The sequence below is a fragment of the Rhinolophus sinicus genome, linkage group LG06, assembly GCF_036562045.2.
Source record: "Rhinolophus sinicus isolate RSC01 linkage group LG06, ASM3656204v1, whole genome shotgun sequence".
NCBI classification, from domain to species: Eukaryota; Metazoa; Chordata; class Mammalia; order Chiroptera; family Rhinolophidae; genus Rhinolophus; species Rhinolophus sinicus.
The window spans coordinates 81,703,683-81,775,340 of NC_133756.1; the positions used below are offsets into that span (position 1 = coordinate 81,703,683).

Genomic DNA, 71,658 nt, shown 5'->3' on the forward strand with positions numbered 1-71,658 from the left:
ATAGGCATGGATTTATTTCTGGGCTCTCTATTCTGTTCCATTGATCTATGTGTCTGTTTTTATGCCAGTACCATGCTGTTTTGATTACTGTAGGCCTTGTAGTATAATTTGATGTCAGGTATCGTTATATCTCCCACTTTGTTCTTATTTCTTAAGATTGCCAAGGCTATCCAGGGTCTTTTATGGTTTTATATAAAGTTTAGGATTATATGTTCTATTTCTGTAAAAAATGTCCTTGGCAATTTGATAGGAATTGCGCTGAATCTGTATATTGCCTTAGTCAGTATGGACATTTTAACGATGTACTTCTTCCTATGGAAACACATGGTATATGTTTCCATCTATTTGTATCTTTTTTAAATTATCTCTTCAGTGTCTTATAATTTTCTGAGAACAGATCTTTTATTTCTTTGGTTAAATTTATTCCTAGGTATTTTATAGTCTTTGAAGCAATTGCAAATGGGATTGTTTTCTTAACTTCTCCTTCTGATTTTATTATTGGTATATACAAATGCAACTGATTTCTGAATATTAATTTTGTATCCCGCTACTTTACTAAATTCATTTATCAGTTCTAATAGTTTTTTGGTGGAGTCTTTAGGGTTCTCTACATATAGTATCATGTCATCAGCATATAATGACAATTTTACTTCCTCCTTACCAATATGGATGTCTTTTATTTCTTTTTCTTGTCTGATTGCTGTGGCTAGAACTTCCAGCACTATGTTGAATAGAAGTGGAGTAAGTGGGCAACCTTGCCTTGTTCCTGATATTAAGTGGAATAGTTTTAGCTTTTCCCCATTGAGTATGATATTAGCTGTGGGTTTATCATATATGGCCTTTATTATGTCCATCTATTCCCACTTTCTGAAGAATTTTTATCATAAATCGCTGCTGGATTTTGTCAAATGCTTTTTCTGTATCTATTGATATGATTATATGATTTTTGTTTTTCATTTTGTTAATTGTTTTGTGGATATTGAACCACCCTTGCATACCAGGAATGAATCCCACTTGATCATGGTGTATGACCTTTTTAATGTATTGCTGAATTCTGTTTGCTAATAATATTTTGTTGAGGATTTTTGCATCTATGTTCATTAGGGATAGTGACCTGTAGTTTTCTTCTTTTGTAATGTCTTTGTCTGATTTTGGGATCAGGGTGATAGTGGCCATGTAAAAAGTTTTTGGGAGCCTTCCGTCCTTCTGGATTTTTGGAATAGTTTGAGGAGAATAGGTGATAATTCTTTTTTGAATGTTTTGTAAAATTCACCTGTAAAACCATCTGGTCTAGGGCTTTTGTTTGTTGGGAGCTTGTTGATTACTGATTTCATTTCCCTGGTGGTAATCAGTCTATTCAGGTTTTCCGTTTTTTCTGGAGTTAGCCTTGGAATGCTGTATGCTTCTAGAAAATTGTCCATTTCTTCCAGATAGTCTAATTTGTTGGCATATAGTTGCTCATAGTATTTCTTACAATTTTTTGTATTTCTGTGGTGTCTGTTGTCACTTCTCCTCTTTCATTTCTGACTTTATTAATTTGGGTCCTCTCTGGTTTTTTTTTTTTTTATGAGTCTGGAGAAAGGTTTGTCGATGTTGTTTATCTTCTCTAAAAACCAACTCTTGGATTCATTGATCTTTTGTATTGTTGTTTTTTTTTGTGTTGTTTTTTTTTTTTTTGTCTCTATTTCATTTATTTCCACTCTGATCTTTATTATCTCTTTCCTTGTACTCCCTTTGGGCTTATTTTGCTGTTCTTTTTCCAGATCCCTTAAGTGTGAAGATAAACTTTTGATTAGTGATTTTTCTTGTTTCTTTAGGTAGGCCTGCATTGTTATGAATATCCCTCTTAGGACTGCTTTCGCTGTATCCTTTAGATTTTGGGTCGTCGTGTTTTCATTTTCGCTTGTCTCGAGATATCTTTTGATTTCTTCCTTGATCTCATTGTTGACCCACTCATTATTTAGTCACATGTTATTCAGCCTCCATGTATTTGTGTGTCTTCCAGTTTTTTTTCCTGTAGTTGATTTCTAATTTCATAGCACTGTGGTCAGAGAAGAGAGAACTCTAAAATGGCAAAGAATGGTGGTGGGGGGAAGGTGTTTCTGTCCTTTGTCCGACCTAGGGCCCAACTGGAGGTCTCAGTTGAGGTTACTGCCTCAAACTCTGGATATGCTGCTTTTTCGGCAGGAGAGATCAGCTGTGGGATGCAGGGAAAGAGCCCGCCTCCTGTCTCTTGTGGTATCTGTTCTGTCCTGGGACTCCCTGCATCTCCACAGCTGTGGATGCAGGCCGCATCTCCACTCTGCTCCCTTCCCTCTTCCCCTGCTCTCCCAGTTTGCCCACCTTCAAGTAATCCTCATAGGAGTCTCTTAGCTGTTCTGTGTGATGAGCAGAGCGTCCTTTGATGGGTTATAGATGTTCAATTAGTGGTAAGTTCCAGAGGAGAACTCAAGAAGACCACCTCGCTGCCACCATTCCTATGATGTTCCTTTATTCTTGAAAGATACTTTTGTAGGGTTTACAATTCTTGATTGATCATTATTATCTCTTGGCACACCGAAGATACAATTCTACTGTCTTCTAGCTCCTTTACTGCTATGGAGAAGTCTGCTGTTAGTCTAATTGCATACCTTTTTGGTACTGTAGGTGATCTGGATTTTCTCTTTGGCTGCTTTAACAAGGTTTTTTTGTTGTTGTTGTTGTTGTTTTTTTTTTTTTCATTTGTAGTGTTTTGAAAATTCACTATAGTGAGACTAGTTGAGAATTTATTTTAATGTTTCCACCTTGGTTGTAGGGTTATACACAATGGTGTCATATGCTGTATCTGTAGATTCATGCCTTTAATCAGTTCTGGAATTTTCATCTGTTATCTCTTTAGATATTGTCTCTCCTTCATTCTTTCTATTATCTCCCTCTGGAGCTCTAAGTGTCTATGCTATACCTTATCATTTTAGCTTTCATTGTTCATAACCTTTTTTCATATTTTTAATCTCATTATCTCTTTCTGCTGCAAACTTAGTAACTTCTTCAATTTATCTTCCAATTCTTTCTTTATGTATTAAATGTTGTTTACCCCAAACATTCAGTTTTTCATTTTAGTAATTACATTTTTTATTTCTAAGAGTTCTATTTGGCTCTTCAAATCTGCCTGTCATTTTGCTTGATTATTAAAATATCCACTTTTTTAAAAACAGAAAATAACAAGTGTTGATGAGAATGTCGAGAAATTGGAACCTTTATGTACTGTTGCTGGGAATGTAAACTGGTGCAGCCATTATGGGAAACAATAAAACTTTAAAATAGAATTACCATGTGATACAGCAGTTCCACTTCTGGGTATATATCCAAAATAATTGAAAGTAAAATCTTGAAGAGATATTTGCACACTCAAGTTCATAGCAGCGTTATTCACAATAGCCAAAAGTGGAAGGAACCCAGATCTTCATCGATGGATGAATGGAAAAAAAAATTGTGATATAAATAATAGAATATTATTCAGACTTATTAAGGGTGAATTTCTGACACATGCTATAACGTGGATGAAACTCGAAGACACTATGCTAAGTGAAATAAGTCAGACACAAAAAGGCAAATTCTGTATGATTCCACTTATATGAGGTGCCTAGAGTAGTCATATTCATAGAGACAGACAGTAGAAGAGTGGCTGCCAGAGTATGGCAAGAAGGAGGAAAGGGGGATTATTGTTTAATGGTTATAGAATGTCAATTCTGTAATGTGAAAATGGCTCTGGAGATGAATGGTGGTGATGGTTGCACAAAAACGAGAATATACTTAATACCATTAAACCATATACTTAAAAAAGTTAATATGGTAAATTTTATGTCTATTTTACCATAATTTAAACATAATTTTAAAATGTGGAAAACTATCAATTTTTAATTTATTTAAAGATTTCACAAACTTTTATCATGTTGGAAGCCTTATAATTGGTAATTTATAGCATAAACTCTGGAATCAGAATGCTCATTTTTTATTTACCAATATGTAACCTTAGGCAGGTATTTAACCTTATTGTGGCTCTGATTTTTTATCTGTAAAATGAGGATAAGAACAGTACTTATTTAATAGATTTGTGAGTATTAAATGAATCAGTATACAATGAAGCATTTAAATAGTATCTGGTACATAGACATATTCTATACTTATTATATTAGATTGGTGCAAAAATAATTGTGGTTTAAAAGGTTAAAAATAGTTGCAAAAACTGCAATTACCTTTGTACCAACCTAATAATTATCTGATAATTCTAACATCTGAAGTCCTTGGGATACTAAACGTGATTCTTATTCATGGTTGTTTTTTTTTCCTTTTTTAAAAAACTGGCTGATCTTTTATTGTCAACTCATATTTGGAGGGTCTTTGGGAATCCTAAGAATCTAAATTTGAGATGTTTTCTTCCTCCATTATATCTACCACCTGGATCCACATTTACTCCCTTCAGTTGTCTCTGCTTCACATGAGAATTCTAGGTTCAGCTCCCCTCCCTGCAGTGGGTCTGGTTTAATTCTGATCTCAGCCTTCATATAGGTCTTTGTCCTTAGGGCATCCCAAGATTCTACTTAGATGTTGCTTCCAGATTTCCACCTTAGTTTCAGCTCATGATTCTGATGGATTTATTTATTTATTTGCCTGTGAGGATTTGTATTATTTCCTAAGAACCTAACAAGGCATTAACAAGTATATTTTACTAGGATCTGAACTCAACTATAGCAAGAGGATCCTCAGAATACGTGGGGTTCCATGCAGTGGCCAGAGAAGTCCATGTAGCTTACCTCTCTTAGTGCAGGAACTTATATCTCAGAACCCAGCTTGGGAACCACTCATACTTAGTAGGTGATAAATTACTTTTTTCTCTTTTTTATTAAACAAATGATAAAAACCACACCCAGGATCTCTAGGTAGAAGATAGGACTCAGAGGTGCAATATCTCTTTCCAGCTACTTGGGGAGCCATGACTTAATGTCACCCAAATCATCTCCCTCCCCAGCCATAGGTTGTCTCTGGCCTATGGCTGATATCACAGGCAGGAGGAAGGGGAGGAGGGCAGTGGGAGAAGGCCTGTGTGCGAAGGAGAATTTCTCACCCTGGCTTCCCCAGTCGGCAGCTCACTATTGCTGCCACACAGCAGCTCTGGTCTTATAAGGATTGGGTCTCCTTTTTCCCAATCCTCTTGTCTGGGGAGAATCAATTGTCTCCCCAGGACCTGTTCATACCCAGGCCCAAGAATAAAGGTCATAGTTCAATAGTCCTAGTTCAGTTTTTATTAAGCAGCCCAGTCAGACTATGTTAAATACTTCACATACCTGTTCAATAAAAGTAGCCGTAGAGGTAACAACAGTAACAACAATAAGTACAGCAGATGTGCCAACAGCAGGACAGTGCATTTTACATTACAACTGGTTTCTTGCTTGGGTAGACTCTGGGATGGGTGGAGAAGGAGAGGGATGGCTCAGACCCTTACCTCCCTCCACTCCAGCTCTTAGTGATCTGGGCTCTCACCAGAGAGCCTACTTTTATTCAGTAGAATGGGAATATGCCTTCATGGCTTAGCAGTGCCTTCTGAGACCTTGATCCAAAGGCTGGCCTGTTGAGTGGGCTGTGTCTCTCTCCTTGGGATGCTGGGAGCACCAGCAGTGGCTGAGCTGGGGCTGCTGACTTCCTCTTGAGTATCTGTGGGCTATGGGGTCTCTTACAGGAATGGAGGCCCTTTGCTGTACAAGAAATGCTGAGGCTGAGGGCAGAGAGGTGTGCCCAAGGGGGTGCTTGCTCTGTGTCTGGCTTCTGGGGGATACCCAGGTAAGCAGGGCAGGGGGGAAGCAGTTTCCAGCACTGAAGAGTGGCAGTGGCATCATGGCTCAGACTAGAATAAGAGAACAACACAGAGAGTCAGATGATTTGAAAGTGGACAAAGCAGGACATACAATATTAATCTTCTTTTTCTGAAGTTTTTCTCCTTTCTCTACCCTCTATGGAAATCTCATAAGTCTTTCCACCATCCTTCTCATCACAATCTGTTCTCTGGAAAGTATCTGATAGTCTCATTCTGCTGAAGAATAGAATGATAAAGCTGGGTGTGTCCCATACTCTAAGATATTTGCATTTAATGGGAATCTCTGATCTAAGGAATTTCAGGTCTTAATGGTGGAATCCCAGGCTGTCACTTACTGGTAGGGAAAATTATTTGGGATGTGAAGAGTTGTCTCAGAGCCACTTAAATCAAATCTAAGGATGATTTTGTATCCTGAGTAGAGGAAGGAAGAGAGGGCACAACAGGTAGGGCAAACATGCTCACCTTCCGGACATTGTAGATCCAGTTGAGATAGGCTGTGACCTTGGTGTATACTCCTGGGGTACTCGGGCCCCCACAGCCATGACCCCAGCTCACGATGCCCACTACTTGCCACAGGTCAGAGTGATACATCAGGGGCCCGCCGCTGTCACCCTGTAATAGGGCAGAACAGGGACTGCTGGGGAGGGCAGGTAGAGTGGGACGGAGGGGTAGGGTGGGGTGGAGGGTTAGGTTTCTCCTTCTTCTCCTCCCTGCATTGGCCCATCTGTTCTCCTTCACTCCCCCAGCACTCTCTGCTGGCATACCTCACTCCCTTTGCTCATACTGCTCCTGCAGCCTAGAATGCCCTTCCCTTTTGGGGCAAAAGGGTTCTGTGGGAGGTCAGGTAGGTTGTGGGTGTGCCCATAGCCCTCTCTCTCAGAGATCCACAACTCATACGAGCAGATTGAAGGCCCTAAGGGGTCCTACAGTAATGAAGCCTGGTTATCTTTGTTTAATCTCATATTTCCCAAATTTATTCAACTATGGAGTGCCTACTTCATGCTGGGCTCTGTTCTAGACAATTGGGATTCAATCAATGAAGAGAACAAAGATCCTTGCCTTCTGGGAGCTTAGAACCAAATGAAGAGAGAGAGAGAGAGAGAGAGAGAGAGAGAGAGAGAGAGAGAATAAACAGCAAATGACAAGACAGACGAGAAAATGTCAGTAAAAAGTGCACTTATTTGGGTGTCCGTCTTACTAGCTCTTCAGGCTTCTTCTCCCAGAATCTAATAACACTGTGGCCAAACTACCTTTATGCATCTTCCCCACACCCCACGGTGAGTTTCCTGAGGGAAGACACTGTCTCCAAAGTCCAGCACTTATCTGGCATTCAAAAGATGACTAAAAGATGCCTCCTGAGTGAAAAAATTGAATGACTGAGAATTGGAGTGGGAAATGGGTTAGGGGTTTTAATTAGAGTGGCTCAGAAGATCCCCTGGGGGTGGAGGAAATGAGAATGTATTCAGGAATAGGTCAGTGGGTATGGGGTTAGACATCCAGGACTCATCTAGTATGACATGGGATTTCTCTTGTGTAGTTCAGCAGTTTGAAGACAGTTATAGGTAAAACTGACCTGGGGTTCTTGCCCTCAAGGGACTCATACTCCTGTAGATGATGGGAAGCAAGGGTGGGTAGGGAGGGTAACATCATCATCTTTGTATGTGAAATGTGTATACATTTAAAATTTTTCTGCTTGTTTCCATTTATCCATCCATCCATCCATCCATCCATTCCTATATTTTTATCTAACTATAATCTTTCCTTCCCTCTCTCTCTACCTTCCTCTCTTCATCACACACTGATTGCCTATCATATGCAAGAGTTCATGTGGGGCATTCAGCCTTTGAACTTTCTCATCTCTCTAGGACCTATGTCCCTATCCATAAAATTCCCTCATGATCCTTGGAGGTCTCACCTGGCAGGTGTCCACGCCGCCCCCCAGGATGCCTGCACACAGCATCTCCTTGGTAACTTCCCCCTGGTATGCATCCTCTGCATTGCATTGAGTTCTGTCAATGACCTGGACTGATGCCTGCAGCAGTGTATCAGACATCTTCCCTGGGAGATTGAAAACATACTCACATTTCCATCCTTTCCTTTTATTCCCAGCCCAGGATAATTTTTTGGGTTGCCTGGCACGTTGGTGCTTGTACCTCTAGGGTGGGTTTTTCTGAAGAATGGTCCTCCTTCCCATCACCTCTGAGAGCTGGTCCCTCTGGCCTGTGGTCCTGAGCCCTGGACTTACCTCCACCCTGTTCTGTAAAGCCCCATCCGATGACCCATAGTGGGGTGGCTGGAGTGAGCTCCTCATCAGAGAAGGGCAGGCAGATGGGCCTGACTGTGTCTGCCAGGAGCAGAGAGGAAGAGGGGACCAAATGTTCAGGAGAGGCTTGTGGCTAAGCCTTCTGAAAGGGTTGATACTAGCATTTCTATAACACACATTCCATGGGATGTTAATAAAAGTGGCAAGAGAAAAAGGGTTCTGTGGTCAAATAAATTCAGAAAATGTGGATTGAATTTTGGTCAAGATGGTGGAGTAGGTAAACACTATGCTTGCCTCCTCCCATGGCCACATCAAAATTACAACTAAATTATAGAAAAGTCAACCTGGAGAACCATCTGAAGACTAACTGAACAGGAGTCCTATAACTAAAGATATAAAGAAGAAGTCATGTGGCGACTAGTAAGAGCAGTGGAGATGTGAAACAGGCTGGCCCCACACCCACGTGTGGCAGTTGAGAATTGGGAGGGATATCTCAACTGCTGAAGTCCCCCCTGAGGAGCAGAGGGGCCCAGCCCCACATCAGGCTCCCCAGTCCAGAGCACTAGTGCTGGGAAGAAGAGCCCCCAAACATCTGGCTATGAAGATCAGCAGGGATTCCATCTCCTGGGTGAAACAGAAAGCTGCTGGAAACCTAAGCATCCTCTTAAAGGACCCACACACAAACTCACATACTCACAGGCACTCACTGTGAACTCCAGTGGAGGGACAGCAGCTCCAGAGGTTCCAGAGACATGCAGGGAGAAACTAAGTTGTGTGGTTTCAGGACGAGGGCTGGAGGAAGAGTTGCTATTGTCCCTTTGTTAAGCCCACCTCCGAAATGGGTAAATCGGATTCTGCATTAGCTTGGTGAACCCCACTCACTCCACCTTGATGACTCCCTGAGACCCTGACTCACCCAACTCATGCACTACCAGGGGCTTTTTTGGTGGCAGGCAACCAGCCTTGGCCCATGCTGCAGTCTTTCTTAAAAAACTCTCAAAAGTCCACAGGACCCAAGCTACTGGCAGCTGGCCTTGGTGTGCCCTGTGCTTTATGCTGAGTAGCTCCAGGCTCAGCACTGCTGCCAAATCTGCATTAACCTGGTGAACACTACTCACCCCACCCTGATAACTCCCTGAGACCCCCTCTCATCAAAGTTGCATACTACCAGAAGCTCTTTCAATGGCTGAGACTTACAGGAAGCAGGCAGGTGATGGTGGGCCTTTTGCCGAACTGCCCCAGGCATGATAATTGTGGCAGCTGGCCTGTTCATAGCATGGCCTTTCCCACATACCTCCAGGTCCAGCACAGACAGCTACAAATCACTGATCACTTAGTAGTTCTACCAGCTAGCCCCGGGCTGATCACAGGCAGTGGCTGACCCTGGCCTGTACTGGAGTCCCTCTCAAGAGGCCCCAGAAGCAACACACCCAGTGGCCAATTTCAGACCACAACAGAGCACAACCTGATTAGCCCCACAAGTGGCACACCCAAAGGGTGATCCCAGCAAGCACCAGAGCCCACTGGGACAAATCCTGTTCCATGGGGTCAGTCCCACACAGTAGCTCATATGCTGTGTTCATGGCCAATCCTCACAGCTAGTCAGCCTGAGGGTCAATCCCACACACTGACATGCCAACAGCAATCAAGTATCAACTACAACAGGAGGGCACACACAACCCACACAAGGGACACTCCTGGACCACCCAGCTCAGGTGATCAGGGAGACTGTGCCTCTGAGCCCCACAGGACACCTACTATATAAGGCCACTGTGCCAAGAATGGGAGACACAGCAGATCTATGTAATACATAGAAACAAACACAGAGAGGCAGACAGAATGAGGAAAAAAAGAAAAATGCCCCAAAAGAAAGAATAGGAGAAAACTCCAGAAAAAGAACTAAACTTTTTTTTTTTGGAGGCAAGCAATTCTACCAGATTCAGAGTTCAAAACACTTGTTATAAGGATGCTCAGTGAACTTAGTGAGAACTTCAACAAAGAGATAGTAAGAATAAAGAGAAATATAGAAACTATGAAAAAGAACTAGTCCGAAATGAAGACTACAATAACTGAAATGAAGAATGTACTAGAATAAATCAACAGCAGATTCGATGAAGCAGAGGACTGAATCAGCTATTTGGAAAACAAGGTATCAGAAAACACCCAACTGGCACAGCAAAAAGGAAAAAAGAATTTAAAAAAATGAGGATAGTTTAAAGGACTTCTGGAATAACACCAAGCATAACAACATTCACATCATAGGGGTACTAGAAGGAGAAGAGAGAGAATAAGAGATTGAAAACCTATTTGAAGAAATAGAAAACTGGAAACTTCCAGTTACTGGAAACTTCTGTAACCTGGCAAAGAAAATAGACATACAAGTCTAAGGAGCAGAGGGAGTCCCAAACACAATAAACCCAAAGAAGCCCACACCAAGACACATCATAGTTAAAATGGCAAATGTTAAAAACAAAGAGGGAATCTTAAAAGCAGTAAGAGAAAAGCAATTAGTTACCTACAAGGAAGCTCCCATAAGATTATCAGCTGATTTCTCAACAGAAACTTTGCAGGTCCAAAGGGATTGGCACAAAATATTCAACATGATGAAAAGCAAGGACCTACAACCAAGACTACTCTACCCAGCAAGTCTATTATTTAAAGCTGAAGGAGAGATGAAGAGCTTCCCAGAAAAGCAAAAACTAAAGGCGTTTATCACCACCAAACCAGTATTACAAGAAATGTTAACTGGATTTCTTTAAGAAGAAGGAGGGAAAAACCCATAACTATGAATAATAAGATGGCAATGACTATGTACCTATTAATAATCACTTTAAATGAAAATGGATTAAATGCTCTAATCAAAATACATAGGATGGCTGGTAGATAAGAAAACAAGACCCTTACATAGGCTGTCTACAAGAGACCTGTTTCAGATTGAAAGACATGCACAGACTGAAAGTAAAGGGATGGAACAAGAAATGGAAATTAAAAAAAAAAAAAAAAGCTGAGTTAGTTATACTTATATCATACAAAATATACTTTAAAACAAAGGATATAGTAAGAGACAAAGAAGGACATTTCATGATAAAGGGATCAATCTGCCAAGAGGATGTACCCTTGTAAACATTTATGCACCTAATATAGGAGCACCAAATATATAAGACAAATAATATTGATGGACATAAAGGGAGAGATTGACAGTAATGCAGTAATAGTAGGGAACTTTAACACCCCATTGACATCAATGGATAGATCTTCCAGACAGAAAATCACGAGGAAACAGTGGTCTTAAATGACAAATTCGACCAGATGAATTTAATTGATATTTTTAGAGCATTTCACCCCAAAGCAGCAGAATATACATTCTTTTCAAGTGCACGTGAAATATTTCCCAAGACAGACCACATGCAAGTCTCAATAAATTTAAGAAGACTGACATCACATCAAGCATCTTCTCTGACCACAATGGCATGAAGCTAGAAATCAATTACAAGGAAAAACACACAAACACATGGAGGCGAAATAACATGCTACCAAACAAAGAATGGGTTAACAATGAGATTAAGGAAGAAATAAAAGATATCTTCAGACAAATGAAAATGAAAACACAACAACCCAAAATCTATGGGACACAGTGAAAGCAGTACTAAAAGGGAAATTCATAGCAATACAGCCTTACCTCAAGAAATAAGAAACATCTCAAGTAAACATTTAACCTTACACCTAAAAGAACTACAAAGAAGAGTAACAAACAAAGCCCAAAGTGAGTAGAAGGAAGGAAACAATAAAGATCGGAACAGAAAAAAAGAAAACATAGTAAAAAAAGAATACAAAGACCAATGAAACCAAGAGTTGGCTCTTTGAAAAGATAAACAAAATTGATAAACCTTTAACCAGGCTCATCAAGAATAAAAGAGAGAGGACCCAAATAAATAAAATCAGAAACAAAAGAGGAGAAGTGACAACTGACACCACAGACAAAGGATTATAAGAAAATACTATGAACAATTATATGCCAACAAGTTGGACAATCAGGAAGAAATTAATAAATTCCTAGAAACATGTAATTTTCCAAGACTGAATCAAGAAGCAGCAGAAAATCTGAATAGACTAATTACTACCAACAAAATTGAATAAGTAATAAAAAAAACTCTCAACAAACAAAAGTCCTGGACCAGATGGCATCACAGGTGAATTTTACCAAACATTCAAAGGAGAATTAACACCCATCCTTCTCAAACTATTTCAAAAAATTCAAAAGGAGGAAAGGCCCCCAAGCTCATTTTATGAGGCCGCCATTACCCTGATTCCAAAACCAGACAAAGATACTACAAAAAAAAAAAAAAAATGTATAGGCCAATATCCCTGATGAAAATAGATGCAAAAATCCTCAACAAAACATTAGCAAGCTGAATTTAGCAATATATTTAAAAGGTCATACACCATGATCAAGTGGGATTTATTCCTGGGATGCAACGTTGGTTCAATACCAGCAAATCAATTAATGTGATACACCACATAAACAACATGAAGGATAAAAATCATACGATCATATCAATAGATATAGAAAAAATGTTAGACAAAATTCAGCATCCATTTATGATAAAAACTCTCAGCAAAATGGGAATAGAGGGAGCATACCTCAACATAATAAAAGCCATATATGACAAACCCACAGCTAACATCATACTCAATGGGGAAAAGCTATAAGTCCTAGCCACAGCAATCAGACAGGAAAAAGAAATTAAAAGCATCCAAACTGGAAAGGAAGAAGTAAAACTGTCATTATTTGTGGATGACATAATATTATATAGAGAGAACCCTAAAGAGCCCACCAAAAAACTGTTAGAACTGATAAATGAATTCAATAAAATAGCAGGATACAAAATTGATATTTTATACACCAATAATAAACTATCAGAAAGAGAAATTAAGAAAAAAAATCCCATTTACAATTGCATAAAAAATACCCAGGAATAAATTTATACAAGTATGTAAAAGACCTGTACTCAGATAATTATAAGACATTGAAGAAATTGAAGAAGATACAAACAAATGGAAACAAAGTTCTGAAAATTAAGTTTGTGAACTTGTTGCAACGATGTTGCTAAACTTTTTTGATATCAGTGGGATTATTCATTATGAATTTGTACCAACTGGACAAACAGTTAACCAAGTTTACTATTTGGAAGTGCTGAAAAGACTGCATGAAAAAGTTAGATGACCTGAATTTTTCGCCAACAATTCATGGCTCTTGCATCACGACAATGCACCAGCTCACCCTGCACTGTCTGTGAGGGAATTTTAGCCAGTAAACAAATAACTGTATTGGAACACCCTCCTTACTCACCTGAGCTGGCCCCCAATGACTTCTTTCTTTGCCCAGAGCACAAAGGAAATTTTGAAAGGAAGACATTTTGATCAGATTCAGGACATCAAGGTTAATATGATGACAGCTCTGATGGCCATTCCAGAAAAAGAGTTCCCAAATTGCTTTGAAGGGTGGACTAGGCACTGGCATCGGTGCATAGCTTCCAAAGGGGAGTGCTTCGAAGGTGACCATAGTGATATTCAGCAATGAGGTATGTAGCACTTTTTCTAGGATGAGTTCTCAAACTTAATTGTCAGACCTCAGTTTGCTGTGCTCATGGATAGGAATAATTAATATAGTTAAATTGTCCATACTACCCAATACAGTCTACAGATCCATTGCAATCCCTATCAAAATACCAATGGCATTTTTCACAGAACTAGAACAAATAATCCTAAAATTTATGTGGAACCATGAAATACCCTGAATAGCCGCAGTAATCTTGAGAAAGAAGAACAAAGTTGAAGGTATCACACTACATGATATCAAACTATATTACAATAAAATGACAATTATCAATTATCAAGCTATAGTAATAAAAACAACATGGTACTGGCATAAAAACAGACACATAGGTCAATGTAACAGAAAAAAGAGCCCAGAAATAAACCAACTCTTATATGGTCAATTAATCTATGAAAAAGGAAGCAAGAATATACAATGGGGTAAAGACAGTCTCTTCAACAAATGGTGTTGGGAAAATTGAACAGATACATGCAAAAAAATTAAACTAGACCACCTTCTTACACCATATACAAGAATAACTCAAAATGGATTAAAGATGTAAATATAAGACTCCAAACCATAAAACTCCTAGAAGAAAACATAGGCAGTAAACTCTTTGACATTGCTCTTAGTAATATTTTTTCTGATCTATCTTCTTGGGCAAGGGAAACAAAAGAAAAAAAATAAACAAATGGGCATACATTAAACTAAAAAGTTTTTGCACAGCAAAGGAAACCATTAACAAAACAAAAAGGCAGCCTATTGAATGGGATAATATATTTGCCATGTATCATTATACATCTGATAAGGGGTTAATATCCAAAATTTATAAATAACTCATACAACTTAACACCAAAAAAAACCCAAAACAACCCAATTTAAAAATAGGCAGAGGACCTGAAGAAACATTTCTCCAAAGAGGACCTACAGATGGCCAATAAACATATGAGAAGATGCTCAAAGTCACTAATCAGAGAAATGCAAATTAAAACCACAATGAGATACTACCTCACACCAGTCAAAATGGCTATCATCAGTAAGTCAACAAACAACAAGTGTTGGTGTGGATGTAGAGCAAAGGGAGCCCTGTGCACTGTTGATGGGATTTCAAATTGGTGCAGCCAGTATGGAAAACAGTATGGAGGTTCCTCAAAAAATTAAATCTAGAACTAACATGTGACCCATCAATTCTACTTCTGAGTATTTATCCAAAAAAATCCAAAACACTAATTTGAAAAGAGATATGGGGGTGGCCTGTTAGCTCAGTTGGTTAGAGCGTGATGCTAATAACACCAAGGTTGCAGATTCGATCCCCACATGGGCCTGTGAGCTGCGCCCTCCTTAAAAAAACCCAAAAAACTCTGAAAAGATGTATGTACGCTTGTATTCATTTCAACACTATTTATAATAACCAAGATACAGATGCAACCTAAGTGCCCATCAATAGACAATTGGATAAAGACGAGGTGGTACATATATAAAAGAACGGAATCTTACTATTTGTGACAACATGGATGGACTTAGAGGGTATTATGCTAAGAGAAAGATAAATGCTATATGATCTCACTTATATGTGGAAACTAAACAACAAAATAAGTGAACAAACAAAACAGAAACAGACCCATAGATACAAAGAACAAACTGATGGTTGCCAGATGGGAGTGGGGTTGGGGGTGCTGAATGAAAAAGGTGAGGGGATTAAGAAGTACAAATTGGTAGTTACAAAATAGTCACCAAAATGCAAAGTACAGCACAGGGAATATAGTCAATTATATTATAATAACTATGTATGGTGTCAGATGGGTACTAGACTTATCAGGAGGATCACTTCATAAATTATATAAATGTCTAACCACTATGCTGTATACCTGAAACTAATATAAAATAACATTGAATATCAACTATAATTAAAAATTTTAAAAATGACAATGTGGGATAAACACAATAAAACACTATTTAAAAAAATGTTTTAAAACTTCTTACATCTTTAATACACTAATGTGCTCCAAGAGGAGAGCTAATGTATAAAAATGTTTCCCAAACTTATTTGATAATAGAACCCTCTTTTCCCCAAGGGACCAATGTCCTGTGGAACCAATAGTTGGAAATGCTGATCTAAATACTATCCAATATAAGCATGAGTCATCTAACAGAGCTATTCAAAGGTTTTATGGACTGCCTTAACAGTGGTGAGTTCCTTGCCCCTGGAGGAGAACAAATGGGCACAATGACCTCTTGACAGGGATATTGTGTGGGCTCTTGGCATTGTTCGGGGTTGGAGGATTGACGAGATGATCTCACAACTCCAAGATTGGATATAGGATATCGATGACCTTACTTGAGGTACTCCACATGGAGAAAACAGATCTCAGAAGCTCTGACAGCTTGAGGCAGCCTCATGACATCAGTGATATTAGGTTGATAATATTTGCTGGAAACAAATGGGTAACTTAGGTCTTGAGAGGAGAAGTGATGAGCCCAAGACCACTTAGTGAGAGCATTACCTGACCTAAGGGGTTCTGTTTCCAGGTACCACCACTCACCTGAGAATGTGAGTGGGTACTGCAGCTTCACGAGAGCAATGTCTTTCTCTTTGGGGTACGTGGTGTTGAGTGCAGCGACAAAGATCTTGGCCACAGGCATGGACAGGAAGTTGCCCAATTTGTCTGAGCCGGCCCTTACTTTCCAGTTGGACACATCTAGATATTTCCTGGGGGCAGAGACAGTGGAGTTCAGGCCTAAGCCACGCACGAGTAGGCTTTATCAAAGGCTGGGTTCTTGCCTTAGGAGGTACTGATGATGGAGGCACGGGGGGTGGGGGGGGGTGGAGAAGGGGCAATCTGAGGAACCACCTACTACAGGCCAAATTCTAAAAGGGAATTAGATCCTTTTTCCCCAGTGAAACCTGCCCAAGAAAACTAACTGGAGGGTTGGAGGAGCGCTGTTCCCAGTGCCTGAGCTATGGGGCCCTGGCACTGTCTCTTCCAATGCTTTTCATTATCGCTGTTACTCGTGTGGTACTTATATTGTGGTCAGTTACATTATGTACTTTTCTTTCTTCCTCCCAACACCAGACACAGCTTAGTGTGCAGGGGCGATTTTCCAGGAAAGGATTTATAGCTCTTGTCATATTCTCTAAAAAGGTTAAGAATCACTGGCCTAGACTGTGATTCCTCTAAGACAGTAATGGGGCTTCATGCTTGGTACCTAGTAGGTACTCATCAGATGTTGAATGAATGAAAGTGAAGAAAGCCTGAGAGTGGTCCTTCCCCAAAAGGGTGGGCAGGCCTCTCTCTGTTGGCCTTTAAGGAAATCTATACTTTTTAAAAAGTTTCTGGATATAGCAAAGGAGTGGCAATGATTCTAGACCCTAGAACCACTTCCTAGAAGACTAGCAAAGAGGGAGAGAGTTCTTGGAACTCTAGACAGATGGGAAGAGCTTTTGTGCTGTGAATGACATGGGGGTGGACTGAGGACACTGGGTGTCTGATGGCTTCCCACACGGAAGACGTCAAACTTGGTGACCCCCACCCTCTTCTCAGACCCCCGATGCCTAATAAAGGACATCATGTTCAGCATCTCATTGGGGTGGAAACACCCTGGGACATGGTGGGTGAGTAAAGGGGAGTGAGGGCATCAGAACACAAGTCAGGAGATGGGGGACCTAGGGACTCAGGCCCCTCCATGGATATGATCCCCTGCAAGGCGTTCTCGCCTTACCTGAAGCAGTGAGCTGCTGTGAGGATCCAGTGGGGGTCCAGGATGCTCCCTCCACAGATGTGTTGTTTGTTGTACTGGATACTGACTTGCCAAGGCCAAGAATCTACAAAGGCCTTCTGCCCTCCCACCACCCGAGGGGCCTTCAGGCTCTCCCCACAGGCTGGACTCAGTAGGAAGGAAGGAGAAAACAGGAGTCAGGCTCTTGGGAGATGGTGCTTCCTCTCCTTAGAGCCCAAAGTCTATCCTGAGTAGGTTGTCATGACTGGGACCTGGGGTGGTGGTGGTGAAGAGTACCAGGCCATCTTTGAGTGATTCATGGAGAGATACTGAGTGTCCTAGACCATAGGCTTTCCGTCAGTCTCCCTTTTCTTTTTTTTCAGCTTGAGATGTGCTTGGTAGTTGATACTGTAAACTTGGGTGTATCCATTGTGCTGGGAATTTATGACCCTCAAACTAAACAGTGATGCAGAATTATGAAGTCTTTCCCAGGTGGAATGTCCCCAAACCATTTCCACTGAGTAACAGTAAACAGATGCCCACAGGCTGCTTTGGGAGCTGGAAGTGGGAAGAAAGTTTTAGAAACTGGGTCTTCCCATCCTAAACTCACCTTTTTCCAAGTCCCTTCCCTCTCTGCTGAGTGAGTCTGTCAATTTGACATCCTATTCTCTCTTTGAAATCCCACTGTCCCGGCTTTCATATCTGACCCTTGAACTTTTGTGAAAACCTCCAGTTCTACCTTCCTGCTCTGTTATCAGCGTTTCCAATCCTCTGGCAGTCACTGCCACAATGGCTTCTAAAGGAGAAAGGCTACCACACTTTCTGGGCCTATGCTAGCCAGGGGCTTTGCAAACACCATCTAATTCCAAACAGTGCTTTCTAAATGCCACCTCACTCAAAAGCCCCTTAGCATCCCTCTTTGTGTGTAGGGTAGAGTTTACACTCTTCCTGACAGCCTCCTGCTGCCCTTACATAAAGTTTGCACCTAACCAAATTGATCTGCTTGTAGCTCTCTAAAAAGTCATTCTGGTTTTGCTCAAGGAAGCCCCTGTCTGTGAGATACTATCTCATCTCCTATATATCTAAATAATTGATTCATTAAGCAAATTTGCACTGAGTGCCTAATATGTCTTAGGGATGCTAGGAAGAAAGTGGTGGATAAGACATAGTCTTTCCCCTCCTGGAGCCTATAATTTATTCTTCAGTGTTTAGCCTGGACACCGCCTCCTGGCCACCCAATCCCTAGGGATTTCCCTCTCTGGGATGTCCATAGCCTGCCCTGGGTGTTGGCCAGCCTTTCATTGTTGTCATGCTTCAGTCTTGTCTTCTCAGTGAGACCTAAGGCTCCTCAAGGGAGGGTCTATGACTTAAACCTCTTTGTGACTTCAGTGCTATTCTGCACAGCTCATCAGGTGATGTGACCATTCATTCATTCATTCACTCACTAGTCACCACGTGTCAGCCCCCACACAGTAGGTATTGTGGGAGTCAGATGATAATGACTAAAAGTCTTAACATCCAACATGGAAGCATATACACTGCTAAACTGCAAAGGCAGTGATGATGACCTTCCTCTTAGGCTGTCCAGCTTCTGGCCGTCCTTCTGGGCTCTTCAGTTTTTCTCCCTTGAGGCTGATAGGATGAGCTGGGCCCCAGTCCTTGTTTTCTCTTCTTATCTCCTCTATTAGAGCCAGGGGGTCTCCTGGGATCCTCTTGGGCAGTTGGACTAAAGGGCTTCTTGGGAAGATGAACCTTAGAGAGGTCCAGTGAATTACTCTAGGTCACACTGGAAACCAGTGGGACTACTGTCCAAGTCTCCTGACTTCCTGTGCAGCTCTCTCTGCATGTCAGCTGTGACTACTACTCAGTTTGGTACATTCCACATGCACTTTTCTCTTAGCTCAATTATAAGCTCTTGAGGATAGCGGCCAATTCTTTTACTTGTCTGGTATTTTCTACTTCCAACTTGCACCTCACAGCTGTTCTATGAATGTGGATAATTGTGGTGATTGTGACAAAAAAATCGATGTGGGCCCTGACCAATGGGGAGAGGTGGAGGCCCAATCTTGCCCTTTCCAGCTTTCCTACCCTCTCTCCCAGGTCTCTGTTCAGGTTGTGTTGTGGTGTGTGGGTGGTAGGAGGGAGCTCTTAACGTCAACCATTTAAAGGAGCATTAACTTACAAACCCAAGGCCCAAAGAAGTAAGGTTGGGACAAAACGAAGTGAAACTCAGAGTCTGAGGGATTTAGGAATGAGAGCGAAGGTCTTCCTCCGTGATCATTGCTGGCCCAGGACCCAAACCCGCAGAGATGGGGCATACTCACCAAGGCAGTGCAAGGAAACCAGGGTGCCTGAGAGACAGGGTCTGGAGGGGAGACATAGTGGTCCTGTGGTTTCTGCCTCTCCTTTGATTCAAGTCCCCTCCCAACACCTGGGAAATACACCACCTGTATAATGGGGACTTTATAGAAACTGCATTGCCACACAGTTCAATTAGATTTAATTTGATTGGATTCAACACCACCACTGGTAAGTATCTACAGTGTGCTGGGCCCTGCCAAGCTGGGCTCTTGGCAGCATGAGATTGAAAAGAGCAGAGCCCGGAACAGTGCCTGATGCTCGTGGGTTTTCTAAACAGAGGAAGAATGGGATTTCAATGGATTTCCAGGCAAACGATCATTCTGCTCCTATTTTGTCCTTTTCAAGATTTAGTCTTTAATAAATAAGCAGCACTCAGCAATATCCTTGAACGTTAAGAAGCCAGCATCCTCTTTGAGCCACTCTACTGCTGGGATAGTTTTCATTTTCGTTCATGCTCTGATGCAGGGTGGTGAGGCATAGGAATAGGCCATTGACAAAGGCCAAGCAGTCTCTGTTCTGGAGAATTCGGAATGTGGAGTGGTCTTACTCTGGCCTGGGTGAGTGACAAGGAAGGACAAAGGGACCTTTGGAATATTGCATTTTGGGCTTAATAAGAAACAAAGCAATAGGAAAAAAATTTTTTTTGTTGTTTGCTATTTGACTGATGAAAAGGCCACCAAGGTGTGGACAGCACGCTTTGTTCAGCTGCCTATTGTGTTTTAGAAAAAAAGAGTCAACACAGAAAATCTCTCAGAAATGTGATTCTTGAGTTCTTGCTATCTAACAATCTGCCTGGCCAGGGTTCTTCCTGTTGTCTGGCTTACATTCCCCTCGCTGCGTCTGTTCAAGGGAGGGGGTGGGGGGGCTGTTTGCAGCACTGATGTGTGAGCCTTCTGTGGCCCAGGGGTGTCCTTTCACTTACCCACTTGGGTTTCGCACCTGAAGCTCCTGGCTATTTGCTGTGATTTCAACAACATCCAGATCTTGGTCTGGGCCAATCTTCACAGCTTTGAAGGTGGGTTTGCTGCTCATGTTGGGAGGGAGAGAGAGATCTGAGTTGGGCCAGGAGTTTAGAACAAGATGGTGGGAATAGCCCCCACTCCCAGGAGATGGGGTGGCAGAGAACGCCCAGTGGGGCATGGCAGGGGAGTGGGGGTGGTCTTAGTGAGGGTGGTGTCTGCTTTGTTATATGATAAGGGACATTCCTTTGGCATTGCAGGACTCAGCTCTAGGCACAGTGCTCACATGGCCTTGCTTTCTTGGGCCAGAAAGTCTGGTCAAGAACCCAGAGCTCTGGAGAAATGTTAGGGATACCCTTTCCTAACTTCCAGCTCTGTCCCAATTTCAAATGCCCCAGCAATTTCTACTGCTTCACAGAGAGGGGAACAAGGAGGCAAAGGAATCCAGGTTAGCTGCCCCTACCTTGGAGGGAACTGGAATGTGGATATTTGGTTCTCTAAATAAGGCACCTAGTCTGAATTTGGTAGTGGAGGTACATTTATAGCCCTCTTGGAGATAGGACAGGACAATATCAGTCTTCCCATGAGTCCAGACAAATATTTCTCTCATTTGTACCACCCTCCCTCTTTCTTTCTGCTCAATTGGTATTTATCTTCTTTTAAATCTTGGGTTTAAGTCTTCCCTCCAGCAGGAAGACTTCCCTGATTAATCCCATCTTTTTTATTGTTTCTTTTTCTTTACTATGAGTCTGCCTCTTTCCCTTCTCTTGCATCTTTCCCATCCAGTCATGCTAGTACACGCTCTGTAGGCAGGGCTCAAGTCAACCCATGGCACTGGATGAGCAGCACATTCGCACACTCTCAGCCAGGAACCTGGCAGTAGCTGGTGGATCCAGGCTCTGCAGTGGAATCTAGCAGGGCCTCGCTTTTGTGTTAAGCGGCCTCAAGACCCAGCGCTTGTCCTGGCCCTGACACTAGCTTGATATGTAACCTTAGCAGGTCATACCCCTTCTCTGGGCCTGTCTAAGCTTCAGCTTCCCCCCTATAAAATGATGGGTGGACCTGCTGAGTTTTAGAATCCCTCACATTTCAAATGTCTAGGGTTTTGTGGTGCTGGGACAAGAAGTATCTCCTACCCAGGTGGAAGAAGGAAAGCAGAGGAATCTGAGACCCAGAAGGAGGGACAATGGTAGAAATGGACAGTCCCAGGAAAGTGAATCTCTGTTCACTGATTACATCCTGATGAATATTTCTGACTAATTTGATTTTGTAGGGCTCAAGAGCCAAGTGATTTGGTGTCTTAGGAGCATCAGGAGGACAGAAATTCCAGGAGCCTATTCCCTTAAGAGCCCCTAGAGACACCCTATTTTTGTAATCAAGCTGCAGCCTGCTGTGCTGGGTACAGCTGACTCTGCAGTTGGCTGAACTGCAGCAGGGAAGAGGGGTGGCTGTAGTGAGAAGGCTGGGCCGGGGTGGCTGCTGGAGGAGGGGAGAATAGCAGGGGCAAGGTGAGCCTTCCCTGGAAAATGAAGGTGATGGGGCATCCTCTCCATAGGGTGCTGGGAGTTACACCTCATGGAGGGTAGATAGCAGTAGAGGCCTGACAACCAGAGAGCAGGAAAGCAAATAGGTCTGATGGATCAGTACTGGCTGTCTAGAGCATTTATCGAAAAAGGACCTTGAGACTGCTTTAGGGATGGTGGGAGAGAGATCTGTGATTGACTGATGGTGTTAGCCTGGCACTTACCATTTCTGCCTGCAGTTTCTTAGACTCCTCAAGTTTGGGGTCTGCTGGGAGAGACTATCCCACTCTGCAACTGAATACATGGGTTCTTTACCATTCTCTCTAGTTAGGCTCTCTGAGTGATCAATTGTCTCACCTCCCTTCCCTTTATAGGTGAAACCTCAAGAGAAGAGCGATTGACCCAACCTAGAAACAGAAACGCTTCTAGAAATCCTGATGCCCAGGAATAAGGGAAATTTAGGCACAAATTCCAGCCCTCTCCCTCCCAGTTACTACCCGAGCAAGTTGCTTACCTTCTCTGAACTTATTCCTAAAATAGATGTAATCATAACTATGTTTTTGGGTTTTGTCAAGATCACATGAAGATAAATATGTAATACTAATTACCCCTGTTATAATTATACGCTTTTTCATCATTGAAGATATGGAACTGCTTTTGAACATGCTGCAAGAACTGGGATTGCTGATCGAGCACCAGTGAAATCAGGTTTGCTTAAACCAAATTTTAACCAATGGGATTTGGAATAAGTAAATAAGATTTTTGTCTTGTGGGGTGGGACAGCACTGTGAAAAGACAAGGAGTGAGAAGTAGGGAGCAAAGGAAAAGAGAGGACTGCAAAGGAGCTGGGACTCTGTGTGTGGCGGGTAGGGCACATTTTCTCACTGGCACCTCACAATCATCCCATGAAGCTGGCATTACTTTCCCCAGTTAGCTCTTGAGCAAACCAAGTCTCAGGAGACTGAATTTCATGTTGCTTGTAAGTGAAAGTGCTGGGATCAAAGCAGTTTTGTTTGATGCCCATACCTATATTTTTTGGAAGGAAGGAGAAAAGGAAGAAGAAAAGGGGGAAGAAGGGGGAAAGTGGAAGGAAGACAGTGGATGAGAGAGGTCACAGGGGTGAGGTGACAGCCTCCCATGGCTTGGGCTGGGTACCTGTAAAAGCCCATCTGCCCGCAGGCTGTCTGGGCCAGAGCTTCTGTGAAGTTGTCAAAACAGGCGGAGGCCCAGTTTCTTGTGACCGGGTCCAGCACCTGAAGGGTAGATCGGTCTCTGGAGAGGCGGACTGGGAGGAGAGGAAGCTGGGTCAGCTGCAAGGGCCCATCTGGCCCATCTCCCTCAGAATGTGTCAGAGACCAGCCCAGCTCTCCCCTCCCTGGGGAGCATCACAGAACATCAACCTTTCAACCTCAAGGGAAGCTCCTCCGTTTGGCTTTGTCTGGCTGACTCGTGTTGACGGTAGCTAGAGTGACCAAGTGTTCTGCGGTCAATCTCCATTTTGATTTGTTGCCCTGGCATAATTATTAATAACTCCTCCTTTTGATCTTGTAGGTATCAGTTTTGATGATATAGTATATGGCCCCCTACCTAGGGTCCACGCAGCTTTCCCAGAGTGGGGAAACTTCTCAGTGAGGGACCTTGCTCCTTCTCCATGTGAGGACAGAGAGGCGAAGGTGAATGAGAAGCACTATTGGCAGTAGGGTGGCAGGTGTCCATAAGCATTTGACTTCTTATTAAAAAAAAAAAAAAAGCAAATACACAGGAAGTCACTCAGCCCTGTCCCTTAAAAGCCCCCATTACCCATGTTCTAGGCTACTTTTTTCTCCTCAGAGCCCAGGTACTAGGTGGATCAAGTGGGGCTAGCTCAGTTCAAGAAAGAACATGGGTGTTTATGTTCAAAACATTTCACATTCCTTTGAAGAACCTAGCTCAGCCTTGTTACACAGCATGCTACAATAGCACTTATCTAATGAATAGAAGGGTCAATAGCTGGTTAATAGCCATATAGTCTCTTTTCTAGTCCCCTTGAAATAACAGATTTCATAGAAAAGAGGGAACTCCCCAAGGTTATGCAATCCAACCTCTGCCTCAGTTTCACCCAGGCTCAGCAGAAATGGGGTAGGCTCAGTTATAATTTTCTGTCCCCTCTGGTTTGCATTTGTTCGTCAGATATTTATTGAGTGTTTGCTACTCAATAAATAAAGTTAAGTACTGGGATCTAGTAGACAAGATGTGGTCCTGTTCTCAAAAACCTTATAATAGGGAGGGAAACGGACAAGTCAGGTGGCAGGTGCTATGCAGTGGACCAAGGGAACCTGAGCTGACTTCCTGCTGTGCCCACTCCCCTGGCCCCCCAGGCCCGGGACTCACCTGCCACTGGAGGCCCATCAGGGGAGTTCTGGACGCAGTGCTGCTCGTCCTCCCCCGAGGCACAGTCCTGCTGGCCATCACACACCTGACTCCTGGAGATGAAGTGCAGAGGCTGCCCGCAGAGGAAGTAGTGTTTGTCCAGGATCACCTTGACTGGAAACAAGGGAAGGAAGGGGTAGAGAGGGCTGAGGGCTAACCATGCAGCCTGGGGGCAGAAGAGGCTGTGTTTCTCTGAAAATGCTGGGTTTGGAGACAGGCAGACGGTAGTTTCAGGCCCAGTTCTGCCACTTAGTGACTGGTGTATTTGGTCCTGAGCGTTAGTTTTCTTATCTGTAAAATGGAGACAATAACACCTGTCCCACATCTAAAGATGGCTGAGGAGTCAAGAGAGATGATACGTGTGGGAGAAATTCAGAAACAGCCCCCACTAGCCTCTTACCCCCAGGCTCTGGCACAGTGCCTCTGGAGGAGACAGTTGTACCTGGAGTCTGAAGACCTGAATGCTGGCTTTGCCACCTACTGTGTGACTTTAGACCAATCACTTCCCCTTTCTGGGGCTCAGTTTCCTCATCCGTACAGCGAGATGATGATACCGCCTCACAGAGATGTTGAGAATATTTGGTGAGCTGAGTTAGTGAAAGCGCCTCATAACTATCAAATGCAGTTCTAGAATTAGTTGTTTTTATCTGGGGTAGAAAGACCCATTAAAAGGATGATGTTTTGTTTTGTTTTGTCTTCTGCCTGTTGCCTTCAAATTCTGTTGCTCACTATATTGGGTGATGGGAATGAGTCTAGTGTTTTTAATTTCTCAGGGAACAGATATTTTAACGCTTTTCCAAACTCTCCTGGCAGGAAGAGCTCTTCCTGCCTCACTGAACTCTCCCTTGGCCTGAAGGTCCCCATCTGCAGCCCAGCATCACTCCTGGCTGGCCTAAGAGTGGTGGTAATAAGTCTGCTGAGGCTCCCACGTATTAGTGCTAAATGCTTTCCATGCATTGCCTCACGTAATCCTGACAACAACTTTAGGAGGTAGGTGCCATTATTAACTTGCACTACAAATCAGGACTGAGGTTAGTGTTAGCATTTATTTCCCAAGGCCACATAGCACTTATGTGGTAGAGCCAGGATTTCAATCTGGGTCTGTCTAGCTCCAAAGATCTTCGCTGCCTCTCCATGATTTCCCTGAGGGGGCTCAAGGTGTCACCTGCTGGCCCCGGGGCTCCAGGTTTGAGTAAAGCTAGGGAGGAGCAGGTCAGATATTTCCTAGACCTTCAGAATTTGGTTCATGGCTGGGAGCCAGGGTAAGTAAGGCAGGGTTACTCCAGTCTCCTGGGACAAAGCCAGGACACAGTGTCACCAGTTGAGACCCCAGAAGCCAAAAGGTTGAGGGACTGTACCCCAGGCTGGAGGCTCAGTTACTTCCTCCAGTTGCTGAACCTGAGGGGTCCCAGGGCATGGAATTCACACAGGGAGACCCCAACTTTAAATTATGCACTAGTGCCTGCCCTGGCTTCCCCTGGATGAATTTGGATCTTCTCTCTTCACTGTGGTGGGGCATATGCTCAGAGAAAGCACACTGATCTTAATATTAATGTGAACAAAACAAGCTTAGGATGGCAAATCTGCTGCTGCTGCTGCAAACCCAACACCACTTTGGGCCAGTCAAGGTCAAGGAGAAATGATTTGGGGTTTTCTGCATCTCATACCCCTTCAGGGCTCTCAGGGATCTTAGTGGTGTTTGTATTGTGGTGTGGATCTGCATTTCCATCACCACAGGTGGAAGTGGACCTGCTCAACTGGGGCCTGGGGACCTGATCCAGCTGTGTGCAGCTGCCACGCCTCTTCTTTGAGCTTGGTACTCAAGTGGGGAATGTGGAGTTGGATCAGATGATCCCAGAGTGTCCTCCAACGAGGTGGTGGCTGTTGCTGGTGCAGGTACCACCACAGTTACAAGTGTAGGCTCCTGAAAGGCCCATCCTGGCTGGTTAGCAAATGCGTGGCATTGGTTACATCTCTGCACGCTGCATGATGGCCCACACACTTTTGCACAACCTGGTTTTTATCCAGGTCCTTTATACACATTATCTCATTGGTTCTCTGATGTTCTTCTGAGAGAAGCAGGATGTTTTATAGATGAGGAGATTGAAGTTAAGAGAGGTTGAGGAACTTACTCAAGGTCACAGAGCAATCAGTGGCAGTGCCAGGATCCCCATCCCAGATTTCTGGTTTCCTACTCTGGCCCCTTTGCTCTACTCCCTGTGAAAGCTGTGGTTGGTAACCTGCTGTGACTATTAGGGAGAAGGCAAGGACTTGATGTTGGCACTGCAAGGGAGGGACTGTGGGAATCCCTGCTCATTCAGTTTACTCTTCTTTGTCACAGAGTGGCCTGCCCAAGATCTCACTGGGCCTCAGTCACCAGCCATGATGAAGACAGAGCTAAAGATGGGGAAGGGTGCTGTCTGCCTGGGTGGTCTTCCCCCAGTGCCTCCTCTGTTTATCCCCTCCTCATGAGCAGAAATGCTACCTGCTTTTCTAGCCAGTAGAGCTGCTCAGATCCACTCAGCTCCCAGTCTGCAGGCATGGGATAGAGGAGGCTGGGGTTGTGCCTGCCTGTGCTAATTGCCTGAGGGGTTGCAATGTGTGCAACTGTGCTCTACCTATAGAAGAAACCATCTGGGATAGAGGCCATCTGGGGTAGATGGGGGCTGGGTTCATCTCCTTTTTTCACTCTTAGAGGGAAGCTTCTTTCCAAGCAGGGGATGGATACATGTAGATACAAAGCATTGTGACTCTGATGGGGTGCAAATATGGAGGGTGAGGGTAGAGGTGGGGGCAGTAATGAGGGGGTGGGGTTGGGGGCTGCTACTTACTGAGGACAGCCACGATGACAATGGTTGCCAGGCTCAGCAGTGCTGCGATGATGGGGATCCCCACCTTTTTGAAGGTCTCCAGGGGAGTGTGGGGTTTGCGCAGGGGGGTGACATCTATGAAGGGGTAGGGAAGAGCCTGCAGTCACCATTTGGTGACCGCCCCTGCCAAAGCCCACAGACTCCCCACCCTCTGGCTTCCCCATCCTCCACCATTGCGCTGAACTACAGAAATGCTTTGGGGAGAGTTTTTGTTAGTGTTGGGGGTGGGTTATTCCTTCAGACTAGGCTTAGTTTCATCAGCACATGGTTATCCCACCTCCTTTCACTTACTCAGCCTTATCCATTTCACAAGGGCCCTTCAAATGAGCCTCCAGACCATGGCCTCTTCCCCTAGTCTTGCCTTAGCCTGTTTTAGGATGTTTCTCCCTGTCCAGTCTGACCCGTGTCTGCTCTGGGAGAGGCACGTACCCATTCATTTTACTATTATTTATCCTCTTTCCTGGTTTTTAAGTTAAACTATAAGCTCAAGGAGGGCAGGGGCCTCCATTACAGTATGTGCTTAATAGAGGCTTAATAAATACCTGTGAATGAATGTACCCCAATGGCTCCCATCTCCAATTCAATTCAAAAAACAGCAAGTCTCTAGAATGGTCCTTGTCTTTAAGGAGATTACAATTTTGGGGAAGAGGCAAACAGGGACACAGTTGCCAGTACTGCCAGACACCATCAAAGCACTCAAGTGGGCCTCTGTAGGTGGAGATGGGAGAAGGAGGAGCTGGACCAGCTGACAAAGACCTGGGGGTGGGGACTGTGAGCTCCTGGTGTCCCTGGGATGCCAGGTGGGTGAAAGCATGTTGTGGAGGCAGGACAGGCAAAGTCCGTTGGTGGAGAGTCTTGAATACCATGGTAGGCGTTTGGATTTTATCCTGAAGGCAATGAGGAGCCATGGAAAGCTTTGAGCAGCAGAGACATAGGATCACGTTAATATTTAGCAAGATGCATCCTTCATTAGGGAGGAGATGGATTGGAAGAAAAGAGTCTGGGGCTCTGGAGACTGGGTGGGAGCCCATTGATGCCTAAAGTAGAGACACTAATAACTATATTGTCCATTTCACATGGTTACCCAAGGAGATATTACATGGGCAAGGTTTTGAAGAGTTAAATTCTGAGGAAGTAACAGAGACAGTGTCCTCTGCATCCCTTCTCCTTGCAGGCAATAAGCTGGGGAGGTGCCACGGGGACTTTTTTGGGGTGAACTAAGTGAGGAGTCATAGGAATCATGAGAATCTCTAGAAAACAATAGGCTGCTCTCTTCCCCCTCACCTTCACATGGCTTGCTCCCTCACTTCTTTCAAAATGTTCTTCAAATGTCATCTTCTTAGTGATGCTTTCTTTGACCTCCCTATTTATAATAAAATGCAATCTTCCAACATTTCCTATCCTCCTTCCTGTTTTTTTTTCCAAAGCACTTATCATCTCTAACGTACTCTATATTTCACCTATTTTGCATCTTTTCTGTCCCCTCCCATTCCCGCTTGACATGAAGTCTCCAAGAAGATAGGAATTTTTGTCTGTTCTATTCACTGCTGAGTCCCTGGTGTCTAGAACAGTGCAAGGTTTCTAGTAGGCATTCAAAAAAATATTTCTTGAATGGATAAAAAAAAATGCTCTTTGCTTGTTCTCTTAAGCACATCCCTTCCATCTTTCTTATAGGTCTTATTTTATTCTGCGTTTAGTGATGATGGCTAGTTATGTCTGTCTCTATCTCTTTCTTCAGCTCTTCAAAAGCAGAGAATGGCACCCTTCCAGTACCTGGTGCCCGATAACTGCTGATAGCATTGAATCTGTTGATAGGGAAAGCTTTGTGTTTCCTCAAAAGGGAGACTTTAAAGCTCAGACACAGAGCTCGGGCCCTGGGGGTGTGGGCTGGTATTGCCTGTCATTGTCAGGACCTGACACAATAATGGTAGCAGATACTGTTTTTAAAGTTCCACCAATCAGTGTCCAGAACCGTCCTCTTTTCTGTGGCCATGGACATGGTGAAATTTTGCTTATTCACTCATGCATGATTTATTTATTGAGCACCTACCTCTAGGGACATGAGGTTGGCTTGTTTTCTCAGAGATGGATTACCTATTGGGAGCTCCTTGATGAGTTCCCATGTCCAAGGCCCAATTTTTCTGCTTCTCTGATATTCTCAGGAAGAACATCATCATGAAGGGAAAGGTTTTCTTGGTTTATTGTCTCGTACTTGGTTTAAGTTAAAGAATCCACTGAGCCATGAGTAGCCTCCCTGCTTGCCACTGTTCCTTCCTCCAGCTGGTCCTGCCCACTGCTGCCAGACTGAGCTTTCATTCCATCACTTCCCTGCTCAAAAACCTTCAGGGGCTCTCCATGACTTCCATATCTGGACCATACGCTACTCAGAGCTTTCAAAGCCAGTGTAATTTAGCTCCAGTCTCCCAGATAAGTGGACTTCCTACTGCTAGTTCTTGCCAACACCCACTTCTACATAGGCAGGTTCACTTCCTGGTCCTTGAATAGCCTGTTTTCATTCTTACTTCTGAATCTTTGTTCCTGCTCTTCTCTTTACCACTGAGACACTCATCTCTTCCTTCTGTTTTGTGACAGTTTATTCCTGTAGGGCTTTTGTCAAAGCTTGCCTGACCCATGACGCTTTCCCTGATCACTCAGCATTGATCTCCCCCTCCCAAGCACCCTCACTCTTAACTTGTTTTATGGCAAACTTAACTTGTTTTCTGGGTTGGCAGTTCTCAGGCTTACTCAGGTGAAGGAGCACTTGGATGTCTGGTGTGCTTTTGGGGACATCATGGTCTATTAATATATGAAATTCTATAGTATAAACTAGGCATCATTTCACTTGCTGAAGATTACATTGTTTGTGATAATTATGAACTTGCAACTCTGAAATAAATAAGCTGTCCAATTAAGTGGGATTGGTCATTTCCTTATCGATCTGTCATATTAGTTTGTTCTTTGCTCACTCGTTCTGCTGATCCAGCAGGCTGTCAGGAGTAGGTATCAATGGACTAAGAAAATGGAATGGGAGGGGGGAAAACCATTAAATTTGGGAACACTTTATCTATTAACTTATGTTTCTCCTGTAAGTCAGGCAAAACTACCATTTCCTATTCTACCAGTGAAAACATTTTGCCGACCTTGTTTCTTGAAAGCATGGTCAGAATGTAAACTCCATGAGGGCAAGAACTTTGGCTATCTTATTTACTGCTGTAGCCCAGTGTCCGTCCCAGAGCCTGACACGTGGCAGGCACTCACCGTGTTGTTCAATGAATGTGAGAATGAGTAACTGAACAAATGAATTGAAGAATCACTGTTCTTGGGGTTTTAGGTTTGTTGGTCCTATTTCCCCAGAGACCATGCCTCCTACTTCTAGAATGAATCCTGATCTTCCACTTGCTTAACAAGTGTTTGTTGAATGATGGATGGATGGGTGGATGGATGTCTCCCACAGCATTTAGCACTTGGTGGTGATAGTGAGGGACACACAAGAAGGGTTTAGTGTCTACTTGGTAACTGATTGAAACTCAAAGGCTGAGGTAAATAAAGGAAAACCAGACCCGATCTTACCAAGGCTGTTCAGGGGTTGATCACTGTCAGGATCCTGTAATTGAAGGAAAAAGAGTCAGTGAGTTGAGGGAGGGAACCTCTTAGGTTGGGGCTAACAGCCTGGGGGAGGCTCTTAGTTCTCACCTGCATTCCCTTCTCCCTGCTGAATCTAAGTAGGAGAGTCTCTGTGATATCCAAATAATTGGTTCAAAATATAAAATTTAGTTATACATCTATATGACCTGGTACAATTAGTTTACTAATTTTAGCAAATAGCTAGCAATTGTAGAAATGACTGGTTGCTGGGCTGTTGTGTGTGTTGTTGAGTTTCTTGAGATGATTCTGCTCTACTGTCTGTTTTGTCAATTATTTATCCACTTTTACAGATGTTATAGTTCTGTAAACACTTGAACAGATACTCTACAAAAGGGGATAACCCAGTGGCCAATAAGTGGCAAAAGATGCTCAATATCATTACTCATCAGGCAAATGCAAATTCAAACCACAGTGATATATCTCTACATAGACACCAGAATGGCTAACATTAAAAAAGGCTGACAGTACTAAGTGTGATGAGGATGTGGAGCAACTGGAATTTTCATGCATTGTTTGTGGGTGTGTAAATTGGTACAAATACTTTGGGAACTCATTTAGCTGAATCTACTAGAGCTAAACATGTGACTATTCTATGATTCCATGACCCAGCAATTATAGCCAAGAGAAATGAGTGCATACGAGTAGCAACAAACAAACAAACAAACAAACAACGCTGTATGTGAATATTTGTAGTAGCTTCATTCATAATAGTTAAAAATTGGAAAAACCAAAACATCAATCACTGGTGGAGTAGATAAATAATTGTGGTATATTCATATAATGGCATATAATTCAGCAACGAACAAGAACAAACTAATGCTAAATGCAATGACACATGGATGACTCTCAGACATAATAATGAAGGAAAGAAAAGCAGACACAAAAGAGCATTCTCTGGGTGATTTAATTTATGTGAAGTTTAAAAGGTAAAGTTAAACTATGGCGATAGAAGTCAGAATAGTGGTTCCCACGGGGAGGTGAAAGTGGTTGTTGGAAGGAGCATAATGGAGCCTTCTGAAATGTTGGAAAGCTTCCAGATCTTAATCTAAGTGTTGGCTACATGGGTGTACAGATGTGTAAAAATTCACTGAGTGGTATACTTTAGATTTGAGTACTTTACTGAATATACGTTATACCTCATAACACAAATAGACAAACAAACCACCAGAGCACTATGGTATTTCTGTAAGTGTAGTCTTAGGTCACCATCGACACACATACACAAATACATGCAAGGCTCTGTTCTTCCACTTAGTCATACCACGTCCTGTATGCACTCAGCACACATGGCCGTGTAGGGGCCCACACGACAGCCACGCACACAAAGGCTTGCATACAGAGTATATGTACCCACTTTCTGCGAGGCAAATGTTAAAGGGGAGGGTGCTGCCAATGTTCATGCTCTCTGAACCCTTCCCTTGCTCTCATGCCTTCCAGAAACCTCTCTTCTTGCCTTCCCCAGTCTGGCACAGGACCTGTAATTCCCAGGCTGGGGAGCAGCAGGTCTGCCCAAACTCCAGGTCTCCACCCAGGGACTTGCCTTCTGCTGTGCTGAGGTTCTGATGGCTCCAGTGGTGGGTGGAAGAACAGTGGGGCCCTGAACATTTCCAGCTGGGAAGTTTTCCAGTCCCATTTGGGAGGGAGAGGGTGTCTTCTAACCCCTGGAAGAATGCCCCATATTAGACATAGGGGGTCCCTGGGCAGTGCCTGCTCTCGTGGCTCAGCATGGCAGACACAAGCACTGGGAGAAGGAGTTCTTCCTTTTCTCCCAAACTCTGCAGTCTGCTGGAGGGCCATGCCTGGCTTTGCCCTTTGGTGACATCAGCCACAGGTGGCTGGGGGATGTAGTAGAGCAGCCAGTAGTAGAGACAGCAGGAGCTGAGTTGTAATATAGGCTCTGCCTATATTAAAGGGGAGCCTTTGGGTAAGATACTTAAGCTCTCTGAGCTTCAGGTTTATCCTCTGAAAGTGGGGAAAATACAGCTACTTCCAAGCGCACCTGTGAGGATGAAATGAGACTTCTGGTGGACAGTGTGGCTCACACATTAGAGCCCCATTCCCCATACCCTTCCATCCTGTATTCCCCCAGCGTTTGGTACAGGACTTTATTACAGCACTCTCCCACCAGGGTCCCTGTTTCTTACTGCCTTATACCTTCTGTGTTTTGCATTGGGCTTGTACCTATTAAAGATCTGATAAATGACTATTAAATGGAACTGAACTCAGCTCTGCAATGTAATTCATTCCCACCCATCTCTCCTCCACAATCACCAGGGCCTGGGTAGGGGACGATGTCCAGGATAAAGATGAGAATGAATTGGGGGAATCTGCCTTGCTACGGCGACAGAGTCAGGTGATAAAAATACCAACAGTAATCTACACAGAATTGGCACCTAACAGTTTACGAAGTCCTCTAAGTCAAATTCAAAGGTGAATAGGATTGATATCAATTGTCTGATAACCAGTATGAGTAGCTTTCGATAATTAAGTATTAAATGAAACAAATATTTCTTGAGTGTCTGTGTTGCACCAGGCACTGCTCTAGGAGCTGTGGATTCAAAGACAAATAAGAGATGATTGCAGCAGGATGGGAGAAAGGCCCAAACAAGACAGGTGAGGCCCTGCCTTCACCTCAGGTGAGGCAGTGAGTGAGGGGCGGAGAGGAGAAGCAGGAGGAGGGCAGGCTGTACACAGATAAACCAAAAAAGATCAGAGAGTCATGGGTGCTACGCTGAGAGTAAAGGGGGTGATAGGAGACAGTGACTGGCTGGATACTCAGAGTGGGAGGTCTAGGGAGGAGTCAGGTGGTTAGGGAGGGGCTCTGGGCTCAGACTTGAATGACAGGAAGTAGCCAGACAGGCAGGCAGGCAGACAGCAGTAAGCCTGGTGTTGGGGGAACAGAATAGAGATCCACATGGCTGGAGTAGGTGAGGATAAGAGGAGGGAGAAAGAGGCTGTTGGTAGAAAGATTCAATGTGTGGCTAGATAAAGGCAATAGGCCTCACCAATGGGTTGAATGCTCTTGGGTTTTTATTGAGCAGGTAAGAGGGTGTGTGCTGAGATGTGGAAGGCTACAGGAGAGGCGGGATGGAGGGATATCAAGAATTTTCATTTAGCGGTCTGTCCCTTGTCAATTCATTCTTTTTCACTGAGGTGTGATTAAAACATACAGTGAATGTTTAAATTAAAAAAATATATTACAGTAAAAGACACATTGCCATTAATCTCTCTCAAAATACGCCCCCTCACTTCGAACACACTTATCTCATTGTTCTTGCCACTTTCTGAAGCAGTTCTGGAAGTTGTCTTTCATGAGTGTCTTTCGTTGTGCTGTCGTGGCTGCCTCCATGTCCTGAATCAATTCAAAAAGTTTACCTTTCATGGTCATTTTGACTTTGAGGAAAAGCCAGAAGTTGCATGGTGCCAGGTCTGGTGAATAAGGTGGATAAGGACACACCGTAATGTTTTTATTTGACAGAAACTGCCATACCAGAAGCGATGTGTGACATGGAGCCTTTCCGCTGTGATCACAAAATACGGTGAAGGCTGCTGCCGAGTGCCATCTGACAGAAAGGCAGGATCTTCAATATGGAAAGAGGTGCATCGAACCTTAGTAACAGTGTGTGACAAGTTTCATCTTGTTCGGTGCAGTCAGTCGGGTGTGAGCTATGGTTGAGAAAAGGTGTGTTTTAAAGTGTGTGGTAAATCATCCTCCATCGTGACAATGGTCTGTGTCACACATCACTTCTGGTATATGGCAATTTCTGTCAAATGAAAACGTTACGGTGTGTCCTCAGCCACCTTATTAATCAGACCTGGCATCATGCAACTTCTGGCTCTTCCTCAAAGTCAAAATGACCATGAAAAATAAACATTTTGAATCAATTCAGGACATGACAGCATAACTAAAGACACTCAAGAGGACTTCCAGAATTGCTTCAGAAAGTGGCAAGAACAATGGGATAAGTGTGTTTGAAGTGAGGGGGAGTACTTTGAGGGGGATTAATGGCAATGTGTCTTTTACTGTAATAAATTTTTTATTTTATTTAAACATTCACTGTGTTATTTGGTCACACCTCATACCTGTATATACTCGTACATGCCTGCATTAGTTGAACCATGTAGGGCAAGTCTCTTTTGTCTATTATTAATTCAACAAATACTGACTTGTATGCCTTTGGTGGACCTGAATATTCTAGAAGCTGAGATACAGAGGGAACAAAAGGGGCTTATAGTCTGCATTTCCTGAGGCCTTGAATTCCTCATTGTTGAACTGAAGTGACCTCAGTACTCCTTTAGCCAATATGTTTTCAACTGCTCTCCACTGAATAGTGGTTATACAGAAAAAATGTCATACCTTTTTGAAAATAAAAGAGAAAGAGAAAAAAATAAATCAAATCTGCAAGCTAGAAACATAGGGACTCTAGCTATCTTGGTAATTACTGCGCTCCCTGTTGTCACCTACAATACCTGGCAAATAGTGGATATTTAATAAATATTTGTTGAATGAAAGAATTAAGGAAAATATCTCAGTTTCAGGGCTCAGTCCCAGGCCAGCGTTAAAGATACTGACTGTGATATATTCACCCAATGGAATATTATGCTGCAGTCAAAATAAATGAGGTATGGTGCCACAAAATAATACAGATGACATTAACAATTCAATGTTGAAGGAAAGAGTCTCAAAAGATTACGTAGAGCACAGAATCTTTTTTATAAAAAAGCAAGGAAATGATGAACATAGGATTTGGGATGATACTGATTTTGGCAGGGGGTTTCTAGAATAGTCCCTGGCCTATAAAAGATGCACAATCAATATTTGTTGAATTTTTAAATAGAAGAGATTTGCCCACCTACCTCAGCAGGGGGATCTCCTGATTAGATGTAGGTTATTGTTAAATCCTAGCTTTTGTTTTGGGTGGTGGGTTTGTGGAGGCTTACTGTAATACATGGTTAAAATTGTCTAACTACTGTGTTTCCCCGAAAATAAGACAGGGTCTTATATTAATTTTTGCTCCAAAAGACGCATTACAGCTTATGTTCAAGGGATGTCATCCAGAAAAATCATGCTCGGGCTTATTTTCTGGTGAGGTCTCGTTTTCGGGGAAACACAGTAGCTGGTGGGTTACGAGGGGGCCTTGCATGGATCAATAGTGAAAAATGTCATGAATGAAGGATTATGACTCATTCAGTGCCTTGCACCTGGGGATCAAAGAGAAAATTAAAAGGCAGCTGCTGGCTATGCTGAGGGGTCAGAGGAGTCAAACTCCTGTCCTCCCTCTGCTCTGCTCTGCCTCTCATGCTGCCCCCTTCTTCCAGTTAGTGTCCCACTCTTTGACTTTTCTTTTTTTTTTTTTTTAATTTATTTTTAAAATTTATTGGAGTGACAATTGTTAGTAAAATTGCATAGATTTCAGGTGTACAATTCTGTATTACATCATCTATAAATCCCATTGTGTGTTCACCACCCAGAGTCAGTTCTCCTTCCATCACCATATATTTGATCCCCCTTTACCCTCATCTCCCACCCCCCACCCCCCTTACCCTCTGGTAACCACTAAACTATTGCTCTTTGACTTTTCTTGAAGCCTCTCTAGCAAATTTCTTTGATACAGAGATCAGAGATGATACGTTGCTAAATTTCTGGGAAGGGGAGTTGTTGAAAGTCATGAGTATTGGGGATGATGGACAGGGAAGTATGGGTGCATTTTATGCCTATGAGTGGCAACTGGGGAACATCAGTGTCAATGGCTACCTGAGCAGGATAGAGATGGGGATAATCTCTGCATTGCCTCTGTGGGGACTGAGCCCCAGAAAGCAGTTTCCAGGCTCTTGGCCTCACATAGACAGGTGCTGGCTCAGGTAGTAAATGGCCATCAACTGTGATTGCATGGCCATCAGCTGTGGCTAGTTGGCCGTCAGCTGTAACCAGTGAGCCATTGGCCACTAATATAACTGCTGTGGCTAGGCTAGCAGGAAGAATGGGGGCTAGCAAGAAGATGGCGGCTGGGCTGGCAAGCGCGGATGGCAGTTTGCGGACAGTGTGGATCCAGCCTCCAGTGAGAGTATAGTGCTGCCAGAGAGAATATAGTGGTATGACTCCCCTGCCTATGGCTCCGTGGGTGTTCCTTTTAGGCCTCACCATATCCTGCGTTATGTGGGGAGCGGGACCAGAGACCCTGCCGGGTCCCCTGCACGACAAATGGCACAGCGAGCAGGGTCTCCCGCACGACAGCCTCTCAGCCCAGAATCAATCCTGAGCCGGGGAAAGGAAAAATGGGGCTGAGAGATATGGGAGTAGGTAAGACTCCAGGATTTGGCCAGCCCTCAGCACTTTGCATCCTGCCCTGATCACAGGACGCAAAGCCAAAAGGGTCTCTGGAGACCATCCCAGGCAACTCCCTTGTTTTCCAATGAGAAAACAGGCCAGACGGGGGAAATGTCTGGCTCTGGACTTGACAGAGGGAAGAAGGCTGAGTCCACCAAAGACCAACTGTGGGGACAGAGCCAGGAGTGCAGTTCCCAGGCTCTCGGCCTCACGTGAAAGGTGCTGGCTCAGGTAGTAAATGGCCATCAACTGTGATTGCATGGCCATCAGCTGTGGCTAGTTGGCCATCAGCTGTAACCAGTGAGCCATTGGCAACTAATATAACTGCTGTGGCTATGCTAGCAGAAAATGGGGGCTAGCAAGAAGATGGTGGCTGAGCCAGCAAGCGGCGGAGTGAGGGTTGCGGATCGTGTGGCTCTTGTTTCCTGTTCTCCAACCCAGCTGCCAGCGAGAATATAGTGATATAACTCCTCTATCTATGGCTCTGTGGATGGATGAGGCCATCACCATGTCCTGCATTCTTATGTGGGGAGCGGGACCAGAGATCCCGCAGGCTACCCTGCACGACACCAACTGTGCCGCCTTCTGCTTTGCTGGAGGTGTCTCTGTTTATCCCCAACTTGACTCAATACCTGGCCACACCTGCCATGGCCCAGGCCCAGCCCAGCCCATGCGAAGGCATCAGCATTTTCCTTTGTGTTGGTGCCACTGCCTGGGTTAGGCCTGTCTGCTCTGTTGATTCAGTCTGCAGCAGAGCCCTCACTCACGGGACCAACAAGTGTCTGACCTATGGCTCATCTGGGGAGGAAGCTGCTGCTGTCTGGGGTACAATGGAAGGTCAAGAATGCCCAGGCCCCCAGAACCTAGGAGGGCCTGGGCTGGAGGAGGTGGGCGGTGCGGTGGGGAGGTGGAAGTGGGCAGGAGTCAGATGGCGGAAAAACACCTGCTGATCGCCTGATTAGCTCACAGAATCATCTTTCTCTGCTTCTTACTTGGTCACCGGTGGCAGAAAGGCATTAATCCAAGACCCAAATGTGAAGGCAGAACAATTAACTACTGCAGCTGGGTATTGTTATATGGTTTACAGTACTTTCATAATTGCTGTTTCAGTTAATCCTCAGAACAACTCGGAGAAATTATCCCCCATTTACAGAAGAGGAAACCAAGGCTCGTGTAGATTAAGTGGCCACTGTGGCCTCAGAGCCAGTAAATAACAGATCCAGCTCCTGGGGCCGGACTTTTACATTCAGCAGTCTGTCTTCATTTCCCCCCAGTTTCAGGACCCAATGTGGGTTAAGTGTCACTAGCTGGTTCTGGGCCTTTTGATTGTCTACTCCCCTGCCATGAAGTCTAGCTGCATATAATCAGCGTGCCATCAGCACGCAGAGGTTACCCCCAGCTTCTCCCCACCCCTTCCTCCATCTGAAGGCAAACCCACCTCTGCTTAGTGTGTGGCTCTGCAGCGTCATCCATGAACAGGGCTAAGAAGCCTGTCCTCCCAGAGTGTGTTAGAAAGGGCTGTCTGCAGTGCTTGCGACTGAGTAGGGGCTTTATTGATATTAGCAGCCTTTCTTTCCCCTCTTCTATTAGGTTTGTATCTTTCTCACTTGCTTCTCCTTCCTTTTTTTTTTTTTTTAACTAATTACTCTCAGCGCTGGGTGTTTTAGGTCCCAGAGAAACTCATGTTTGGGCTTAGCTCAGCTCCAACCTTCCAGCCCAGAGATGATAAACCCAGACACATGGCAGCTCTTGTTTTTAAATGAGGGCGAGGATTAAGTATGCTGCAGAGAGGCCACAAAGACCCAGCCTGGGGAGAATGAGCTCTCATCTTGTCTTCTGACTTGCTATGTGGCCTTGGGCACGCCCCTCAACCTCTCTGAACCTCAAGATCCCTTAGGGTAATTGGGAACTCTCTTTTAGAGTTGGTGAAGCAGATAAAAGGGTTAAAAACCACACAGTGAGATGAGTGTCCTCCACCAGGCTGATAATGAGGCGAAGAAGAGGCAGTGCTCACAAAGGCCTAAGGAAAAGAAGCCTGGCTAGCTTCTTTGCTGTTCTTGCCAAGCAGCCTGCCCCTGGGGCCTTACTTCTCTCTTCCTCTCTGCAATGCTGACTCTGCATTTTCCTGTTCTGGGATGAAGTTGGTAAGGGCAGAGCTGGGATGATTGTGATGCAGGAAAAGGGAGGAAAGCAGGAGCACATAAAAGGGACTTTCTGACCCTGGTTGTGTCTGTGGCAGCTTCAGGCTCCTCTGGGGGCTACAGCCCTGGCTTCCCAGCATCTCCCAGGGAAAACCTAGAGCCAGGGATGCTGCTGTTGCTAGGTGATGGGATAAACAGGTCCTTTGTGGCTCTGGCAGGTGGCAGCTAGGTTGCTGAGGCCAGTGACACAGCAGGGGATAGCCCAGGGGAGGAGGTGGGGAAAGTTCTGGGTGAGCCAGGAGACACAAAGGCTGCTCACAGTCAGCTTGCAGAGTGGGGCTCGGTCAGCGGCTGGCTCCGGTGCTCAGAGGACTGCTCTGAGGGGGCCTTACTCTGCTCTCTCAGGCCTGAACCTGCATCTCACCCCCAACTCGATGGCAGAAAGCTGTGTCTTCTCTACGTGCAGCTGGGATAGCTCAGTTTGATGCCTTTTCCAGGCTCGAGCAATACCCTGTCTCTTGGGGGCCTCAGCCATGACAGGTAAGGTGAGGACAGGGGACATGAAAGCTGGGTGATCATTTGTCTGGAGAGGAGGGTGTGAACTTCCTGAGATGAGCCTGGCTGTGATGCAGCAGCCCTGCGTGCCTGGAAGGTTCTCAAAGATGACAAATCATCCTGGCTTTCAAGTATCATCTGAACGGTTTCCCTGTCTCTAGACAGATCTCTCTCCTGCCATCCATGCTGTGTACAGGTGGACATCCAACCTCTCATGTGAAGGACCGCAGGGAACAGTCTCACTCGCTCTGCCTGGTGTTTAGGTGTCCAACAGCAGCACATTTTCCTTCAGGACTAACCTCAACCTTGGCTGCTACATTAGAAACCATTTTGCCTTGTTCTAAGCCGCATAGGTACTGACCTGCTGGCAGTTTGAGCTGAGAAACTTAGGCCCCATCCCAGCACATAATGGCTCCAGGGGCAGAGAAGAGGTACCAGGCAGCCTGCTGTTAGCCTGCTGCCTCGCTGCCTTCATTAAAGAACCAGGCTTTGTGTTCCAGCATAGCTCTTAACTCCAGGGAGGAGACCCAGAGGAGAGGGTGAAGGTAAACTATCCCTGTTTCACAAATGGGGAAACTGAGGAACAGAGCCGTTATGCTATCTGTCCCCAGGTCACATGTCAAGACAGCGTAAAGGCCAGGAGTGAGACGTTGTTGTTAGCTGTCCCTCCGAGGTCTTTCTCTTGGTTTCAGGGAAGCAGCCCATCCTTTGCAGCCTTTCTGAGTTCCCAACAATTCTACTTTGCTCAGCTTTCTTTCTGCCCCAGGTTGGTGGGTCAATATACCTTCTCTTCCCAGGAGGGTCTGATGTGAAGGGAGGTGCCCTACCTTTGCACACCTGAGGTCAGTGCCTGGGCGGTGGCTGAAGAGGACCCGAGAGAGCCATCAGGAGTCAGGACACTGAGACTAACAGGGACTCTTAGGGGTTTGCCTTTAGGAAGGGCTGATGAAGCTTAACGCTTGGAGGAACCCTAAACATTGCAATTTACCTAAACTAAGAAACTGCCATCCATGATGCAGTCCGATGTTTATAAAAGAATCCCACACAGTTTATACTGTCTTTGAAAAATCATACTCCCTTTTACTTGTCCTGAATTATCCTTTACACTTTAAGGAGGAGGGGAGTGTAGGAGGGGAGAGGGACTTTGGTGTTATAAAGCCTGACTCAGCTATTTACCTGCTCAGCAACCTTGGGCAAATCACTTAACACCTCCTTGGACCCAGTTTCTGCCTTTGGAAGCAGGTACGAAAAAACTGACTGATAAAACTAGAGGGTGGGAAAGATACTGCAGGGTGCTCCACCCGTTAGTTATGTGAATTTTTAAGGCACAGGAACCCCATCTGGTCCTCTTCATGATTTTACAGACTTGCTCATGGTCCCCCATGGTCTTTGGGGCTTGAGGGGGTCTCAGCTGCTTTGGTCAGAGGTTGTCCCTGTCCCTGCTGCTCCTGAGTTCTGTGTCAGGAGCACTGGCATGAATCCAGCTTTGCCCCTCACTAGCCACGTGCTCCTGGGCAGGTTACTTAGTTTTTCCAAGTCTCAGTTTCCTCATCTGTAAAATGGGGAAATTCGATCTGCTTCAAAGGGTTGTTGGTGAGGATCAACTGAGAGATGACACATGTGGTGTGCTTGGCTCAGTGCTTGACATATAGAGGAGTTTAGTGTGTGAAAATAGTCCCCTCAGCTCCAATTACCGTGGAGGCGTGGCGAGCAGAACTCCACACAGCGTTGGGGGAGGGGCTGCACCGCGGTTCTGTGCAAGGGCAGGACTGAACATTCTCACTTGTTCCAGCGGCTCCCAGAGCACCAGCCTCCCTTGGGCGGTTTGGGTGCCTCAGCAGAGCCATCTCCTGGCAAAAGTCTGTAGTGCCGCCCGGATCTCCTGTGAACTGAACTCAGATCCTCTAGCGCTTCAGTGGTTTTCTGTGACTTCCCTGCATCTGTTACTTTGCAGTTGCATAATCCGAAGCTCCTTTACCACTTTCCTGCCCACTCACATACGCTGTGAGCGATCTGTGAAGGTTTCCTCACTGGGCTGCCACTTGCCGGGGGAGGTTGTTTTACAGTGGACGGGGCACAGGCCTCAGGCAAGTTATTTAACCATTGGGAGCCTCAATTGCGTGTGTGTGTGTGTGTGTGTGTGTGTATGAGAGAGAGAGAGAGAGAGAGAGAGAGAAAAAGAGAGAAAGATTGATTCGATAAATCTTCCTCTTAATGAGACCAATGTGCTCATGGAGAACATACAGCACATAGTAAGAATGCAATAAAAGTTAGTAATAATAATAATAAAAAATAAAAATAAAAATATCCATTCATCCAGGCAGTGTTCTGGGGACTGAATATGCAGCAGTGAACAAAAGCAGCAAAATCTTTGTGCCCATGGAGCATATATTCTATTTTTTTATTAATAATTAGTAACAATATTAATATAGAATCTAGCAAGTATTTGACATAGTAGATACTCAAAACATCATTTATTATTAATGGGAAAGAGCCTAATAGAGGGCCTAGCATGTATGTAATAGGAGCTGAACAAGTGGTAGCTATTTTTATGGTTTCACTAGGCCAAGGGGGGAATCAACGGGCTAGAGTGCACTGGGGGAGGGTGACCAGGGCAGTTAGGGGAACTAAAATCATGTCTTGTGACCTACGTGAACTTTTTACGAACAAAGGGTGGAGGATACAGGCCAGAGAAGTGAAGACCTACAGTAGCACAAATGTGGTCCTTTAAAATGTGGAGGGCCATCTCAAGGAAGAGGCAAAAATAATGCTGAGGACGAATGGGGGAAGTTACAAAGGGACTGCTTTCTCTTGGCAAGAAGGTTATTTTAAGCCTCAGAAGGTGTGTGAGTAGAAGCTGGATGGTGAAGATTTCCACGGTAGACAAAGGCAAGGCCAGATAAGGATTCCACGGCACCACAGGGGCATTTAGTTGGGTCCCCATAGGTTGCAGCAAGGGGAAGAAGGTGGGGCAGGAGTGGTGGGGGTCACAGTCTTTTCAACACTGCAGCTCTGTTTTTTTTTCTGTTTTCCACATCTTGGTTCTAGGTTAGCTATCAGTGGGGCACAGGGCTCCGAGGTTGAAACAAATTTGGGGAAACCACTTATTTAGAAGACCTGTAAGGTCCTTTCCTTAGGACCTGTGATTCTGAAGAGCTTGCCATTAGCCTGTAACTTCTATTAAATCCTTCCACCAACAACATAAGTCCTAGGCCTGATTTACTTACAATTTTCTCTCTTTAAATCAGTTTTCTATTCTTAATGATCTCATGGTAACTTGATTTCTTTCCTAAGCAGCACTGGATATGAAACTTTGTCTCCGTCTTCTTGAACGTCTAAGCTGATTGTGGTTTCCTTTATCCATGGTATTTTTTTTTCCTCTTTAGTGACTTTTAGTAGATTAGTGAGGGATGCAGTGTCCTTGCAGAAATGACACTGCCTTTCTTCCACTCAGTTGTGTCAGCTGATGCAGTCTTTCCTCAATGAACACTTTATTATAAAATCCATAAGCTTCTAGGTAGGGAGGTGGGAGCCCCTGGTTCTGCAGTTCAAGTTCTAGTTTGAAGTTCAGGTCTTCTGTGTCCACATCTTGGAGGAGGAGGGCATAATGGAAAAGCTGGGCACTTGATATTGAAGTTCCAGAGCTTGGTGTCCCAGCCCCAGCTCTTCCTGGCTGAGTGACCCTTTCCAAGTCACTTAAGCTCTTTGAGTCTCCATTTGTGTCAGGGAGATTCTGGATGTGAATGTGTTTGTCTAGCCACAAAATGCTGCACTTGTTGCATTTGGGTGGAGATAAGATGTTGCTGCTGCTATTATTATTCTCTTTGAGATCACCAGTGTCTTCTACTCACCAGGTTAGTTCTCTGCTGGGACTCTCCTCTCTGGGGATCAGAGATGAGATCATGTGTGAAGTCCCGTGTTAGGGTGGGAATGAGATGAAGGTGAGGTGGAGTGACCTCAGCTACATTACCCCCTTCTTGTTGAAATCTGTGGGTGACTGAGTGCCCTGCTGTGCCTGGCGTGGGGGAACCCTGCCTCTGTTTCACCTATGGAATATATGGAACTGAAGGCTTCGATTTTGTGTATAATTCTCTGAATCTCCCACAGTGTCTTGTCAGTATATGGCACTTAGTATATGCCCAGGGAAAACATGCTAAATGAAAGAATGCATGCATATTATAAAGAAGAAACTGAGATCGCAGGAAATGCCTGAAGCATTTGCGGGCTCAGCCATACCAGCAGGCAGAACCCAGCCAGACCTATGTGCAGGATGTTTTGTGACAAAGAAAGACACATCGGCTGCCCCTGGGCATGTGCCCAGCCCTGGACGGGTGCCGTTTCTGGTTGCGTGTGGATTACGCTAGGAAGCTGGAAGCTGCTCTGGGAGGGTGGATCGGGGAGAGGGGTTGTGGGTTTGGGTCTTGTTTGTGAATTTCTTTGCTGCAATCATGATAGAGCTCTAGGCTGTGAGGTGGAGTTAAGCATGTAGCAGGGGGTTTGCCACATGGGCTCTGCTCACACTCTCTCTTCCTTATCACTGGGGTTTGTGGGCGGGCTCAGGCCTGTCCCTCCCTCACCCCAGTCCTGTGTGGGACGAAAACACTTAGGTAACACCTCTGGTAGAATCTGGTATCTTTTCCTGTCAGTCTTGTCTAACGTTCTTTTCAGTGTCAGATAAATTAGGTAGCTGGTTATAGGGATTCAGTCTTGGTCATTTGTCATTCATTCACAAACATTGGTCAGCCGCCTATTCTGTGCTAGGTTTGGGGCTAAAAGGTGGAAAAGACACAGACCCCGACCTCAAGAAGATCACAGTGTGGTTGCAAAAGGGTTATAAAAAATGGCAGCTGAATGCCTTTTATGTTTTGGGGAATTCACTGTTTTGGGCAATGATTGCTTGGGAATTTGAGGTGTTTTATAGAGGCAGATGTTTTCATCTGAGCAAGAAGAAAGACTGAGGTGAGAAGAGCTATCTGGGAATTCTGAGAGGCCCATGAAGGTTTTCAGTCCTGACAGTGATTGTCTCCTGCTGTCCTGGGTTGGCTTTGGGGCTTTGGAAAGTTTCTCCAGTCCTGAGCCCTGTTTTTGGTTTCTTTTTCCTATTCCCCCCCACCCCCACCCTGGACTAGTGTTCCTCAATTCCCACTTTCAGCTCCTCAGATTCTCTTAGGCTTTGTCATGGTGACAGGCTAGGGAGTGAACGATATTTGCTGCAGGTGACTGCTGGCTTTCTCAGCTGCACGGAAGGAAGGCTGAGAGAAGAGGCTTGGAGGCATGGAGGGAGCCTGACTTCTAAACCACCTCTGTATGTCAGTAGTCAGGCACAGAACTGGCCCCAAAGGCAGGAGGGAAGAGCCCTGAAAGACGGAAGAGCGCTGGGGATAGTTCTTCCACCTTCACATGAAATGGCCCTTCTCCCACCCTCCCAGCTTCTATGCAGCCTTCAGTGGCCTCTGGCCTCTGGCAAGGCCACATGCCCTGGCAGAGCTCTCCCAGCACCCTATGTTTCATCACAGCACGTGTCTCAGTTGTTCTTTAACATGAATTTATGTGATTGTTTAATAATCATGTTTCTCCCTGCTCCCACTCCCTCTAGACTCTGAGCTCCATGACAGTAGGACCCATGTCTGCTTTCTGTCACTAACAAGGCTGGTGCAGGCACAGGGAGGCATACTGCCTATTTTGTGGAATGAGTGAATGGAGCTGGATGCCTGCTGCCCTGCCTGGTAGGGAAAGGTGGCCTGGGCCAAACTTCTGGAGGCTCAGCCCAAACATGACCCCCTGGCAGCTGCTGGTGCCCTTCTATGGTCCATCCCCACTGAGCTCCAGTGCACAGTGGGGACCCTGAACCTGAGATTATTGGTGGAGGGGCCTGCATGACTACCCCATGGGCCCAGACCTCAGCCATGGCCCTCCCTGCTCCCTGGGCCTGTTGGTCTCACCACACCACCCTCCCCTTTTCCCTCACTGCCAGGCGTTCTTGCTGCTCACATACAGTTTCCTCTGCCTGGAATGCCCTTCCCACCGTCTCTGCCTCGAGAGCCTCCTCATCCTCCAGGTCCAGCACAAGTACCTTTTCTTCTGGGACAGCTCCTTGACCACCCCAGAGAGAATTTACTGTGTTCTCTGCCCCTGGAGTGCCTTGTGTCACCTATAATATTGGACTTGTCACACTCTGTTAGGATCCTTTGCTTAAGGAGCTGTCCTTCCTCTGGACTCTGTGGGCAGAACATAGGCATTGCACCCTTTTGCTCCCAAGACTTCCAGCCATCTGGAGGCTGGCTAATAGCTGGCCAAATGGTGGTTGGAAGGATGAAGCCACTTGGGGGGTCATAGCAGCATCAAGGCCCCCCTTGCTTGTCTTACCCTCTTGGGTCTTTTCATTGCCCAGTTCTTGGTCTGCTGTCTAAGAGCCCAGGATGGTGCCACCAGGCCTCAGTGGGCTCCTGGACTCTGCCGCCATCTGAGGTGGCCTCCGCCCATGCTCCTAGACCCCCACTGCCAGCAGGTTGGCCTGCTACATTCCTGAGCCACAGCCCAGCCCAGCAAATCCCTTGGTCTGTACCAGCTGGCAGGGCAGAGAGGAAAGGGTAGGGAGGACCTGCTTCCTTCAGAGCAGTCAGAGGGTTGGGGCTGACCTCAGGCATTCAACACTCTACTCCGGTGGCTCATGGTGTGTTTGAGGCCTCCTGGATAATGCTGAGTCAAGACCAGGATGGCTAGTCACGGTGTCCTGGCTTCCCTCCAGGGCTCAGCTGAAGCCTAGGTATCAAGGGATACATTTCCCTCCAGGATGGAGAATGAGCTCAGACCTCTCCCCACAGCCTTCCCTACATCCTGCTGTCACTCAGCACACCCCGTTGAATAGTCTCAAGGGAGAACCATTGTTAAGAAATAGCAGCCCTGCAGGACTCTGACTCAGTTCAGGGACGAGCCTGTGGGTGTGGAAGGAGGCAGGGAAGAGAAGGGGAAGGGAGGGCTAGGCCTGGGCATGCGTTGTCCTAACTCTCCCCAGGGCTGGGAGCTATGGTTATACTGGCCTCGTTAGAGGAAGATTACAGGGTAATTAGGCACAGGTGGCTTAATGGCTACCTCAGGGACCAGAGGCTCCCTGGTCCTACCCTGGATCCTGGCCATGCTGCTGTCTTGCCTTTGGGGCCCCAGGCCTGGCTCCTCTACCACAGTGCACCCACCTGCCTTCCCTCACTCATACAGCAGTGTCCAGATCCTTCCCTGGGCAGTGAAGGGTCAGGGTTGCTCATGCTGCCCACCTGTCATTTCCTGGAGCAAATTGCTCTTTAGTCACAAGCCCTTCCATCTGCAGAGAGCCTATTCACATACATTATCGGCCCGTTCAATCTTTCCATTAACCGTGTGTGTGTGCAAGGGGTGGTAGATAATATTTCTATTTTATAGAGGGAGAAAATGAGTCTCAGAAGGAGTAAAGTCTCAAGGCTAATAAGCTAACAAGGGAGCTGGCCATTTGACCTTTTGATTCTACAGTTAGTGCTCCAGTTATCTGGCCTAGAAATTACTATGTTGTTCCCCCAAGAGACACTCCAGTTTCCTCAGTGCCACCAAGAAGCAGCTCAGTGCCAGTCAGGCTGGCACTGCTTCCTCTTCTCCCATGAGAGCCCCGGTGGGATGCAGCTTCTCTGTGTAGGCTAGGCTTCTGAGCACTTCCTTGGATGGGGATATGGGCAGCTGGTGCTTCGATCCTGGCTGGATTTTAGAGTGAAGCAGGCAAGTCCCTCCCCTTTCTGACTGGCAGACATTCTCGGCACTGGGGGGGCTAGAACTTAACCAGACTTTTCAGAGGAGTCCCATGGGAAGTGCTCGGGCGGGGGCACTTACGGGGCCCCAGCAGGTCACCTCTTTTCCCCTTGGACAGAATGCTTCTCCTTTCCTTCCTGTCCCTTCCCTCCCCTCTCATTTTCATGTTGGTTGTTGGGCAACTGCAGCATCTTTGCCAATAATTGGAGAAGGAAGATTCCCTGGGTCCCCTCCCTGTCCTCAGCTGTTCTTCTTGAAACATGGGATTCATTCTTTTTGCCTCAAGACAGTGAAGCAACTCAAGAGTTCAGAGAAGGAGATAGGGCAGGGCCAAAACAGAGGTGTCACAAAATTCTCAGCTGATGACTTCTCAGGCTGCCTGAAGGGCTCTGTATGGGGAGATCTGCCCCCCTCCACCAGTGTTTGGAGCAGAGGACCCCCGCACTCACCATGCTGGCTCTGAAATCTTCCGGGTTTCTCTGTGGCCTGGAGCTGAGGTCAGAAATGAAAGTCAGGAGGAGGGCCTTTCCAGATGGGGCCCCGGCTTGCCCGCAGGTCAGAGACTTCCAGGCAGCATTGGCTGGAGGAGGCCTAAGTGCAGAGCAGGCCTTGCTCCCTCATGTCCAGCACCCGCTCCCCTAGTGAGCTGTCCAGCTCTCACCTCTGTGTTCCAGGAGTGATTTGGGTACTGTGCGGCAGGGATGTCGATTACAAGAACCCTACAGTGAAGTTGCCAAACTGGAATGACTGTGTCTTGTAACACAATACCGTCTTAGGGGCTGGGACACACCTGCAGTCATTCGTGGGCCCTTTTGCCTCAGAACAGGTGACACACCCAGATGTCGCAAAAGCCTTCCCGCCTGAATGACTTCCACCCAACTGGGTGTTGGCTGACCATGATGTCAAAAGGCTCTCTCTCGCTCTCCTGGTTGTGTGACTTCTCACTCGTATGGGTACTTTTGTTTGGGGTTCTGAGAAGTTGCACAGGTGGGATGACAAAATTTACTGCTCAGTGGAACTGGATTGTTCTCATCCCTTACAAAAGCGAGATAAACCTGGCCCCCAGGAGTGACACTGTCCTGTGCAGGGCTCATATGCAGTGTACCAGCCAGCATCCCACCTGAGAGTATTTGCCCCTGCCTCACGAGTTATTTAACATTTTTTAATATCACCCTTGGTGCCATGGCTGAGACCCCGGTCTCCGCTCCTCACAGGATCACTTCCGATTCACATGCTATTGCATCCTGAGGCCCGAGCTGGCCCTGGCCAGGGGGTGTGAAGGTGAGACCGTGCAACCACAGAACCGTGGAGCTAGAGGAGATTTGGGCAGCTGTCTTCTCCTGCTCCTTTTGTATGTGAGGAAACCAAATTTCAGAGGCAAAGCCAAGTACCCACAATCACACAGTGAATCAGTGTCATATTCTGAACAAATCCAGATCTTTCTCCATTTCTCAGCCTTGATCCTCCCTGGAGAACAGCCCAAGTGAGACTTGTGTGTATTGGCCCTTCCACTGATAGCACGCGTCTATGTTCCATCTCTGTAATTCTAACAACAACCTCATGAGGCATATTTTCTTACGTTTGGCAGCTGAGGAAATCATAGCCTATGGCTCATGAAGAGACTGGCCCCCAAATCATACCAAGTTTTTGGCAGACTTGGGGCTTGCACTTTGTTCTCCTACAACTTCTAGCCATGTGAAGTGGCTGAATGTAACACAAGTGTCTGAAAGCCTCTGTACATAGTCTGGGGAGACATGGTTCATGGAAGACACCAGTGACATCTGAGCAGGAGCAATATCAGGCAGATTTAACTGATTGCTGGCCAGATCTCAGCTGCTCAGTGTAATATAGCCTTAGACTTGTCTCTGAGCAGCAGAGATCTGTGGCTGGTCTGAAGGGCCTCTTGAACAAACATGGCCCCAACTCTTCCCCACTGCAGCGTGGCAGCCATTATAACTGGAAGTTTTGTGCCTGTGATCTCAGAACAGGTGACTCGAGGGGACAGGCTGCAAAGACCCAGACAGGCACCTCTCTTTTAAGGAGGACTCAGCAGTGGGGCAGTGAGAGGCTAGTGGGTCACGCTGGACCAGGCTTTCCCTAGCTTTGCTTCTTCTACATGCCAGGCTAACCATCTGGCCCCAGGTTTGCATCTCCTTGCTGGTGCTCAGGTGCTCAGGTGGTAAACCAGGAAATAGGTAGCTGCCTGGGCAAGAACGCTGCTGGATGTGGCTAGTTGGACGATAATTACTCAGCCTTCCTGGCTCCAGCTCTGGCCCAGCTCCCAGGTGGGTCTGGAAGCCTGAGGAGAGGCCTGGGAAGGAGGCACGTGGGCAGGATGTGGGCAGGGCCGCTGTGGTGCTGGAGGAGGAGGCTGCAGGGTCCACAGGTAGAGGCACAGAGGCCTGGAGAGAGCAGAGGGCCCACTCGTCCCAAGGACCAGATGGGAACAGCCAGCCAGACGCCCTCCCCCCGTTCATCCAGAGACAGCTCCCCCCTCAGCCCGTTCCTGTCCCACCCGGAGTTCTCTTTCCTACCCATCTCTTTAGATTCCCTCCTGTTTTGTTCCCTCTCCTCTCTTTCCTTTTGTTCCCCTTTTATCTCTTCCTGTCTGTCTCCAGTCATTTTTCCTCTTCCTCTTCCTTTTGCAGATTAGAGGCAGTTTTTCCCTGTAGCTAACAAAGCCCAAGCCACAGAGCCCCTCCCTTGCATGGCCCTCCAAGGCAAGGAAGGCCCCTGTGATATGTTTACATTGTCATATGTTTCTGCAAATTTTGCAGCAAATTTTGGGGGCATATTTTTTTAAAAAAGAAGGCCCCTCAAAATGTAAAGCTTCAGGTCTCACAAAACTTGGCTGTCCCTTGGTGAGGAGCATGGGCCATGGTAACCTGGAGTCCTACATCCTAATCTCAACCATCGATTGTTTGTGTGACTGTAGGCATTTTATTTAATCCCCCTGAGCTGCACATTCCCCATCTGTAAAATAGGGATCATAACAGCACTGACCTCATAAGATTGTTTTAAAGATTAAATGCAATAATTTCTGTAAAGTGTCTGGCACCTAAAAGAGACTTTGTGAATGGTGCTGTTACCTCTATTCATTTCACAAAATGTGAATTTATGGACCTCCTGCTAGAGCCAGCTCTTGTGCCAGGCACTGGAGATTAGGAGATAAAAAACACAAGCCCGGATGAGGAGGAGGAAAAATGGCGGCATGAGGTGAGCCTCTGTAAAGCTCCCCTGGAATTTACAAAGAATCGAACAACAAAAACTCCACAAAGGACTCCCTGCACAGCAGGCAGGCAAGACGAAGAGGCCCACTACCGACTGAAATCACCTACAGGTGGGAGATTCGCACGAGTGGGGGGAGGAGGGAAGGGAGAAGTGCGGAGACGGAGCCGCGCGGGCGCAGGACGCAGACCTAGCTCAGTGCGCCGAGCTCGCTGCTTCCCGGAGCTACCGCAGCTGCGGGAGAGGGAAGAACTCGGACTGCTAGGGCTCCGCTTATGGCCCACAGGGCTGAGGGGGCAGCATATACCATGGCTGAACCCAACGCTCACGGCGGCAGACACCTCAGAGCAAAGACTCAGGGAAAAAGGCTGAAAACGGTGGTTTAAGCCCGCACTGCCAAGCAGAGAACAGAGCCTTAGGCACTGAGACTAGCCGCCCCCTCCCTCCCCTCCCAGAGCTCGCCCCGCCCCCACCTGCCCGGTGCTAGAAGCGGAAGAGTAGCAGTGTCAGATCAAAAGAACAGAATATTTGCTGTTCTGAGAACTGTGGACCGCAGACACAAATTCGCAGCCCAACTAGTTCCGGCAAAGGGGCGGGAGCTGTGGAAGCAGGACCGGCTGTGGTGGTGGTCGCCACCATTGCTCTGGGCCACCTCTCACAACTCACCCCGCCCCTGGCCCCACCTATCTGGGCTGATCCCTGCAGGAGTAAACAGAACTGCTGAAATATACCGGCTCTGAATCTGGAGCTGGAAGAGCTTTGGAACTTCAAAAACTCTCCGCATACCCACCTGGACACTGCGCCCTGTGACCTAGACAAACTATTAACAGAGGAGAAGCCTGTCTCCCAGTGAATCCCCCCATTCTGTGAGAAGCTGGAATAGTGCAGAGAAAATATAGCACTACCGTGTGGGAGAAGAAAAATAAGCTGCAGTCGGAGAAAAAATAAAACATTCTACCAACAAGTACTGGAAAATAAAAGAAAGACCGCTTCATATCAACCTGTTGCAGAAGCCACTCCTGTAGATGTCTAGGAAGATAAATAGTAAATCAGTAATTACCATGAATAACCAAGGCAACAAGATAGCTCAGAAAGAAAATGAAAAATCTCCAGAAAAGGCACTTAAAGATACAGAAATATGTGACTTAAATGACAGAGGATTCAAGATTGCAGTTCTGAAAAAACTCAACGAGATGCAAGAAAACACAGATAGGCAGTTAAATGAACTCAGAAACACAATCAAAGAACAGCATGAGCATTTTACGAAAGAGATTTAATTTTAAAAAAGAACCAAATAGAATTTCTGGAGATTAAGAACTCAATAGAAGAAATTAAGAATGAAATAACCAGCTTAGGTAGTAGAGTTGACCAGATGGAGGAAAGAATCAGTGACATCGAAGATAGAAACCTGGAAATGACACAGATGGAAGAAGAAAGAGACTTGAGACTTCAAAGAAATGAAAGAACTCTACAAGAACTTTCTGATTCCTTCAGAAGGAGCAATATAAGAATACTGGGCATACCAGAAGGAAAAGAAAGAGAGAAGGGAACAGAGAGTATATTCAAACAAATAGTCAATGAGAACTTTCCAAACTTGTGGAAAGAACTTGATCCTCGAATCCAAGAAGCAAACAGAACACCTAATTACCTCAACCCCAACAGGCCTTCTCCAAGGCACATTGTATTGAAGCTGTCAAAAATCAACGACAAAGAAAGAATCCTCAAGGCAGCCAGGGAAAAGAAGACGGTAACTTACAAAGGAAAGCCCATTAGGTTATCATCAGATTTTTCAGCAGAAACTCTACAAGCCAGGAGGGAGTGGAACCAAATATTCAAACTATTGAAAGAGAGAAATCATGAGCCAAGAATAATATATCCAGCAAAGATATCCTTTAGATATGAAGGAGGAATAAAGACCTTTCCAGACATACAGAAGCTGAGGAATTTTCTAATACACGACCTGCACTACAAGAAATACTAAAGGAGGCTATTCGACCACCATCAACAGGGACAATTTGTGGCAACCAAAACATAAAAAAGGGGAGAGTAAAGGCCTGAACCGAATAGGGAATGGAGAAAGTAAGCGTGCTGAAGAAAATGGAATACTCTAAATATCAAACTTTCTTTTACATAAACTTAAGGGTAACCACTCAAAAAAATCCAGAACTGAAATATATACTGAAATAAAAGAAGAAACAGAGGGAAACATCATAGAATACCACCACACAGAAATAATAGACAACAACAAAAAGGCAAAAAAAAATGGAGACACAGCCTTACCAGAAAACTAAAGATAGAATGAAAGGAAATCCTCACATATCAATAATCTCCCTAAATGTAAATGGACTGAACTCACCAATAAAAAGGCACAGAGTAGCAGATTGGATCAAAAAACTAAACCCAACCATATGCTGTCTCCAAGAGACACATCTCAGCTACAAGGACAAGCATAGACTCAAAGTGAAAGGGTGAAAATTGACATTCCAAGCAAATGGTACCCAGAGAAAATCAGGGGTAGCCATAATGATATCAGATGAAACAGACTTCAAGGTGAAAAAGATAACAAGAGACAAAGATGGACATTTCATAATGGTGAAGGGGACTATACAACAAGAAGACATAACAGTCATCAATATTTATGCCCCCAATCAGGGAGCACCGAAATACACCAAGCAACTACTAACAGAACTAAAGGGAGAAATTGACCAAAACACTATTATACTAGGGGACTTAAATACATCATTGACAGCTATGGATAGATCATCCAAACAGAAAATACATAACGAAATAGTAGCCCTTTCACTTTGAGTATTTCTTGTAATGCAGGTCGTGTATTAGAAAATTCCCTCAGCTTCTATATGTCTGGAAAGGTCTTTATTCCTCCTTCATATCTAAAGGATATCTTTGCTGGATATATTATTCTTGGCTCATGATTTCTCTCTTTCAATAGTTTGAATATTTGGTTCCACTCCCTCCTGGCTTGTAGAGTTTCTGCTGAAAAATCTGATGATAACCTAATGGGCTTTCCTTTGTAAGTTACCGTCTTCTTTTCCCTGGCTGCCTTGAGGATTCTTTCTTTGTCGTTGATTTTTGACAGCTTCAATACAATGTGCCTTGGAGAAGGCCTGTTGGGGTTGAGGTAATTAGGTGTTCTATTTGCTTCTTGGATTCAAGGATCCAGTTCTTTCCACAAGTTTGGAAAGTTCTCATTGACTATTTGTTTGAATATACTCTCTGTTCCCTTCTCTCTTTCTTCTCCTTCTGGTATGCCCATTATTCTTATATTGCTCTTTCTGATGGAGTCAGAAAGTTCTTGTAGAGTTCTTTCATTTCTTTTAAGTCTCAAGTCTCTTTCTTCTTCCATCTGTGTCATTTCCAGGTTTCTATCTTTGATGTCACTGATTCTTTCCTCCATCTGGTCAACTCTACTACCTAAGCTGGTTATTTCATTCTTAATTTCTTCTATTGAGTTCTTAATCTCCAGAAATTCTATTTGGTTCTTTTTAAAATTCAATCTCTTTCGTAAAATGCTCATGCTGTTCTTTATTGAGTTTCTGAGTTCATTTAACTGTCTATCTGTGGTTTCTTGTATATCGTTGAGCTTTTCCAGAACTGCAATCTTGAATTCTCTGTCATTTAAGTCACATATTTCTGTATATTTAAGTGCCTTTTCTGGATATTTTTCACTTTCTTTCTGAGCTATCTTGTTGCCTTGGTTATTCATGGCGATTACTGGTTTACTATTTCTCTTCCTAGACATCTACAGGAGTGACTTCTGCAACAGGTTGATATGAAGCGGTCTTTCTTTTGTTTTCCAGTACTTGTTGGTAGAATGTTTTATTTTTTCTCTGACTTCAGCTTATTTTTCTTCTCCCACACGGTAGTGCTATATTTTCTCTGCACTATTCCAGCTTCTCACAGAATGGGGGGATTCACTGGGAGACAGGCTTCTCCTCTGTTAATAGTTTGTCTAGGTCACAGGGCGCAGTGTCCAGGTGGGTATGCGGAGAGTTTTTGAAGTTCCAAAGCTCTTCCAGCTCCAGATTCAGAGCCGGTATATTTCAGCAGTTCTGTTTACTCCTGCAGGGATCAGCCCAGATAGGTGGGGCCAGGGGCGGGGTGAGTTGTGAGAGGTGGCCCAGAGCAATGGTGGCGACCACCACCACAGCCGGTCCTGCTTCCACAGCTCCCGCCCCTTTGCCGGAACTAGTTGGGCTGCGAATTTGTGTCTGCGGTCCACAGTTCTCAGAACAGCAAATATTCTGTTCTTTTGATCTGACACTGCTACTCTTCCGCTTCTAGCACCGGGCAGGTGGGGGCGGGGCGAGCTCTGGGAGGGGAGGGAGGGGGCGGCTAGTCTCAGTGCCTAAGGCTCCGTTCTCTGCTCGGTAGTGAGGGCTTAAACCACTGTTTTCAGCCTTTTTCCCTCAGTCTTTTCTCTGAGGTCTCTGCCGTGAGCGTTGGGTTCAGCCGTGTTATATGCTGTCCCCTCAGCCCTGTGGAGCCCAGGCGGAGCCCTAGCAGTCCGATCTCCCGCAGCTGCGGTAGTTCCGGGAAGCAGCGAGCTGGGAGCACTGAGCTAGGTCTGCGTCCTCCGCCCGCGCGTCTCCGTCTCCGCGCACTTCTCCCTTTCCTCCTCCCTCCACTCGCGCGAATCTCCCACCTGTAGGTGATTTCAGTCGGTAGTGGGCCTCTTCGTCTTGCCTGCCTGCTGTGCAGGGAGTCCTTTGTGGAGTTTTTGTTGTTCGATTCTTTGTAAATTCCAGGGGAGCTTTACAGAGGCTCACCTCACGCCGCCATTTTTCCTCCTCGAGGCCTGGCTTCTTCTTTATATCCTTAGTTATAGGACTTCTGTTCAGCTAGTCTTCACGCAATTCTCAATGATGGTTATTCTGCAGTTTAGTTATAATTTTGATGTGATTGTGGGTGGTGGTGAGCGCAGCATGTACCTACTCTACCATCTTGACTGTCTCTTAAACAGTGCTTATTTTGTATTCAGGTTCCAGCTCCATCTTTTGGCAGTTGTGTAGGTAAGGGTAGGACACGACCCTTTTGGGCCTCCGTTACATGTGTGGGGTTAAAAGTTGCTGCACAGTCTGCTCCATAATGTGGTTGTGAGGATGGGAGGAGAGAATGCTTGTTGGAGGGCTTTACTCACTATGCAGACCACCGTCATTGTAAGGGACCAACTTCTTACAGATGTGGACTTGTAAGAGTTTAGAAGGCCCTGATGTAGTCCATCTATCTGCTTTGGGAAGGGCTGGACCATCCTGCAGCTGCAGTCTCTCTAGGTTCTCAGAGCTGCCCTGAGTTTTGTTTGTTAGATGCTCATTCTGCCCTTGCAGAGGAGCCTCAGCTCCCATGTTTCCTGGCACTCTACTTTTGCACCTCTCCAGGAATGTAATTGCAAACTGATCCCTGGAGAGGTGAAAGCAAAGTACTGGGTGCAATCAGGGACCTGAACCAGAGGAGAGGGCAAGCCAGTCAGGGGCTTAACAAGACAACATACCCAATTCCCTCTGGCCCAGCTACTTAAGGACACCATCTGGAAGTTTGGAAGCATAAAACGATCCAGCTTTGACTTTTTGCAGAGGTATCTTGGCAAATGCTTCCTGCTGAGTTCAGGGCAGCTCCCAGTTCATCCAGAAAACCAAGTGTAACTAGCATGAGACAGGCCTCACAGGCAGGACATTCTAGCAGAAACAGTAGGTCCAGAATAATGGCAGCTAGAGTATTAGTGTCTTGTCTGGCATTGTTGAGGGGAAAAGTTCACTGATTGGTGTGTATATGTACAGAGCTTTATAGCACTTTTTTTCTCATTTGACCTTCAAAACAACCCTGTGCAGTCAACCAGAGAACTGAGGCTCAGAGAGGTTGAGTGACTTGTCTAGGGCTACACAGCTACTAAGATGTCCACCTGGAACTGACTAGTCCCAAACCCCTTCATATGTTTCCATTCTGCCTTTTATTGACTACTTGGCCATATATCCTTCTGCTGGATTGTAGATGCCCACACTGGGCTGAATAGTGTCCCCCAAGGATTCATGCCCACCTGATCCTCAGAATGTGATCTTATTTGGAAACAGGGTCCTCGTAGGTGTAATTAGTGAAGATTAGGTCATGATGGAGTAGGATGGGCGCTTACTCCAATATGACTGGTGAGAAGAGACACAGAGACAAACACGCACAGAGGGAAGATGATGTGAAGACACAGAGGGAAGGACCTTGTGAAGATAGAGGCAGAGATTGGAGTGACGCTGCTGCCACAAGCCAAGGAACACTGTGCTACCAGAAGCTGTTAAAAGCAAAGGAGGACCCTCCCCTAGAGAATTCAGAGGAATCATGGCTGTGACAGCACCTTGATTTCAGACTTCTAGCCTCCAGGGCTATGAGACAATAGATTTCTGTTGTTTAAGCCATCTGGTTCCTGGTACTTTGTTACTTACAATTAGCCCCAGGGAACTAATACGGTGCTGGTGGTGGGGGTTGTGTCTTACTCTTCTTTGAATTTCTTCCTGTGTCTTCTAGAGTTGCAAGTCCTTCCTCCTCCTTGTAAGTTATACACACAGAGCTGCTAAATTCTGGCAGCTTATGCCCTACACAGACAAGAGTTTGGATCCTTGACCTAAATTATATTTATTGCAGCAATTTTACCTGTCTAATACAATTTGTCTCTGGCTTTTATTCAGTGTAATTTCTACCATCTCAGCTATACCAAGAGTATGTTCTATCTATGTTTGTGGTGTGGTCATGTCTGGGAGGGGAGGTGAGAGGGAGGTAGGAGGCGGATGTAGCTATCAGACCCTGGGAACAGGCTTCTGTTTTGCAGGCTGCTAAGACAATCCTTTGAGTCAATCTGCCTGGGGCTGCTGGTCTCAACCTGGGGTTGAGGGGTCATGCTGGATATTGGTCTTGACCTTCAAGAACAGGCAGTACCAATGCTGCCCAAGGAATCTGGATGTAGGTTTGGGGCCATGAGCGTGTTTCTCTTGAGGCAGAGCTGCTGGGTTTTCTGCTTTTGTGTGAGGAATCCTTTCTGGGTGAGGATCTAATCTTGCTCAGGCTGCCACCTAAAGGGAACTCTTGTGGAGGGAAGTCATTTTCTCTCATTCCCTATACACACAAAAATGGTATTTCCTCCATCAGAGCCGTTGAGCTGGATGCTTGCAGATGTTTGAGTCATAAACGTTGCCTGTTTACTGTTTCTGTACTGTCCCTGGACAGCCTCGTTATGCTGGGGCTTCCCGCTACCTATCCTTGTGCTGAAGGTGGGCTGGGAGGCATGGAAGGAGGGCAGGTGAGGGGTGATGGAGATGAAGTGTGAATTGGAAAGAACATGGGTTCAGTTCAAGTCCCAGCTTAGTGACCTTCTAGCTAGAACAGTCTTAAGTACTTATGGGCCCCATGATGGGCTCCCAGGGCGAAATCTCATTTATCTTTACCTCTGCAGCACCAGTACAGTGCCTGGCCCACAAAAGGTGTTTAAATGTTGCTTAAATAAATTTAGTTGAAAACACAACTCCTGCCATAGGAAGATAATTCTGGCAGCAGCACAGGGGAGGTAGGGAGACTAGTAAGAGGCAGTTGCAGTAGTTCCGGGGAAAGATGAACAAGGCCTTGATGAAGGAATGGTCTGCAGGGGCAGAGACAGTGAAGAAAAAGAAGGACATACTATTTAGTGATATTCTACTCTGTGTTGTGCCCTATGCTACATGCTATATGTTAGACATCTAATTTTGTCCCAATAAGCTTGCAAACGAAGGCTTAATGTTCCCATATTACAGATGAGGCAACCGAGGTAACTGGCCTGACATCACACAGCCCACGCTTGGCAAGCCAACTTGGAGTACAGACTTGGTGCAGGACACGGGGCTGCTGGAATTTAGAGACATTGCTGATGCAGAATCCAAAGGACTGGCTGGGGGAGGAATTGGGGATGACTCTGAGGTTTCCATGTGGGCGATGGAGTTGATGGTGGGCCATTAACAAATGAGTTCATTGGGGTGACTCTGTTGGAAGAGGAAATGCTTTTAGATGTCTATGTCCAGGCCTTGCCAAATCCCACAGACCTTTATTTATTGATGATGCTGGTGCCTCAGGCTTGACTGAGTGCTTTTGGCCATGGAGTGCTCTTAGCTCTTCCAGGCCGCTCAGCTTCCATGCAGTTGTGGGATGCTGACATAGTGCGGCCAGGTGGTGGAGCTCACCCCTAACCCGGGTCCCCGCTTTTCCTTCAAACAGACTACCTCTGGCCTGAAAGGCCATCAGTGAGCAGCATTTTGTGAGGTTCAACATGCAGACATGGTCCTGGATGGCCCTCACATCATCTCCTTGACCCTCATCCTCTCCCTGTCCATTACCCAGAGCCAAAGTTCTTGAACCTGAAAGCCTTTAGGTCAGACTGTCCCTTGACCTCATCCCCAGCTGTGTGAGTCTCTCATTCATCAGACCTTTATTGAGCACTTGCAGTGTGCAAGCCACTGGAGACATTCAGATGAATAAGGCACCTTCTCTGCCTCTTGAAGATCTTTATAAGGCAGAAGAGTGACCTTGCCCAGGTACAGCACTGTGATCTGCTGGTAAATGCTGCAGTGAGAAAGCAGAGCCGGAGGTGAAAAAGCAGCCTCCCCAGAGGAGGGAACATTTGAGCTGAACTCATGAGGATGAACAGGACTTGGTCAGGTGGAAAAATGGGGGCCAGAAGTGGAGAAGAAGAGTATTCACAGAACAGACAAGAGGCTGTGTGTGTTTGGGGAACTGGCTATTAATTACACAAATATTTACTGAGCACCTTCTCTATGCCAGCCTTGTGCTAGGACTGGGAAGACACATAATACATGGCCTCAATTGTGAGAAACTCACCAGATATCTTCTTTGAAGGACCTATACACCTAATGAGGAATTGTGACACAGACCTCATATACAGACTAGAAGTTCCCAAACTTGGGTTCTAGAACCCAGGGATTATATAAGGCAATGCATTGGGATAGGAGAAAAAAATATTGAAACTTCTATTTATGTGTATTTTTAAACTAAGAACGGACTCTTCATTGTCTTTCCACCCCGAGTTAAAAACTGTAGCACTCTAATCATAATTGATGGAAGCTGGCCAGAAAAATTCAAAATTATCAAGACAAGTTGAAATATAGATTCAAATCTCCTAATGTTAGTAATATTTTTCTCTAAAAGTTTATTGTCCTTCAGATATTGGCTAATGGTGGTTGTTCATGTAAATATAATTTATACATAAGTAAATATACATGTGTTAGAGATAGGTGCTAAAATTTTGTTATCAAAGGGATCAAAGAGGTTTGGAGAGCACAGCCACAGCTCTAGGCAATAAGGAGCCAGTAGAAGTTGTTTAAGCAGGAGGACGACTTGCTTGTATTTTGTTTTGTTAATTTTGGAATACTTGCCCTGTCAGCAGAGTGGTGTGAGGTCCAGGTGAGAGAGGATGAGGTCCTGGACCCACGTTAGGGGTATTAGGAGAGTAGAGAGAAATTTTACATTTGAATTGGACTTGGTGGTGAACTAGATTTGGCGAATGAGGCAGGGCGGGTCTAGGGGGAATCTCAGTTCTCTGAGTGACTGGGTAAATAGTGGTACCATTTACCAAGGTGGCAAAAGAGACGAGGCATGAGTTTGGGGAGGAAAATGAAGAATCTGAATCTGAGCAGGTTGAGGGGGAGATGCCAGTGAGGACCCTGGGTGGGGCTGCCCCACTCGGTCGGGCTTCTAAGGTCTTAGGGTTGTAGGCGCCTCTTCCTCAGGCACGGTTCTGGGGAGTGACAGTGATGGTAGTGAAAATGAAATGAGTCAGTTGGGCAGTAATGGTGTCTTCTGTCCAGTCTTCCTGATTCTAACCAGGTTACTAGGCACCATGTTCCGAGGATCAGACCCAGACCACTTCCCATATTTCACTTCTGCAACCACCCAAAAAGTAGGACCCCTTACCTTTTTCCTTCTCTGAACCATCTTGGATGTGACCAGGCCATTTATCCAATCTACTTCACGCCAAAGTTATTGGCTAAGATAAGCAAAGTGAAGGGCAGGGGAGTAGCTGGGTGGGGTGGGAGGGGGTGTGGGTGCTGTGCAGGGACAGGTGTTGGACCACTGAGAAAGGCTTCACTGGGGGTCATGCTTTAGAATAGAAATATTTCATTCTGTCCTGATCTGGTCATTTCTGAGTTGGGGTATTTGGGTGCCTCAGTGGAGGGTATATTTGACGGAGTGCACCTGGGGCTTGATGTAGAGAAGGCTGGCAGTTGAATCAGTGATGACTGTGAGGATGGCACTCAGAACCACCAACTTGAATACCTGGCAGGATCTTGGGGACTGGTGTATGGAGGAGTGGTGGGGTATGTGAAATGATTAGGAGGTTGATGGCTATCTTATCTCCCATTTTAGTATTTTTATTTGGAAGGGAAAAGAAGAGAGATATAAACAGGCAAAAAAATTGAGTTATTAAGAGAGTAAATTATATTTAGAAATAAAAGCATAAAGTGGAGATGAGAGAGAGAGACAGAGAAGGAGAGCTAGAAAACAGGAAGGAGAACAGATAGGTACATAGAAAGTTACCCACTCGGAGAAACAGAAAGAAGAAATGGATTGAAGACAGACAGGAGACAGAAAGTACGAGAGATGGACAGGAAAACAGATGGAGATCGATGAAGAGGCAGAAACTCCGAGACATAGAGGAGACAGAGGGCAAGTGGGTCAGGCATGGGGAGGGAGGGAGGGATGGAAGGAAACCTGCTCCCTTGTTTCCCGTCTTCCTTCCTTTCCCACCCATCTGTTTGGTTCCCAATCACAAAAAGGGAAGCAGCTGGAGCCCCAGTGAACTGCCTGTCTCCATTCCTGACACCCAGCTGGGCTGCAGGAAGAGGTCAGAGGCAGTTGTCACCTTTGTTTCTGCTGGGTGGGTGCCTTCAGCAGGGTATGGAGAGGAGCCGGGCTGACCTGTGGGCCGGGTGCCTGTGAACTGAACGGGGTGCCTGACTTGATGTAGTAGCTCCGGGTCCTTGTCTAGACCTGCTTTCCTTTGTGATGGAACAGATTGTACTCCTGTGTGGTGGGTGGTCAATTACCTTCCAATTCAGAGGGGGGGACAGTCGTAATCAACTTGGACTGAGGCAGTGTGTGGGTGGCAGAACTTTGTAACTGTCATTCCCGTGCCCGGTGAGTGGCATTGTTACTTGCACACCAACAGCCAGCCTGTGGGCTGCCAAAGCAGGAAGCCCCTGAGCTGTGAGGGTTGGTTTTGTGAAGTCAACTCATAATGGAAAGAGAAATGCCATCTCAGAGGCCCAGGGCACAGAGGTCTGACTCTGGCTTAGTCAATAACACTCACACATCTAGAGAAACAAAATGTCATCAAAAGGGAGATCCCAGGTAGGGAGGAAATGGACTTCACAGATCCCAACAAGCTCCGGTCAAAAGGACAGGGCCTGGGAGTGGGGTACTAGCAGGTTCTGCTTACAGACAAGCCCCTCTGGGGGGGCCTAGTGCTGTTGGTGGGGCCTTCCCAGAGCACAGGTGAAATTTTGCCCACATCCTCCCACTTCCATTGATCTGATTGTGTGTTTATCAGGTACCTATTTACTGATATAACTTCCCTGGCACATTGGTGCCAGGGAGAAGATAACGTGAGGTGGGTGCCACACTAGTCCTTGGTATAATTTACTGTTTTAAAAAAACCAGTATATTGGCATAATGATAGCAAGAAACATCACTTAACAAGTGGGCGCTTATCAGGCTCTGCTAAATGCATTATATGACTGTGTCATCCAGTGCTGCCAACAGTCCGGTGAGGTGACTATTATTATAGATGGAAAACCTCCACCTTACAGATGGATAAACAGGCGCAGATTTGGGCTTTGAAGCCAGCTCCCTGAGGCCAAAGTCTGCTGTCTGAACCCCTCCCTTCCTGGAGGAGCTGGGATGAGGCTCAGTAAGAGCCAGAGCCCAGGCCCATCTACAGCCTCTTGATCACCCCACTGAATGTGGGCAGGTGTCTGTCACGGAGACGGTGATGCAAGGACTCCCATCTCTGGGCAAGCAGGGTTGGGACCAGGTGCTAGAACCAGTGACTCAGCAGAAGTAGTGCCTCTGCTGGCCTGGGGTCTGCCCCATTGGAGTCCCCCAAACCTGCAATCAGGACCATGTGACTGGAGGACACACGGCTGGAGGAGCAGCATGAAGGTGCTTTCTCTGTCTCGTACTCTTGGATCAATCAGGGAAAATTTAAAGGGAGCCAGCTTGGGTGTCTTCCTGGGGATCCAAAGGATGAGGGCAACTAAGCAGGAGGGGAGATGATGGGACGGCCTGTCTGTCCTCAGGGCTGGCTGGAGAGAGATTTGGAAGCCAGATTGGAGCCAGCATTCCAGGGGACCTGGAGCGACCAGGGAGGTAGAGGAAGAGAGGGGAGAAGGGGAAGGCTAGAGGTGTAGAAGAGAAGGAACTTTCTAGATTCCAGCTCTGTAGAGGGGTGCTCCAGTCAGCCAATCACAGCTGCTTTCTCTCTGCCTGGGACCCAGAGGCTCCCAAGATGCTAAGGTTGGAAGGCAAAAGAGGCCAAGGGCAATGTCTCAGGGGAGCTAGGCAGCCACTCCGGGTTCCCAATACTACTGCTTCCCGGGGCTGCCTGCCCCGTGCGCCCTCTACTGCCGCTGTGGGAAAGCCAGTTGGGAATGGCATTGGCTGCAGCAAAACCCTGACTCATGCCTTCCAAAGCCAACAGATCTTATTTTAGTACATCCCAGCTCTTTCATCAGCATGGAATTAATTGCAGGAGGGCTGTGGGGGAGGTGGTAGAGGGGGGGGTTCGCAGTCAGAGCATGGAAAGGGAGCTGGAACTCCTGCTGGTGGAGGCAGACCTCAGCGTCCCTCCACGTTCCCACTCCGCTGGTGGCTTCCTGATGAGACCTTGCCTGGGCTCTGGGTGGAAACTCCAGGCAGCCACCCCTTCCCCCCCTCCACCTGGGGGAGAGGCAGGAGAGTGGGAGTGGTTTGAGGAGCCTCCAGCCTGGAAATTGTTTCAAGGCCCTGGCTGCCTCCTGGTGCCTCAGCCAGCAGCTCCTCCTCGTCCCACACAGGTGGGTCTGCAGGTTGGTCTGCCAGGACAGTGCAGTCTCCACCCCTCAGAAAAGGCTCCCAAGCTCAGGGCAAGGAGAAAAAATGCTAATCAGACTCTTCCTGGCCTTTTCTGCCTGCAGATTTTTAGCTTGCTTCAGCACAGCAAGTATTCTCCCTCCACGTTCCCTACAGAAAAAGTGGGAGGAAGTGGGAGGTCACTGGGCCTTAGCAAGGCCTTGATGCCCCGGGTGGGACCTGTAGTAACCTATGAGTTTATCCAGCAGGTGTTGAGAACCTCACCCTGTGCCCCAGATCTGGCTCCAGATTTCAGCCCTGGCTCCGATGTTTTCATGTGGCCCAGAGTGAGACAGAGCGTAGGGGAATCCAGCCTGCTTTTCCAGACGAAGCTGCAAAGGAATGCAGACAGAGCGATGTCAGCAGGGCCAGTGAGACAGGGCTGCTCAGGGGCCCAGTGCCCATCATTTGCTTGTCTTAGCAATGACGCTCCTATGACACATTTTTGTATTTTTATCAGTGGTGGCAAATGTTTGTGCGGCACTTTGTGGTGGGCAAAGTTCTTTCATAGGTTTTCTCATTTAAGCTTTAAGGCAGTCTGTGAGGTGGGCTTTACAAGGCTGCTCTACCTTCCAAACGAGGGGAGTGACCCTTCAGTAAGTGCCAGAGCGAGGCTTAAGCATCTGAGTGTGCCACGCTGAGCAATTCCCTCTGGCCTCCAGAACATTGGTTAGGAAACGTCACTCCGCTCCCTAGACTGAGGCCCACTAGACATGTGTCCAGGGCTACACAGGTGACAGGGCTCTTTGCATTCATGACCTCACCTCTGCACTTCTCACATCTTTCTGTGTGATGGGATGACGTTTACCGTGAAGGAAATGTCCTTCTGCCTTCTTAGCTTATAGCAGCTTTACAGGATGGCTGGGGTCTCCCAGAGGTTTTCAGTGCCCACACTGGCTCCTGTAGATCCCAACACTGGGTCCAGGAGGTGCTCAGAAGTGCCTGGTGTATTGGAACTAAGGCTGCACCCAGAACCCCAGCCTGGAAAAACACCAGCGTGGGGGAGCTGGGCCCCACCTCTCCAGATAGGGCCCTTGCTTGGTGACAGGAGCCTCACCCCAGCTATAACAGAGGCTCTGCTGACATTTCTGTTGGATTTGTAACTGGCCCTACTTGCCGTATTTTGACCTCCCTCCTGCTTCCCAGGAAAACCTCAGAAGAACAGTGCTTTAAGAAGAGGAAGGTGGGAGATGTCCTCTGAACCCATTGCCTCCTCTTCTGCAGAAGGACTCCTCCACCCCCAGGTCCCCAAAGCTGGGCTCTTGGTCAAATTCCAGAGCAGTCTCATCTAAAGGCAAGATGTACTCAGTACAATAGCTCTGGAGTCATGGGTAGACCCAGCCAGGGCCCTGTCTAGCTCTTTGCTTCCCTACTTGCACCTACCCCCGAGTTTCCTTAAGTCCTGAGTTTTCTCTTATTCTTACAAGTGGGTTTCTTGTTTGGTCCCTATTCCAAGCCCTTGTTCCAGTATTCTGCACTCAGGCCTTCCTGATCCCTGGCACTTGCCTCTTACCCACCTGTTGGGCACAATATCCTGAGGTCCATCATTTCTCCTGTGCCCATGCCATGGCTGCCTGCTGGACCCCTGCCTACAGGTGCCCCAGCTGCGCCTGCACTGTCCCCTCCTTGGGTTCATTCCCAGCTCTGGCCCTTTCCCCATAAGCTTGGCCCTGGAGTAAATACTGAACCGGAGGTTGGGCTAGGAGGTAAGAATCCTCAGTGGAAGGAGGGGCAGACCCAGGAAGTGGGGGGGGGGGGCAGTGGACAACCCTGGCAGCCGCAGGAATATCCAAAAGGGACTTAGCAGCCAAAGTGAGCTCAGGAGTACAACCCCTCTGCTCCAAGGACATTGCTCTTCCCTGCCTCCAACATGGCCCCCAAAGCAGTGGTGCTGGCCCCAGGGTGTGAGTGCCTGAGGTATTTTTTAAAACAATTATGAACTTGTTCTAACTAGCGAGAACCGACTCCCAGCTGGGTCATAGTGTCAATAGAGTTTAATCCCCTGCCTTTATGGCCAGGTATCAAATTATAGGCTTATATCAACTGGAGATGAATGCAGTTATTTGTTTCTAAGCTGTTCATGTTTAATTCCACAAAATCTGTACTATGAAGCAGACATTATGGGGGATTACTGGGAAAAGGAAAATATAATAGGAGAGACTTTGGGCCTGATTCAAATCAGACGCATGTTTAGTAGGTCCCTTCCAATGGACCGCTGGGTTCCATGCATATAGCTTCCCACCACTGACTGGAACTCACCCCTTTCTTTGAAGAGTCTGACGTCTGGCCCCTGATCTTCCTCTCCTCTCCAAATCCAGCCACCCTCCCTGGGTGACTCAAATGAATGGTTCCTTGATCAACATCTTAACCTCACAGTTCTTTGACCAACATCTAGGCCCCTTCACCGAAGCCCCACTCCAGCCCCTCTCCCTTGGTTTCCTGTGGCTTTGTGTCCTCTTGGCATTATAAAACTCATTCTCCAGTTGACCATTCCCTAGTCATGCTTTACCACCCTTCCAACCCCTAACTTTCGTTACAGCTGCTCTTCACTTTCATAAAGTGTTCCACCTCCAGAACACTCCAATTTCTCTCAATCCATTAGTCCCTCTCTTGGCTTGGCTGTTACCCTCCTCCCACCAAGCCCCCAAGGCTAATCCCTTCAACACACCACTCTCTTGCAAATACCCTCATCTTTCTTCCTCCGCCACACCTGGCCAGCAAAGCCCCAACCTGGAGCAAGCCACCCACCCACTTGCACCACTCCTGCACTTGGGGGAGGCTGGAAAAGTCCTCAGCCATGGGTGTGACCACAGCAACTGCGTTGTCTCCAATCTCCTCTCAGCTCTCCCCACCCCCTGTGCTCTCTCTATATGTTCATGGTCAGCTTTTTCCCTACAGTGCCTTTGTCAGATTTTCAGGACTCTCAAGTTCCCCATCATGCTGCCCCTCCCCCAATATCTCAACGCATTTCCTGACCTCGTACAGCACAGAGAAAGTAGAAACCCTCAGACCTTCAATTTCTTGTCTCTCCTTACCTCTCCCATAACCACAGACACCTATATCTAAACCCTCCCTAATTTCCCTTCAGTTTTAATGGAAGATTTGCTCTTCGTCTCCTCAAAGCCTTCTTAACCCTTGAGAGAGTGAGCAGCAGTTAGCAGCCCCTTCTGTGTCTTCACTGCCCCAGTTCTCGCAAACCCATCTCCCGTGACTCTATAACCTACTGCTCTAGCTCTCCTGCCAGGTGACTTTCCTTCCCTTCACTGCTCAGCTTGGGGAGAGAGAGGTCGACCCTTGTCACTCTCACTTTTTAGAAACGTGTGGCCTTTCTGTTTTGCTCCATTCTCTACCACCCCTTCACCCGCATTCACTCTACCACCCACAGTGGTCTGGCCTCTGGACCCTTCGTTCTGCCAGAACTGCTTTTGCTGAGGCCCCAGTGACTTGCGTGCTGTGACCTGCTGCCAGTGGTGTGCGATTATCTGCAGCACCTGCCTGTCTTCCTGAACCTTTCTCCTGCCATGACTGCCCTGCTTCTTCAGGCTGGATCTTCTCTGTCTCTTCCACTTTGTGTGTCAGTGTTCCTCAGGACTCCCCCTGCGGCCCTCTCTTTCTTATGTTCTTTCCCTGGGGGTTTCATCCACTTCTAAGGTTGCAGCTAACAACTGGGTGCTAATAGCTCCCAAATTTCGAGTCCAGAGGACTCTCCTAAGCAATAAATCTATATCTCTGTTGCCTAGTGGACATCTCCTCTTGAGGGTCCAAAGTCACCTCAAATCCAACAGGGCAAAACGGAACTGCCTTCTCCTGTGTCCTCACTGACCAGTGGCACTGTCACCCATCCCGTTGCCTACATCAGCATCCTAGGAGTCGTTATGGGAGTCTTAGTTCTTCTTGCCAATGCAGTGAAGAATTAAAGGTCAGTAAGCGGATTAATATATAAGCAGGGCTTATTAGTCATACATTCTCAGGGAGGAGAACGGACCTAGCCAAGGTTGGAGAGAGAGGGGGGCATAGGCTCCCGGTATTAGCGATATGTTCTAAGGGAAGAGAATGGGCCTAGCCCAGGTTGGGAAGAAGGGGAAGGGGGAAAGGGGGAGAGCAGAGAGAGAAAGAGAGAGAGAGAGAGAAAGTGAGAGAGAGAAAAGGGGAGAGAAAGGGCGAGAGAGCCAGAGAGGGCCAGAGAGAGAGAGAGAGCCCTTGTCCTGAGGACTTACAGTTTGCTGGGTGTGGTGAGGGAGTTACATATTGATTTGGTGGGAAAAGTGGTGCGTGCTCTTCCACAGGAGGGCCTGACCTCCTAAGCCGGGTGGAGGTCTATTGACTCAGATCCTTACCTTGCTCCAGACCACCTCTGCTCATCTGTTGTGTAAAAACTGATACCTGGCTGGAGGCAGTTAATCAAAGCTAGTTATGAGTTTCTTCTGTAGGCACTGTGGACCCCCTCCCACCCCTCCTCCGTCTACATTTTCTAACTTCTACCTAAGTCATCAGGCTCCCTGATCTTCCTAATGCAAGGCATTCAGCTGATCACCAAATTCTGCTGACTCTCCCTCCTCAATATTATATCCACCTCTCCCCAGGGTTCCTGACCTAGAGCAGGCGCCCATCATCTCTCCCCAGAATGACACTTACGGCTGTCTAAAGGGTCTCCTTTGCCCAGTCTTGCTCTTCACCAGTACATCCCACAATGGGGCTGGAGTGACAATTTTAAGGAGCTAATATAGTCATGCCTTTCCTTAATAGAGCAGCAAGGCCCCCATAACCTGCCCTCGGTCATCAAGTGACACTTAAAGCCTCTGACTAGCCATATGGAACCTTCAGTGACACATGGTCTCTCCTGCCTCTCATCCTTTAGCTTAGAGCTCCTTCTTCCCTCACTTCCTCCTCTGTTTGGCAACTAACTACTTAGTGATGCTCTACAACTCAGTGAAGATGTCACCTCATCCAGGAGTGCTTCCTTGATGCCACCCTCAAATCTGGGTTCTGTGCTCTCAGACGCCCCATGCTTATCTCTTAAAGTACCTATTGTCCTATAGTAATTACTGTAATAAAATCTCAACTCCTCTGTCTCCTTCACAAGATGTCTGAGGCTGTATCTCTTATTTCCTTATGCCTAGCTGATTCATCAAAACAATGGTATGTGATTATTGAATAAAGAAGCAATTATTAAGTGGTATTTTCTAGGCAGATGTGAAATGGTGTGAAAAGGAGAATGTGAGTGAAGTGGGTAGAATGGGGAGTCTGACTCAGATTCCTTCAGGAGCTGGGGAAACAGAAAAATGACCACATATGTACGTATGTATGTGTATATATATACATATATATGTATATATATATATGTATAAATTATGTACATATATAGCGCAGGGCAGGGGTGCACCAGCAGAAGGCATGCCTCACCAAAAGGCATCACATTCACGTATGATGACAATACTGCACAGGCTGAACAAAGCACAATGGTTTGTGGTCCTTGGCTCCAGGTGGCAGGGCCGGTGGTGATGGTGGCACTGGGTGGTACACGGTGAGGAAGACTCTTGGAATAGAGTTGTTGGGGGGCTCCTTAAGAAACTCGGAAGTAGGGTGTGGCTTTGCTGTGCTGATCCCCTGTGGGACTGGGTCTCCATAGCTCATCCTGACCTTGGCATCAATCCCAGGTGTCTTGGAGGCCCTAGGATTTGAGGTACTCACTAGAAGCCATAGACAGTAACATCAGACCAGAGACACAGGAAGCAGGGATGGCCGTCCCTTCCGTTCTCTGAGACCTCCTAGACAGATATGGAGACCACTTCATTTGTCAGGAGAACTATGTCCAGGGTGGGGTCTTTGGGACCATGAGTCCTCATAGCCTCTTCCAGGCCAAGGAATTACAGAAATTGTAGGACTTGAGCCCCCACATGGATAAGCCCCTGTAAACCCATTGTTCTGGGGATCAAGCAGCCTTGCAGGATGCCCAAGGATTGAGGGCCTTCCTTGCCTGTTGCCACATATTCTTGGAGGAAGGTGCTGGTAGCCATTTAAGCCACAAGGGGGTGTGCAGGCTCCAGGAATGTTTTCTCAGGGTTCCCCTTCCTGGAGGGGCTGAATAAGATATCCAGGAGGACTGGCCAGAGTGTGAGGGCAGTGACTACAGGTGGGTCATCAGGACTGAACTCTGACCTTTCAAAATCACTCTGTCATTGTCCCCAGCACTAGGACCATTCATTGATTCATTTATTCAAGAAACATTTGCCCAGCACCTGGGAGGGGCCAGCTCTGAGCTGGTAGGCTCTGGTGATACAGAATCAGATAAGTCTACCTGGACCCTGGGAGGAGTTCACAGCCTGAAAAGGGAGGCAGACCCTCAAAACTGAAGCTTCCACATGGGGTATTTGTCCTGAGTGTGGTGGGGGCACCCAAGAGGGAGAGCTGATTCTGTCTGGGACTTGGGGGAAGGCTTCCTACTGTTGGTGTGGGTTTTGAAGAGTGAGAAGTGCAACAGGCTGAAAAGTCAGGGGAAATGCATTCCTGGAGGCAGGGGAATGTCATAGCCCAGTCCTGGAGGCAGAAACCCTCTGACTTGTTCAAGTTGGCTAGACCAGTGAATGTCTAGTGGGAGGATGCTAGCCGTGGAGGGTGTTGGCTACTGTGTCGGGGGGAAAATGGCGGCTTATCTCTGAGGAGAGAGGAGTCCTGCTTGAGAGTCAGGGCAGACCCAGATTTTGTGGGGCCTGAAATTTACATGGTTTTAGAGGCTTTCTTAGAACAAGAATACAAAATTATAAATACAAAACTAAGTAGAGGGGCTTAGAAGCGTTTGTACAAGTGAGTCCTGAAGCTTAAGATTATTAGCTTCATGGAAAATCTTCCTCTGAGTGGAGACACGTCTTTCAAATCTTCCCTGCTCCCTTTTAGGTCTCCTGCCCTCAGCAGTTCCCCACTGGCAGCACGGCTTCCACTCTGTCCTTTCTCTCTCTCCCTTCTCAGGTAGGAGGCTGGATTCCAGAAACCAGAGGCTGGGGGCTCTTCTGGAGGGAGGGAGGCAGAGCTGCTCTGCTGGGGGGAGTGGGTGGTGGTGGGGATGACTTTTTATACTGCGTCTATGCAAACAGTGCCCCACAATTGTTCCAAGGGGCACGTCTGAATCTGCCCAGGAGATCCTGTTAACGCTTTCAGTAAGGCACAGGTGTGGAAAATTTCCCATTTGCCAAGCGCTTTCACACCTCTGGTGTCATTGTACCACGTCTCAGCAGCTAGGCAAACTGTGCCCTTGCAGACGCCTCCTGATTAGCCTAAGGATACCTGGCACGT

At 46.2% G+C, this 71,658-nt stretch overlaps 1 protein-coding gene across 1 annotated transcript; it reads right to left on the reverse strand.

Annotated features, from left to right (window-relative positions):
• Positions 1 to 5,279: 5,279 nt before the first annotated feature.
• TMPRSS4 (transmembrane serine protease 4) lies at positions 5,280 to 48,665 on the reverse strand. The gene is made up of 13 exons (XM_019716184.2): positions 48,441 to 48,665; positions 31,120 to 31,153; positions 27,511 to 27,624; positions 24,641 to 24,793; positions 23,426 to 23,555; positions 20,711 to 20,812; positions 19,752 to 19,792; positions 17,431 to 17,590; positions 16,254 to 16,420; positions 8,097 to 8,195; positions 7,767 to 7,909; positions 6,314 to 6,463; positions 5,280 to 5,881 (listed from the first exon to the last, which is right to left on the reverse strand). The coding sequence occupies exons 1-13, from the start codon at positions 48,441 to 48,443 to the stop codon at positions 5,870 to 5,872; spliced, it is 1,308 nt and encodes a 435-aa protein (XP_019571743.2). The 5' UTR covers positions 48,444 to 48,665; the 3' UTR covers positions 5,280 to 5,869.
• Between the last annotated feature and the right edge of the window lie 22,993 nt (positions 48,666 to 71,658).

Excerpts from the sequence above, each read along its gene's own strand:
- TMPRSS4 (XM_019716184.2), bottom strand. Across the intron at positions 19,793-20,710 it reads CAGGTGCGAAACCCAAGTGG|ACCCTGTCTCTCAGGCACCC; the intron begins GTAAGTGAAAGG and ends TCTCCCCTCCAG. Across the intron at positions 7,910-8,096 it reads CTTTACAGAACAGGGTGGAG|GGAAGATGTCTGATACACTG; the intron begins GTAAGTCCAGGG and ends TCAATCTCCCAG.